The 70962-nt window shown below is 52.1% G+C and overlaps 1 protein-coding gene and 1 non-coding gene across 2 annotated transcripts; both read left to right on the top strand.

Annotated features, from left to right (window-relative positions):
* The first annotated feature begins 52520 nt into the window (after nucleotides 1–52520).
* On the top strand, nucleotides 52521–56272 carry ARL4C (ADP ribosylation factor like GTPase 4C). The gene has a single exon (XM_042950618.1). It carries the CDS (start codon nucleotides 52685–52687, stop codon nucleotides 53261–53263), a length of 579 nt encoding a protein of 192 aa, XP_042806552.1. The 5' UTR covers nucleotides 52521–52684; the 3' UTR covers nucleotides 53264–56272.
* A 330-nt stretch (nucleotides 56273–56602) lies between these two features.
* Nucleotides 56603–56675, top strand: TRNAK-UUU. The gene has a single exon. It is a non-coding gene; the product is annotated as a tRNA-Lys (tRNA).
* Nucleotides 56676–70962: the final 14287 nt, after the last annotated feature.

Raw genomic sequence — 70962 nt, 5'->3', positions numbered from 1 at the left:
TGGGTGGTTGGCTCTCATTGGCACAAGCCTGGGAATCAGACTTAGCAGGTCATGATGTTGGGTACATTTCTTGCCTGCTCTGGCCTCAGTTGTCCTCTTTGGAAAATGGGAATAATAATAGTTCCCACTTCACAGCATTGCCGTGAGGTTTAAATGGGATGTCATAATCAAGTACCTGCGTTGGAGAGGGTCATCTAGAGGACATGACCATCAGTTGACCGGTAAGCTGGACCCAAGCAGCTGGAGTCTCCCAGCCCCCCAGGCTGTGCATTCCACTTGCTTTCTTCGCCCCCAGAAGCTTCTCCAAGGATCCAGCCTTAAGACTGTGATGTGTTGTCGAGACCATCCGGACCGTACACGTGACTGAACCCAGTGAAGGTCTTTATGTGAGCTTTCAAGATACTGGTGGGCAGGTGCAGAGATCTATGCCTCCTACAGTCATGCAAGACAAGCCCCGTGTGCATATTTCCTTATTACCCCCGTCGCCCACCAATTCCGAGCGGCCTGCTTCTCTCCTCTCTCCCTGCCCTCCATGTTGGGGGGCCACTTCCAGAATTCGCCCCCGGGAGCTCCTGAGGATGCCAGCCAACAATGGATGAGCCGGCCAGGAGACTGATGAAATGGGTCTTGGGAAAGAGGCGTCTCCTGGGGAAATCTCGAGTTGGCCGTCGACCTCCGTGTAGGGCCCGTAAGCCCATGCTTGTGGACCGCCATGAGCACGGAGATGCCCGGTATCCACTGGCTGGTTCCATGCGCTTCTTCCAAGAAGCTCCGAGCGCTCTTGGAAGAGAAGAGCGTCGATGGCAGCATGGCGGGCCTCCGAAGCTTAACTAGAGGCTGAAGGTCTAGTTAGAAGGTTGGGAGAAGAGCTGAGGCTGGAGAAGGGCGTGCGGTGCCCGCTGCTCTGCTGGCTCTGGGGCTGGCAGACAAGGTGAGAGCAGGAGAATATAATGGAGACCTTCCCGTGTCGTGTGTGAAGCTAGGAGCACGCGAGCCGCTGTGGATTAAGGTCCAAGCGCTGGTGAGAATGCCTGCTTGGGACGCTGGCAGGTGGGATCCCGGGGGAAATGAGCAGAGCGAAGAGGAGGGCGTTGTGGTGACGGACAGTGAGACGGATGAAGCGTCCCCATGCTGTCCGACCCCTAATATAAAGGGAAATTATAAATAGCCATTACCCCTCAAAACTCCTAGGGGAAAGCTCACATTCTTTCTCTGTCCCTTGAGGTTTTCATTTTTATGTATTTATTTTAAACCGTATCATATTATGTTATATGATATTATTTAGTCTTTAAATGTTCACTTTATTTGTGAGAGAGAGAGAGAGAGAGAGAGAGCGCGCAAGCAGGGGAGGGGCAGAGAGAGAGAGAGAGAGAGAGGGAAACAGAGGATCTGAAGCAGGCTCTGAGTTAACAGCACAGAGTCCGACGCGGGGCTCAAACTCACAAACAGTGAGATCATGACCTGAGCCAAAGTCAGATGCTTAACCAACTGAGCCACCCGAGTGCCCCAAGGTTTTTATTTTTTAAGTTTGTAAAGTGTATTTATTTATTTTGAGAGGCAGCAAGCAGAGAAGGGGCAGAGAGAGAGAGAGAGGGAGAGAGGATCCCAAGCGGGCTGCATGCTGTCAGCACAGAACCCGATGTGGGGCTCGATCCCACAAATCATGACATCATGACCCGAGCCGAACTCAAGAGTCAGACGCTTAACCGACTGAACCACCCAGGAGCCTCCGTCCCTTGAGGTTTTGAATCTCTCCAGTACCAGAGAGCATGATGGCCACACATACCCTACAAGGTCCAAGTGCGAGTCTCTATTGGTGAATTCTGCCTCTGGGTGAGAGAAACCACCAAGTGCAAGTTCCCGGGAAGTGCTTCCTGGGAACCAATAAGCCTGACGCCCCCGTGGAGGGTGGTGACTGTGAAACAAGGTGAACTGCCCACATAAGGAGACGGGGGGTGGGGGGACCATCCAAGAACCGTACCGAGTGGGCACTTGACGCCCTGCCCGAAGTGCTTTCAACAGCCTGGTACGGCTGGTGAAAGAGCCAGACGGCTCATGGTGGATGACGGCAGACCACCGGGAACTGAACAAGGTGGTGCCCCCACCCATGTGGCCGAACCCAACGTGGCCGCCATCTTGGATGCCTCGGCCACGGTCCCCGGAGTGCGTCACGCCGGGCTGGACTCAGCAAGTGCATTTTTTAGTGTATGAGTTACTGGGCAGCGAATACTCATCGCTGAGCCAGAAGATCGATTTGCCCGCGTGTAGGAAGGGCAGGGGCGGACCTCTCCAGGGCTTCCCCAAGGTCACCTGCACTGCCCTACTATTACGTCACGGGGTGGTAGCCCAAGGCCTGTCTCTGTGCATCCCCCACCTCAGTGAAATGGGCCCATTATGCCGATGACATCACGTCAACACGTGAAGGCCTGCTTCTGCTACCGCACACCCTGCAGGCTTTGCCGGAACATCTGGGAGCTAGAGGATGGGTGTGAGCCCACAGAAAATTCAAGGCCCGGGGACGGCTGTGAAGTTTTCGGAAGTCATCTGTTGGGGCCAGGCTCGTGATGTCCCAGAAGCTGTGATGGATAAGGTACGAGTGGAACCAACCCCAAGCAGGTGAAGGAGGTGCAAGCCTTTGGAGGGACTTGGGGGTTGGAGGACTTGCATTCCCCACCTGGCACCTGCCTCTGTCCCTCCTACCGCCCGATAAAGGCTTTGCGTGGGACTGAGGATCAGAGCAGCAAGTTTCGCTTGGGGACGCAAACACTGCTAACGAAGCAGGTTAAGTCTCTGGGCGTCTCCCAAGTGGAGCTCCCACATGGCGGATGTGTTGGAGACGCTGTGACAGAGACAAAGAAGGAGACGGCGCCCTAGGATTTGGGCCCCAGCTCTGGAAGGGGTAGAAGCCCGATAAGCCCCACAGAGCCACATGCTCGGTGAAGCATCTCAGGCAAGAAGCAGCCGGTGGGCTGAACTCCGAGCTCTTCGGCGTGATTCCTCCGCCAGAACCCTCAACATCTGCACAAAGGCCTTAACTGGGTCCAGTCATGTATAACGTCCAGATGGTCTTGACAATGCACCACTATCTTAAGGCCGTATCCTTTGAGAAGCTTCTGGAAGTGGGGAAAGCCAGTGAAATGCACATTGCAGGGCCGGAGGATGGAGGGTGGGGCTGGGAGCCTCCGACCGCCCGGGTCCAGCTTGTGGGTCAAGTGGTTCTATAAAGATGCCTTGGGCATCCGGCTTCTCCCAAGCTTTCCAACCTGTCACCTCGCAAGCCAGACTGCCACCCTTGGGGATTCGAGAAACCGAGGACCCCGTATGGAAGTCCTCATCGACTAGACTTGTGATCAGGATCACATGTCAAAGGTCATGGTGGACAGACTGGGCAATAAAATGTGACACTGAAGGGAGATTCCAGCTCCCCTCTAACCCTCGAGCAGCAGGGTGGGTGGAAGGAAAGAAAGGAGGATTAAAGCAGCGGGTTCAATTAGTAACAGATACAACTACCTTGGCCGGCTGGACTGAAGCACCGTCTCAGGCTTTAATATATTTGGATGATCAGAGCCTACTGCCCCAGATGGCGGACTGGGGACTCTTGGAGATGCATCCGCCACCGCGAAGTTGCGGAAGTCAGCCAGCCACGGCCCCGACTCTCACCGCGGATCCGTGCCCCGTCCTGCTGAGAACACCCCGCCCGGGAGAGGTATTAGCTAAGAGGAACTTCCAAGCCAACAATACTGCACTTACTCAGGAAGCCATTACCTTCCTTGATATTTCTCCCCAAACGTCCCTCTTTCTAGCCTGCAGTCATCAATTCTGTTTCTGAGGCATGAGAGGCACAGAACCTGGGGCCCTCGCGTCTACATGTCAGGCATCAGAAGGCAGATCTTAACCTCTCCCCGGATTCCTCTTGTCCACCAAGACAAACGGGCAATAAAGCAACCAAAAGCATTTATCTGGGCTGCCGGTGATCGCGATCCGGGAGAAACAGGGCAGACGGAAATCCAAGGCGCGCGACGAATGGCAAGCCAGGAGTGCAGGCTTACAAAGGCAAAGACCGCAAGATTACATAACTCGTTTTGAAATCGTTAGGATCGGTGTCGGCAGAGTTTAAAAACTGACTGTCAGCCGCACCGTCGGCTATTCAGCTAACAGGTGCTACCTTATCTCTATTTCAGTCCAGAAGACTGTGTTCCGGGCGGTGGCCGAGGTGCAATGGACAAGCTGCAACTGACAAACGTCAACGTCCTCGGTGTGACAAAAAGCGAGACAGGACAGGGGACGGGCCCGGCTCCACCCTACCCTGCGGGACTCCCTGCGCAATGCCTCCTCTGCTTTGGAATCTGCTTACACGTCCGCCAGGTCCGACTCACCCCCTCCTGAACCTTTCTAGAGATCTTTTCAGCCTCCTTACGCTTCTGGTCCCCTCAGCCCTGCCCTCGATGTCCCCCTCCCCAGACCCTACCCCCCAGAGCCTACCGTCCTCCCACCCCCCATGACACCACCGTCCTCAGAGCCTGATTCAGATGGCACCTCCTCCAGCCGAGCCTGGGTCCCTCCTTGTGGCCACTTCGAGACCAAGAATCAACCAACACCCGTGTGCTGGTTTCTCCCCGCAGAGGGGGAACATCTCGAGGGCAGAAACTTCCTTCTCCAGCAGTTTCTCCCGCTGTCTAGCAGAGCCTCTGGCACACGGGACACGTCATCAGTGTTTACAGAATGAAGGAACCAGCGCTGATGCACTAGATGTGGCCCGAGAAACGCAGAGAAAGCGCCAGGTCCCCTGATCTGGGCAGCTGGGTCCTCCGGCCAGGAAGCCAGCACAGAGCTCAGGTTCACCGAGCACACACACGCACCTCCTGTTGTGCGCACGTAGAGAGAGGCTGAGAATCGTTGTGAAATGCTTATTGCTTCCTATGTTTCATTTGTTATCGCAACAAAGGAGGGGAAAAAATGTGCAACCACACAGGTAACTGCAGGGCTGCTCATTCTTTCTGATCCGCAAACTTTAGCTGTAAACACACCGGGTGGGTTGTGGGTTTCTCCGAGTGTTCCAGAAAGGTCTCATGGAAGGGCTTTGAAAATATCACATTTGATGTCAAGAAATCTATGTAGGCAAGAAGGATGACTAAGAACAAGGGCAGCGTCAGAGGTGACCCTCATGGCACAGACTCATTAGAGTTCTCCTTCTTCCCTACTTCTGGCTTCTCACCCATGCGAAGAAACTCTCCGCTCATCCTGGTGGATGAAAGCTAATAATTGGAAGGAAAAAAAAAAAGGGAAAATCCAAAAAAGGTTTTTTTTGGAGGCCTGTCCAAAAAAGGCCTGTGCAGGTGGATTTTACTAAGTAAGAGTCAGCTACTTGTGTTTTTGCCCTCAGGATTCCAAAAATTCTAAAGATCTGTGTGTCAAGAGGCAGGGATGGGAATGAGAAAGAGTCTTGGGAAACCAAATGAAAATAAGAAGGGTTGTCCCCTCTTCTGCCAAAATAAAGGGGGAGGAGGAGGGGGAGGAGGAGGAAGGAGAAGAAGAAAAAGAAATATTTTTAAGACTCATCATGTTTGGAAAATCACCAGAGTCCACACCCGTGCTTCCCTAGAGAAAAGGGGGTGAGAAACGCAGAAATACCACAGAAAGATCAGAAAATACAGATCAACAAAAAAATAGCCCCCAAGTGACTCCCATATTATGACTACAAATATAATTCATCATCACCCTTCAGAATGTCTTCCTGCCCGTGCAGATACTCAAGACGCTTTGGTTTATTAGACGCGTAGGTCGAGCTCAAGCCACGCCCACTTTTCTGGCCCAACGGTAAAGTGCGACAGTCTCACGTGTCGATAAATCCAGACCCAGTCACTTGGGTTTCCCCAGTGCAGTTTCCGAGTCTTGTCGTCATTACCCCGTGGCTCTGTCCTGTACAAGTTCATTTATGTTCTCAGATAGATTTCAGCCGGCCCGTAAGCGGAGAGGCGTCTGCAATCGGTGCGCCCACGCTCACGGGGTGGGAAAGTGGCTGGTCGCGGAGCCCCCTGCACGGCGGGGACAGAGCAGCCAGGGTGAACGCTGGCTCCCCTCTGCCACCAGAGTGACGGTCCTGCACGTCTGAGGCTGCGCGGACTTGCTGGGGACAGCTGCCTCCACGTGAGGACTCTCTGAGGAGGAGGGGGCCGTGATCACCATGGTCTCCCAGGGGGCGTGTCAGAGCCAAAGGCCGCATCCGGAGACCCCTGTTCTGCTGAATGGTTGGAGGTGGTGGAGACTGCCCTCCGCTCATCGGCCACACCTTCATTCACTTGGTCCCTCCAGCCACAAAAGTGAATGCCACTGATGGCCATGTGCTGTGGGACACCGTGCACGTGAGAGTGAACGGGGCAGAAGGCGTGCCCCAGGTAAGCGATCGCAGGAGAAGGGCCAGGTCTCCAGGGAGTCTTGAAGAGTGACTCAGCCCCTCCCAGGAGGGTGACGACCAGAACGCAGAGGAAAGGGATTTCCCTTACATTTCCAGCCGGTCCGCACTCCTCCTCCCAGCCTACAAGACCCTCCCACCCAGCTTCCTTCATCCTGTCCGCTTTCCCTCAGCCACGCGCCTTTCGGGACACCGTCTGATCTGCTGCCTTCCTGCCCAGTGGGACAGCCCAGTCTGCCCTTCCCATGACAGCCCCTTCCACCCCCTGGTGGGGAGGGAGGTACAGGGGGAGCAGAGAACCAGGGTAGCACTGAGTCTCGCGGGACACCCTGAGGGGGTCAGAACTCCCAGCCAACCACACAAGCAGAATCCTCCTCATGCAGGGGGTGGACCCCAGTTCCCAGAGCTCTCTGGCCCTGCTTGTCAAGCTCTGCCAACTGACTCTGATGGCTTCTTGCCGACCTAGCCCATCTACTATTTCCCCCTTGACTTGACTTGAGAGGACGCGTGGTCCCACATTCACCGCGTGAATGGTTACGCCGGCTCTGGTTTCTCCTGACCACCCCCACCCCACCTCCGGCTCCAGCCTCAGCCTTGGGATCTGAATCTCCTCTCTTTATCCTTACCCTCCTACGTCAGACGTGACGCACAGGCCACCATGGGAAGCACACGAAGTCAGGAAGAATAGAAAGACTGGGGAAGCATCTGCCTGTCCCTCTACCTCCACTTTACTCGTTAGGATGAAACTCTGGGGGACGGTGTTGAGATTCCGCAGGGATTCGGCACAAGGACCCAACTGTTCTTGCTTTATTTCAAAAGGTTGGCCCTCGAAGGCTCTCCTTGAACTGGGATTCTATGAGAAGTTCTTCTCCACTAGGAGGTAACAAAGAGACATCTTCCTTTCTTTCTAAGAAAAAAAAATCTGCAAAATATTATGCTATGACTGAGTCCTTAAATAGTCTCTGACATCTGTCTTCCTCCATCACATATTCCTTGCCTGGGAATTCTGAGGTTTTGAAGTGTGATGTCTTGGCTTCGTGAACATCATCACTTGAGAGCTCCGTCTTATGATCCGGGAAACCACTGACTGACTTGAAAATAATGGCGCATGGTGCTTGGTGAACCCTAGCTCCGATGTGGGGGTAAAACAGGAAACTGGATCGCGCCCCAGTAGGATTGCATCTGTCACTGATGGTCATGTGTGACTGGTTCAGTCCATTTGAGGAAAAGAGAACCCCATTAGGTGAATGTCACTGGTCTGCTTTGTGATAAAACCACTTTTTAAATCTCTATGATTACGTCTCTCTCTCTGGCCCCTGAAAGGTGAGTATATTCAATGCTAATGGTTGTGACAGAAAGGATCTGTCTTTAGGATGGTTGCCATTATTTAGAGCAGTCGTGTGACTTGGGCAAAATCCAACAGTGCCTGAGATGTTATTAAAAAGGAAACAAAAACCCAGTTCCTGTTACTCAGGAGCTGTAGGACACTTACAATCTATTTCACCTTGTGGAATACTGGAATAAATCGTCCAAAAGGCAGTAGGTGTAGGTTCAGATTTTAGACTTTAAATAATGATGAGAAGGAAATCACAGCTCTTCATAGTAGCTTAGTACTTGTCGTGTGCCATGTGATGTCTACAACAGGCCTGATTGTCACGGAAACTGAGGGCAGAGCGCTCTCTTTATTGACTTGGGAGAGAACATTGAAGCCGATGATGAATTTAAGTCTACACGGGCCTGGCCTGTGCCCTCTCCAGAGGCCTGCACAGCCCCTCCCGGGGATGACGCACAAAGAATCAATGGCAGGGTTGGTCGAGGAGCTCATGGCCGAGTCTCACGGGACTGAGTACGATTTTGAAGAGGAGTACTTCACTTTTATTAATCACCAACCATGTTCGACTTCTAGTCTTATTAACCGTATCTACTTAATCAGGAAATCCAGACTGCCTAGGTTCAGACCCGAGCCGCAGCGCTCACTGGCTGTGGGCAACATGAGGGCCACTTTACCTCCCTAAGGACTCAGGTTTTCCACCTGGAGAATGGGAATGCTCATAGATGTCCTGCGAACACCCTAATTCAAGTACGGTATGTTATGTAATGTCTGCACCTAGCCATCAGTTAACTAATATTAGCGACTGTCATTTAATTCTGTTTAATAATTATTGTGAGGGAGGCAGGAAGATACTAGGTATGAGTTGAATGATGTCACTTCTCTGATCAGAGCCCTCCAGTGGCTTTCCTTCTCACTCAGGCTAAAAGCCAAGGTCCTGAAAATCACTTGTAAGGCCGCTACCTGGTCTGGTTCCTGGTCAATCTCATCTCTTACTAATCGTACCTGCACTCACCACCCCTAGCCATTTGACCCTCCCTAGTGTCCTTGAACATGCCAGGTTCATGTTCACTCACCACCCCTAGCCATTTGACCCTCCCTAGTGTCCTTGAACGTGCCAGGTGTGTACTCACCTCAGGGCCTTTGCACTTGCCGCTCCTTCTTTCTGGAATGTTCTTTCCCATATCACTGGTGGGCTCACTTCCTCACCACCTCCAAGTCTTTCCTCAAAGGTCGTCTTCTCTGTGAATCTTTTCTTGATGATTCTTTTTAAAATTATAATATCTTAACATCTTGTCTCTCTCCTCCTAGCTTTTTTTTTCACAGAAAGTTTCGCTATCTGCCATATTCCCTAGTAGTGGGAGACCATGGCATGCTGCCCAGTGGTCTTCAGAGCTGGCTTTAGTGTGAGGGTTGTAGAGTGTGTCAGTTTTCTAGTGCTGTGTAAAAAAGCTGCCCCTAAAACTTCGTAGCTAAAAACAATATACATTTATCATCTCATAGCTCCCATGGCTCAAGACTTTGGAGGTTGCTTAGCTAGATGGTTCTGGGCTCAGAGTCTCTCCTGAGGCTTCAGTCAAGGGTTTGGCCAGGTCTGTGGTCATCTCAAGGATTTGATTGTAAGATGGTTCACTGACACAGCTTGGCCAACCTCAGTTCCTTGTTGGCCAGGGGCAGACGACCTCAGTTCCTCATCATGTGGGCCTCTGTGTAGAGTTGCTTGGGTTTCCTCCTAACATGGTGGTTGCCCATCTCCAGAGAGAGTGATCCCAGATACACATGAAGGCACAAGCTACAATGTCTTTTATGATCCAGCCTTGGAAGTCACATGCCATCACTTCTGCCATCGGCAGAAGTTTGCACAGACCAATCCTGACAGCGTTTGGGAGAGGACTACACAACATTAAGATATTAAAGGGGGTGCCTGGGTGGCTCAGTTGGTTGAGCATCCAACTTCGGCTCTGGTCATGATCTCATGGTTTGTGGGTTTGAGCCCCATGTCAGGCTCGGAGCTGACAGCTCGGAGCCTGGAGCCTGCTTCAGATTCTGTGTCTCCCTCTCTCTCTGCCCCTCCCCTGCTCACACTGTGCCTCTCTGCCCCTCAAAAATAAATAAATGCAAAAAAAATTTTTTTAAAGATATTAAAAATCAAGGATAGGATGATTGGAAGCCATCTTGGAAGTCGGCTTCCACAGGGTCATTCTTCTTAGATTCAAAACTTTACTTCAACAGGGGAAAGTTACTTGATATTTCTAGATCTCTGGATCTCATCCACTAAATACTAGTTCTAAAACAGTATTTAATAGTGTTTCTGGGAGGATTAAATAAAATAGCCTATTATTTCAGAAACATGTCTGGAACATAGCAAGTGAGCAAAAAACAGCTATGCTCTTCAGTACAAGTTGCAGGCACAAAAATATTTTACACAGAGAAAGCAAAATTAGATTGTTCTCTAGAAAGCTGACTCTGGCTGCAAAATTGAGAATGGATTGGAGTGCCCAACTTAAAGGAAGGGGACCTGGGAGAGGTTCTCGTGCTATGGACCAAGATGGGGACATTCAAATAAATGGAAGTGGATAGATTAAAGGGCATTTTAGAATTCATCTTAATTTGCAATATACAGAGCATAAGTCATCAATTCCTGGCAGATCTGGAATTGGTCACTGATCCATTGACCTGGTTAAGTGAAGTTATACAACCCAATTTGCCATTCTTTAAAGGAACTGCTCTCTCATTCTACTTTGCTGTGGGTTTGTCCCTATGAGGGAGTGGGGTAGGTTGGACTATTCCCAAGTGTTTACCTTCCTGTAGAAGACTACGAGTCCTGTTGGGCTTGGCCATGTGACTTGATCAATGGCATGCGGCACATGACCTGCATGCTTCTTGTCAGATCTCTTGATTTTTTTTTTCCTTCTGCCAAGAAATCAACATGAAGCTGTTTCCTCAGGCATTTTAGGATGAGGAAGATAGGTGGAGTGGAGCCATAGCTCTGCAGCCAACCAACGTGTAACTAAATGAGAAACACATCTTTGTAGTTACAAGCCCTACAATGTGAAGGAGTGTTTGTTACACAGCATAACTAGCACTAGCTAAGTAATACAAGGGAAACTCTTATTCCCCTAGCTTTCTATGAGAAAACTTTTTCTCTACTACTCAGAGGAAACACACACAGTCTCTCTCTCTCTCTCTCTCTCTCTCTCACACACACACACACACACACACACACACACACTTTATATCTGCAATGTCTAGTCTGAATGATGAGCCTGGGGAAATTTGGAGACCCCTTGGGAATGTTGACTGTGGGAAAGAGCCACCCCAAACAACCAAGAGCATCATAAGCTTTAGTTTCTACGCAGAAAACAAACCCAACAGGGCCTGCTTCTGTTAGGCTCAATCAGATCTCTGCTCATTTTTGTTCCAGCTCTTCTGCCTGTGCTTGAAGAATTGGTTTACGTAATGAGGTCTCGAGTTCTAGACTAAAAAAACAACGTGAGGGCTCTCCCATGCAGCTTTATCAATAATATCAATGCAATGTTCTGATTCCTTGTGTCTGCTCTCAGTCAATTGAGAACCTGGAAAGAAGGTGGTATGCTCATTCGTTAGCATCTCCAATAATTTCCCGAAGAACAAATTCCCAGATTTGATTCTTCCAAAAATTATCTTTTTGGTCTTCCCAAATTAGGGGTCAAGATGTAAATGAACCTCTTCTGAGTGGCCTTCACCTCTCCTTACATCTGAAGTCAGGCTGCAACTTGACTTGCCCAGAACATGCTGAGTAAGCCCTGCTGTCTGCTGAGTTTTACAACAAAGGACCTCATTTACTAACTCAAAACAGTGCGATGTAGTGCGAGAGCCTTTGGCAACTGAAGATAGGAGTTTGGATCCTCTTCTTATAGGTGACCAGCTGTGTGACCTGAACACATTGCTGATTATCTCAGAGCCTCAGTTTACCTATCTGCAAACCAGGGTAAGGGTAGTCTCTACATCCCTGGGGTGTTGCAAGTTTCGGACGAGATGCTGCTGTGAATCCAGTACACAATACTACATTGTATCGAGGATGGGCATGGTAGAATCACCTGGAACTGGAGTAAACTGAGTCTTCCCCACCAGCCATTTCGCTGGAGACATGGTACCCTGAGTCCAGGCTGCACGTCCATGAAGTAAGAATAATTATTGAATGTCATCAAGCATTGTATGTAAAACCCAGAACATAAGTCAGTGCTTCCTGTTAAATTTGTGACCCTTCCTCGTGACCAGTGAGGCAGTAAAGTGAAGGATGTTTGCTGAAGGGCTGGATGAGAGATTCACAGAATAAGACCAGATCGCTCTTAAAAAACGGACAACCATATAGACCAGGGTTGGCGCACTACAGCCCAAGGACCAAATCCAGCCCACCGTCTGCTCTTCTAAATAAAGTTTTATTGGAACTTAGCCGTGTTCATCTATTTACATATTGTTACTGGCTGCTTTCCTGCTACGAAGGCAGAGTTGACTATGTGCAAATAGCACCAAACGGTCCTCCAAGCCTAAAGTATTTACTGTCTGGCCTTTTTGGGAAAAGTCCGCTGACCCCTGCTCTGGACAAGTAGAGGAGGACCACGCCGTAGGAGCAGGGAAGGACGCAGTATCGAGGGAGGCAACGAGAAGAACAATCAAACCGAGGCACGGACAGGCTGAGGTGGTATGGGAGAAAAGACAGGACAGGCACAACGGGCTGAGGGTGCAGGAGTCTTTGAGGTCCAGCGGGATGAGGTAATTGGGGATTACCGAATGGGGAGCCATTGTGGATTGCGGAACAGGGGAGAGAGCACACTTTCTGTCAACTCGGTGCAATTATTAGAGGGGTTTAGCAGAGATCGTCTGTTTCTCAGTCTGATGGGGGGGTTCATTTAGACATAAACACACAGAACAGATGGGGAGCTGGCAAGACTGTTGCTTATTTGGAATGGGGTGTTGGCTTAAAGGGGGCAGCTGTGAGTTGTTTCCGTACTTAACTGGTGTGGGAGTTGTCTCCCCACAAAAGTGTAAGCGATTAAGTTGTTAGCCGCAAAATGCACAGTTGGCTAGAGCAGCTTCTGAATGTGTAACATATCAAGATATGAATAGGTGTTCCACCCAAACTGAGCCTCCTCTGATCTGCCTCCTGAAATGCTGCATGAAATCACCCAAAGTAAGGATGTTTTTGTCCCCAGGACTTCTCAGAGTCTGGAATGTACCAGAATATATTTTGATTTTTCTGGAGGGGCTCGAGGATGCTGTTTTTCTCAAATTTATTTCATTCTGTGTGTGTGTGCATGCGTGTGTGTGTCTGCAGTTTTCCAAATAATTTATGTACATGTTGATTTCTACATTTGTGAGCGGATTCAGCTTGATTAGCAATTTAAATGGAAATGTTCTAAATGCTACCAACTGGCACCTAATTTGCATTCCTTGTCGATGATCCATGGCCCTAACTCATGGCCCCGAAAATATTCCGGCTGTCACGTGGGAGGTCACATGCTAGGAGGCCTGACACTCTTTGGGGGATACAAATGATCGACGGACATCTCAGCGAGTCTAATCGGAAGGTCACGAGGCTTCTTGCGCGTGAAACAAAATTGGTAAGAGGGCTTGCCAGAGCTGGCTTCCATCCAACTGGAGATGGTCCTTCTAGGCCGCTCTTTCTGCATTAAGCGGTGTCCTGGTCATCTGCCATGCCGCGTCATGGGGCCGACTGGCTCTGTCACCCTCTATTTTCTTACCTGTCCTGTTGAATCGCTCAGAGCTCGTCTGAAATCCTTCCTGTCTTCGGATGCTGAACTTTCATTCCACCCCAGCTGTTAGCAGAACCCACGTAATTTGAGCACTGGTTTCTTCTGCTGATATTGGCCTCGGGAGGGCCCCAGAGAGCCGGTCAGAGCCAAGACATCTGGTCAACCGGGGCCCCGCGGCGCTGCTGTGCTCGGGGGCTCAAAATGTTGAGCGTGGGCAAGGCCCACGTGCCCGACTTCAGAGGGAGGCCGAGGCCACTCACTCTGCCCCGATGGCGGCTCTGTTGTCCGGGTGAGGGGAGGCGGGCTGGAAGCAGAGGAGGCTGTGGGTATTTCCGAGGGGCGGTGGGGGGGACCTTCCATAGACACCCTCGGAACGTCCGCCTTCGGAGCGAGATCACAGCCGCTGTCGACCTGCCAGGCACCATCGGTCAGTAAACCTGACTGTAGGCCACCGTGGAATCCTTCCGGTGAATTCTCCCAGGCCCACCAGGGGCCAGCCCTTCGTGTCATAGCCACAGTTTCTCTGCTCGGATCGGCAGAGCCAAGGAGAAGCGCTTGCTCTTGGATGAAGGTTTGTGACGGGGAAACAGAAGTTAGGCACAAGGGTCTGTAAGAATTTCCCTATTGGAGGAAGACGGCTCCAGGGAGGGGGAGGGGGGACGGGGAAGGGGCAGGACGGAACCTTCCGGGGTGTCGGCTGTGGGCACTGCTGGGGGAAAGCGGGGAGCTCTCCTCCCAGGCCCCGCACCTGGCCCTGGCCGAAGCCGGGTGCCAGACAGCAGACCCGGAACCCTGAGACTGAACGGTCCTCACTCTGGAGTCTCTGCTTGGAACTGGGCACCGAGTCCTGCTGACACGAGAGACTCTCCTTGAACCCCCACTACTCCTCCCAGCTCCTCAGCCGAGGGTCCACCTCTGTTCTCGCCCGGGTTTCTGCCTCCTGCTCCCTGAGCCGAGACCCTAACGCCTCGTCAAGCCTTTTTGTCTTTCTGCTGAGGCCACTCGGCCCTGTCCTGTCGGCCGACCTAGTGCCCCCGGCCCGTAAAAACCAGAGACCCCGTGGGCACAAACGTCTGCCTCTCCAGCACGAACGCCTCTGACTCTGTTTCTACTCTGTTCCAACCCAGAATAGGCCTCCTTGCCTCGCTTCCTGCCCTTCCTCCTCGGAGAAAGGCTTTGCTTGGCTCACCTCTTGGCCTCCGCCTCCAGCTGGTCTCCCGTGGAATTTCCACCTTCACTGTCCTAACACGTCCCATAAGGATGAGGTACGAACTGTGGTTTTCCAGTCCCCTGTTGGGGGCCTGTGACAAGGCGGTGTGACGCGGCTGGAGCTCCGTGGCTTGGGAAGCCGCATGAACAGATCTCACCCCCGCTTCTCCTTCTTACCGAGCGTGGCATCAGGCGACCTCTTTTGCCCGCTGTGCTCCCGTTTCTGGAAAACTGAAAAATAAAGCCCTGTTTGCATACTTCACAGACTTGTTATGGGGATAAAATGAAATTCTATAAGCGAACTGGAAAGCATGCTATAAATATTCGTCAGTTATATGGATAAAGAAATTGATGGGGCCTGGGTAGCTCAGTCGGTTGAGCATCTGGCTCTTGGTTTTGGCTCAGGTCACCATCTCACGGCTTCATGGGTTCGAGCCCCGCACCAGGCTCTGTGCTGGCGGCATGGACCCTCGCTTCGGATTCTCTCTCTCTCCTCTCTTTCTGCCCCTCCCGCACTCACACTGTCTCTGTCTCTGTCTCCAAAAAATAAATAAACTTAAAAAAAAAAATGAAAGAAAGAAATTGATGGCAGTCAGCTGCCCCAGTGGCAGAATGAAGTCATGCCAAACCTTGGGTCTTCGGGTTTGCAGAAGTTAGGGAAATTTAGAGACCTTTGGGGATGCACAGCCCAGGGGGGATACAGGTGTCAGCATGAGACGTGGCCATGGGCAGAGGGCCCAGGAGAGCCCCTGGGGTCAGAGGGCCCAGGAGAGCCCCCAGGAAGCACCCGCAATATCAGGCCTGAGCTGCCTGTCCGAACCAACCTTGTCGGTCTCTTCTGTTCCCATAATGAATGGAAAACGCGTAAGTGGCCTCAGTGGGGACCTCACCGGCTTTGGCCAACCAAAGTCAGTCTGGTTCTGACCGTGCCAGAGGATGACAACGGGAGACCAGGGGCTGCTGAGTGAAGGCTGGTAGGGGGGGAACAGGTACAGACAGGTGGCCGTGCCCCGGGCTAGAGAAGACTGCTACAGGTTTGCTCAGCTTGTACTGAGAAGCCAGCTCAGTCCTCCCGGGAGGGGGTGGGGGGCATGCACAAGGCTGTGTGAGAGTCAGACTGGCGCTCTAGGCGGGTGTCTTGGGGCAGCGTGAAGACTGCGTCAAGCGTCCTAGAGTGGGGGGCGGTGCCTGGGTGGCTCAGTCGGTTAAGCGTCCGACTTCAGCTCAGGTCACGATCTCAGAGTTGATGGGTTCGAGCCCCGCGTCGGGCTCTGTGCCGACAGCTCGGAGCCTGGAGCCTGCTTCGGATTCTGTGTCTCCCTCTCTCTCTGCCCCTCCCTTGTTCGTACTTGGTCTCTCTATCAAAAAAAAAAAAAAAAAAGAAAGAAAGAAAGAAAGAAACATTTAAAAAAACAATAAAAAAAAAAAGAAGGTCCTAGAGGGCAGGACAGAGACCTGTCCTGTTAGGACGCTGTAGCCCCAGGAAGAAGCCATGGCATGAACCAGAGAGTGCCAATGGAAGTGGAAGACAAATAGAGCAATTATAGGAATATTTAGAGGCAGGACGGAGCAGAGTTTAGGAGTTGAGGGACGTGGAAGATGAGGCAAAGGAGCGACCAGAGAATGCTTTTCTGACTTCTGCCTTAGGCTTCAAACAGGTGAGGGGCGGGGTGGGATCGGAGGTCGAGGAAGGACAGGAGCTTTAGGTGAAGGTGACGAATTCCATCTTGCGTGGGTTGAGTTAGATACTCGTGGACATCCCGGCTGAAGTGTGGAATAAGAAGTTACACAAACAGGGAAGAAGTCTGAACGCACGACCTGCATGGTGGTCATCAGCATACATGCGTGTCACCGTTAAAGCCAAGGACGTGGATGGGATCTCCCAAGGAAAGTACATAGAATGAATAAAGCACAAGTCAAAAGGGGAATCCTTTACCTACTTTTTTTTTTTTTTACTGAAACAGGTTTTCAACAATTTCAAAGTTTTCTGTCTTTTTAAAAACATTAAAAACTTTTTTTTTACATTTATTTATTTTTGAGAGACAGAGCGTGAGTGGGGGAGGGGCAGAGAGAGAGGGAGACACAGAATCCGAAGCAGGCTCCAGGCTCCGAGCTGTCAGCACAGAGCCCAACGCGGGGCTCGAACCCACGAACCGTGAGATCATGTCCTGAGCTGAAGTCGGACGCTTCACTGAGCCACCCAGATGCCCCAAAATATCTTTTAAGTTTATTTACTTATTTTGAGAGACAGAAAGAGAGACAGGGGGAGGGGCAGAGAGAGAGAGAGAGAGGGAGAGAGAGAATCCCAAGCAGGCTCCACACCGTCAGAACAGAGCCCGATGCGGGGCTTGAACTCACAAACTGCGAGATGGTGACCTGGACCGAAACCAAGAGTCAGATGATTAACCGACTGAGCCACCCAGACGCCCCCCAGATATTCTGTATTTATAAATGTCACCTGTATTTTCAAGGGCCCAGAATATAAACCAAGAGGTGTTTGGTTCCAGCCATCAGTCAAGTTTTTATTTTCCTGGCGCCCTAATCCTATCCCTTCTTGCGGATGTCTATTCTCCTTGGAAGGACTGTTAACTATCAATAGTCTAATGTCTTTTCCATCCTCATGGCATCTCCAAGCAGTTTGCTGGCTCACCAGGCTTTGTCAGCTTAGCCTCTAAGGGACTCCCATCCTTTTGTCCCTGTATTACTTTCCAAAGACAGCTGTAGCAAAGGATCACAAAGTAGGTGGCTTAAAACAATAGAAATCCAATCTGTCACAATTCTGGAGGCTAGGAGTGAAGACAAGGTGTTTTCTGGGCCGGGCTCTCTCTGGGAAGGATCCTCTCTTGCCTCTTCCAAGGTTCGAGTGGTTCGGGCAATCTCAGCACTCCTTGAATTGTAGACACAACCCTCCAATCTCTGCCTTCATTTCCACGTGGCCATCTTCTGGGTGTCTCTGTGTTCACATTTCCTTCTCCTTAGAAGGATTCCAGTCACTGGATGGAAGCCCACCCGCTCTAATCCAGTATGACTTCATCCCGAATAGATTACCTCCGCAAAAACCCGATTTGCAAGTAATGTAGCATCTACAGGTTTTGGGGACACACCGTCCAACCCAGTACAGACCCCAGGGTATCTTGACACGACCAGATCTTTGACTCCAGACTCTTCCTTGGAATGCCTCAGAGAGGAACAGGGAGATGACAAATGAGAAAGAGAGGAGTCCCAAACAGAGAGAAGCTGAAGGGGAGAGAGGCAGAGCGGCCTTAATTCTCGCTCCGTGATTACCTTCTGGAAGTCAAAGAAGAACCAAAGAACCTCGGGTTGACCGGTCCACAGGTTCGTCCGCCATATTCTGTCTGTGCCGCAGAGTCCTCCAGAATCTTTGGCCCTGGCTCCCATCAGCCCCTCTGGCCCCCATTCCAGGCATCCGCCGACACCAGCTGTGGTCAAGCATTGGTCTGGCCTCTGAACACACAGAGGTGATAAAAGAGCCACAACCCCTGTCCCCACTGGACGCACGCCCTAGAGGGGGAGCCATTCGTTAGGCACATAATGTTACATAATTCAGTGAACAATGGCGAGTACATCACGAGTGCCACGGACGGGGGTCAACATCCACACTAAGAGCTGAGGGGTTCGAGGGGTGAGGGAGAAGGGGGTGTGGTTGGGACACCACAGAATCAGCACACCCTGAAGCTCCAGGTTCGGCAAAGTGCGTTGTCACAGGGCTAACACAGTCCAGGGTGCCGGGGCAGACAGAGTCAGGGGGACACATGTCCCTCCGGGCTCAGACACTTAGAACAGTGACGTTCTGGCAGGTCATTGTGTGCAGGGCGGGACGGGACGGATGAAGCCGTCTCCTCCTTGCAGGCAGGCAGCTGACTCCCAGTGTGGCCTGTGATGGGTTCACAGACTTGGGGACTAGGGACCGCTGGTCCCACTCTCCACACTGCCACTCAGGGGCTGTGTGCTTTGGGCAAGTGACCTTACTATAAAGAAGACTTTCTTCATCTGGAAAGTGGCCAGAAATTGCGATCGGGACCAGAGAGTAAATACATCTACAGCTCTTGGCTTAATCCCTGGCGTAGAGTGAGTTCTCAATAAACAGGAGGTTTACTGGACCTACATTGTATTCCAAGTTATCCTGAAGTTTAAACATTCGGAATTCAACCTAGAATGGCCAAAAAAATTTTATAGATTCTATAAATATTCAAGGGACAAAATGTAGACAGAGAATGGCCTTTTTGTCTTGTACTGCACATACTGACCTATTTACTGCCTATCTGTGTTTTAAAGTCCTGAGGCAGGGGCACCTGGGTGGCTCAGTTGGTTAAGCGTCTGAGTCTTGATTTCGGCTCAGGTCGTGATGTCATGGTTCATGAGTTCGAGCCCCAAGTCGGGCTCTGCGCTGGCAGGGAGGAGCCTGCTTGGCATTCTTTCTCTGTCTCTCCTTCTCTCTCTGCCCCTCCCCAGCTTGCACTCTCTCCCTCTCTTTCTCCCTCTCTCAAGATAAATGAATAAACATTAAAAATTTTTAGAAAATAGTCCTGAGGTAAAGACAATGCAAGATTTTCTCGCATATGTTTATTTAATTGATAAGGTCAATAGAAATTAATCAGAATTTTCCTCTTGGGTTAAAAAAATAAACTCACAGCCCTTCTTTACCTGAGGCAAATATGAACGACACTGGCTAAGGAATCGAGAATGTGAGTTTATTCCCAAGTAGAAAACAGAAGACAAGCTGAAACTTTTTTTTAAATTTTTTTTTTAATGTTTATTTATTTTTGAGACAGAGAGAGACAGAGCATGAATGGGGGAGGGTCAGAGAGAGGGAGACACAGAATCCGAAACAGACTCCAGGCTCCGAGCTGTCAGCACAGAGCCCGACGCGGGGCTCGAACTCACGGACCACGAGATCATGACCTGAGCCCAAGTCGGCCACTTAACCGACTGAGCCACCCAGGCGCCCCTGAAACTTTAATAATTTACATACAGTGTGGCATTCATAGTACTAACATAGACTGCACGGATTTAATAAATTTGTAATTTTCATCCCCATAAGCAAGAACAGAGGCAAGAACATGTTAAAATAGCAAAAGGTTGTAGGACATCAAGTTCATTACCCTTTGTTGGTAATAAAAAATTTTGCATGCAGGACGATAGTTTTAAATAGTAGCCAGTTGGGGCACCTGAGTGGCTCAGTCGGTTAGGCGTCCGACTTCGGCTCAGGTCATGATCTCACGGTCCGTGAGTTCGAGCCCCGCATCGGGCCCTGTGCTGACAGCTCAGAGCCTGGAGCCTGTTTCAGATTCTGTGTCTCCCTCTCTCTCTGACCCTCCCCCGTTCATGCTCTGTCTCTCTCTGTCTCAAAAATAAATTAAATGTTAAAAAATTTTTAAATAAATAAATAAATAAATAAATAGTAGCCGGTTTAGATTCATTCGAGCGGCCCCGGAGACAGAAGACATGAACGTCACAGGTGACTCTGAGATCCCACGCTGCTGAAGTGGGCAGAAGGCGGAACCTCTGAGCAAGGGGAAGAGAATCCGAGAAAAGACCAGGAATGTCTAGAACCGCCTCCCGCAGAAAGTCATGTGAATGGAAATGACCGTCTCGTCCAAGGCTGCTTACGGCGGTGCTGTTTGTCGTGACAACCCGAGGCATCCCTAATGCCCGTCGGTGGAGGAAGGTTACGCCTCTGCCTCCTTATCTGGAAGAGCAGACAGACACCAAAATGCTCGAGGAAGAATTATAGGCATTAAGATAAATGGTCAGGGGGCACGTGCATCATGGAATAATACATACCATCGGGAAAACACAAGCTGCATAGTCACCGGCAGAAAGAATTTAATACAGGGGATTAGTGAAAGACGTATGGAGGGCTGAGAAGGAAAAAGGGGACACTGAGCCCGCAGGGAAGACAGCTACCGCCCCTCAGGCTGGGGGGGGCCCAAGGGAACAAGTTGGGGCTGTCAGAATTCAGAAGTGCAGAGGAGTCGCTCCCACCCCCACCCCCACCCCTGGTGCTGGGAGCCGGGTCTCAGGTGCCCGGAGGAGGCTTCCAGGGCTGGGACACGGCCCTAGTGGCCCTGGACCTGCTTGTGCTGGGGCTGCTCGGGTTGAGGGCCCATCTCAGGGGGAGGCGACGCTGTCAGCCACAGAAAGGAGACGGGGCGGTGGGACCCCTGTCCTTCCTCCCGCCTGCCAGTCTCCCCCCAGTGCCCGGATGCGCAGAGTCTGCGAGGGAGCAGCTGGCAGGGCAGAGACGGGAACAGAGTAGGGAACAGAAAGCGGGTGTGGAGGGACCGGCCTGGGGCACCAGCGCCGGTGTGATTTATAGGCGCTTGTGGGCACCGCACCAGAGTCCCCAGCTGCAGCGCAGGGGGGCAGCTGGCAAAGGGCGGGGAAGCTCGTCTGGTCGCGCTCTACATATTTATGTTGTTTTAAATTCCCCTCCATGGCTAGCGGGCCATCCTGCGTTATTTTGTATTTACCAAAATCCCCTTGAAAAACGTGTGTTGCCTCGTTGGACGTGAGAGGAGACTGTTGAGAAAGCAGACTCCCAGGACCCGGGTCCAGTGAGAATGTTTCCCTTCTGGAGACTTCCTCTGGAAGACGACCCTGAGATCACACACTCCAAGGACCGTGCTGGCCGGCCTCGTTCGCCGTGCAGAGGTGGGGTGTGCCCTGACACGCCCCGTGGCCCACTCACTCCTGCCCCCCGCAGGCCTGTGCCCTCCCTGCTGTAAACCCACAAGCACCCTGTGGAATCAGTGGCCATCTTTCCCCTTTCCCTCCGAACGTGCCTGCTTGTTGCCTTGGCAACGGGAATCAGGGTAAGCATCTCCATGAAAACGCCGGGGAGGTTAGGTGGACGGGCCTCTGGGATGCTTACACCCTCCTTTCTGGAATGCCCAAATGTCCCCCCGGGGGTGGATCCAATTTTATAATCTGGAAGGTCGCGCTTTGCTGCTCCATTGACGTGTTTCTGCACCTGCCTTTGTCTCCTGCTGTAGCGATTTTCTCTCTTCGACCCTCCCTCCCTCCCTTCCTCCTTCCCTCCTTTCCCTTCCTTCCTTCCTCCTCTCTCCTTCTCCTTTCCTCTCTCTCTTCTTTTTTTCTTTCGGAAGAAAAGGGCTGGTTTACCATCCCCCCAGCCCCACAAAACACAACTGCACCAGTGTTTAACATTCATAGGTTTGTCTACAGATCCCCGGCCCCCATAATAACACAGGCGTCTTCGGCACGGATGATTTTCTGGAATAGCTCCGAAACCATAGCCACTAGCACATCAGAGCTGCTGCGAGACGTGGGCTTCTCAGCAGCTCCCCTGACACCTTGACCCCCGCGTGTCTCGGGTCCCGAACAACACAGCCTGGGGAGTGGGAATCAAGACCAGGAGGGCGGAAAATGCGGCCAGCTTGACAGGTGCTGGGCTGGGACGCGTGAGGGGTCAGGCCCAGCCCCAGAATACGAAGGATGCGTTAGGAGGACAGGGGGGCCTGTGTTCTAAGTGGGGAGGCGCTGGGGGCTCCCCAACAAGGCTGCGAGTTTTTGGAACGTCTTTCCTTCCTCCACGCCAGCTCGTCTAGTCTGCGAACCTCGAAAATTGCAGTCAGTTAGAGAAATGCCTTGTTCACCTTACTCCTTAAAGACCCTGTCAAATGTACACAAAATCTAACAGGCTCCCACCCGGGATGACAGGAGACTTCTGGAACCCACCCACCTCGCACCCCAAATTCCAGGGAGGCTCTGGAAGCCTGTCGTGCTGTCGAGCGTCAGGGACGTGGTGACCTGGCACGCTGTGGGCAGGCTAAGGGTCACCCAGTGGCCCTCCCCCGGAACCGAGGTCCCTCAGAGACCAGATGGGCTCCCATGCCCAGCTTTGTAAGCGCCCGAATACCGAAGACTGCTGACAAATGGTTACCAACTTGTGGCCTATTTTTCAAGTTCACACAGAACAGGGGCACCTGGGTGGCTCAGTTGGTTGAGCGTCCGACTTTGGCTCAGGTTATGATCTCACGGTCTGTGAGTTCGAGCCCCACATCGGGCTCTGTGCTGACAGCTCGGAGCCTGGACCCTGCTTCGGATTCTGTGTCTCCCTCTCTCTCTGCCTCTCCCCTGCTCGTGCTCTGTCTCTCTCTGTCTCAAAAATAAATAAAACATTAAAAAAATGTTTTAAAGTTCACACCGAATAAATGAATGCTTTTACACACACACACACACACACACACACACACACACAAATGCAGTTAAATTGTTCACATAGTAAATACAGAATTGATTTTAAAATGAGGCATGCTGCTTGGTTGGCAGGGTGACCAGGTGACAGTGTGCAAGTTTGGGACCGCACGATGCCTGATGTCACCCTCACGCCCCGTTCTGCAGGTCCCCAAGGCTGGATGTGTGGTCTCTGACAGAGAGGACGAGCATCGAGGGTGAAGTTCTCTGTGCCCGTACGGTGGGGCCAGAGGCCCAGCCTGCAGGGCTCCTGATGGAAGGGGCCAGCCCTTCAGAGAAGTCCCTTGTTCTATCTCATTCTGGCTGCGGTTGGCTTAACCCGAGGGTGCCCAGTTGGAAATCACCACCCCCTGTGTTGCTCCAGGGGCCCTCACATTGCTCGTTAAGCGGAGGCCGTCATCTGGAGTCTGATCCAGCTGTCTCCACCCGCAGCCCCACCCCTGTCGCACTGCCCCCGGACATTTGTCACTTTTCGGGTGCCCACGGCAGAACTCTTTCCCTGCGTTTGGGGAGTCCTAAAGCTCGAGGTCAGGTGGGAGCTAGCAACCACCTCTCACCGCAGCACCCCACAAGTCTGGACCCTTCCTTGCTCCCCCCACTCCCCGGCAGTCTGGGTACAGATGTTTGACCTGGGCCTGGTCAACCAGATGTCCCGCCCCAGGGCCCCTCCCGTCCACACAGGGAGTAACTTTGCACCGTGCCCCTTCCTCCAGACAGAGCAGTCCTAGGCCCGGTTCGAGGCTCGGCAAATGGGATGCAGGCCCAGAATTCGATTCTGGAACAAGCGGCGTGAGAACCCAGGAGGCAGGAATGGGGTCCTGCGCAGCTGATAGCCTCCAGGGCCCGGTGGTGGCGTTCCCAGCCACAACAGCCACCATCTAAGCACACTGACAGTATTTCCCCGCCAAAGCTTCCCCTGCGGCGTGAATTTGGTGCGGGTTGGAGCCCCAGGCCCCTTGCCCTTCACCCAGACTTCACTCAGCCTGAGTGCCCAGCCATCTTCAATTCTCTGAGACCTTCTAGTGTCTTCCCGGTAAGTTCCTTTTTTGGGCTAAGGCAGCCAGAATCACTGTTGTTTGCACCCAGAAACTGGCAGGGGACCCACCGGGCAAAACCCCAGACCCTTAGTTACCTGTAGCCTGAGGACTCTGTGCACACTGTTCCCTCTACCGGCCACACTGTTCCTCCCTTGTCCCTGAGCATGGTTACTGCCTCCTCAGGTCTCAGCTTCATCTCACTTATGCCAGAGGCCTCGCCGGACCCCACGGTTGGGGAGGGGGCTCTCCCAGGCAATCCCCAGATACAGCACACATGCTTGTCCGGACACCTGGCCGGTTCCGGTGGGGCCATGAGCTCTCAGAGTGGGGCAGGGGGGGATTTTCATTCTCTCTCGTGGGTCCAGGGAGCCCAGCACTCCCAGTGCAGGACACATATTGGCCCCTGGTTGCTGTAACGCCCGAGTCACATCCGTCTCTGGCAGCTTGTCTTGCATGTTTGTCCGAAGGGATTTTACCACCCTCCTTCACATTTCGTATGGCGGGCAGGTTCTCACTGCTTGGGTGAGGACCTCACCTGATTGGGTGGTTTGCGGCCAGAGCCGTGTGGGCGCCTTTCCGAGGAGGGCTTTCTGGGCAGGGCAGAGAAGGCAGAGGCGGGCCGCACTCTGTCCCCAGCTGGGAGAAGGCAGAAGCGTGGTTTGCCTGCAGCATTTCCAACACTGGGACTTCGCTCTGTCGTCAGACTCGGCCTGGGTTCCTGCCAGGCTCCTTGAAGTGGGAACCTGACTCGGGGATCACCCCCCCCAACCCCAGCCTCAGGAAGCAAACCCTGAAAAGTGAAGGAGGAAAAGGAAGGAGAGAAGATATGTAGAAAAGAGAAAAGACCAGAACAAGAAATTAAGTACTGACGTTAGTGATGAGTTGGGTTAGCGTTTGAAACTGTTGTGGTAAATTGTCCAACCTATGGGGCGCCTGGGTGGCCTAGTCGGTTCACCGTCTGACTCTTGATTCTGGCTCGGGTCACCATCTCACGGTTCGTGGGTTTGAGCCCCGCATCGGGCTCTGCGCTGACAGTGTGGAGCCTGCTTGGAATTCTCTCTCTCCTTATCTCTCTCTGCGCTTTCCCTGTTCATACTCTCTCTCTCTCTCTCTCTCTCTCTCTGTCAAAATAAAGAAATAAACTTTAGGGGCGCCTGGGTGGTTCAGTCGGTTAACCATCTGACTTCGACTCAGGTCAGGATCTTAACTGTTTGTGAGTTCGAGCTCCACGTCAGGCTCTGTGCCGACAGCTCAGAGCCTGGAACCTGCTTCGGATTCTGTGTCTCCCTCTCTCTCTGCCCCTCCCCTACTCACGCTCTGTCTCTCTCTCTCTCTCAAAAATAAATAAACATTAAAAACATTAGAAATAAACTTAAAAAAAATAATAAGTTGTCCAACCTATTATTGGTGGAATCCCAGAGAGGACGCTGACCTTTAAACTAGTAGGGAATATTAAAGTCAGCTGACATTGTTTATAGTGCAAAAGAAAATAAAAACTAATACCAAACCAAAGTTCTTAAAAAGGGGGAAAAAATAAAGATGACATATGTGGGTCAGATTTATTTCCTATTACGTAAGGGCACACGGATTGAATTCTCCTCAAAAGGGCAAACTCGGATTATTTTTTTAATCCAAAGATTTTCTGCCTGTAGGACGCACCTAAAAATAAAATGACCCAAGAGAGCTAAAAATAAAAATAAGGCAAAGATATCTCTGGCCAACGAGAAGGAAGAGAAAGCAGGAATAAAAGTGTTCAAAAAAGGGAAAAAGAGGATTCGAGGAAAAAGCATGAAATAGGTCAAAAGATAGAATCTTACATTACTGAGAGATTCGGCATAAATGGGGCTTATAGTCGTGGATCCTTTCCCCGCTCTCTTGTGATCTTGCAGACAATGTGTTATTTGTCTCTCAGATGTATGTTGCAATTCTACCCTCAGTCATTTAATTTTTGACCTTGAAATATTTTGTCAGATTTTTGAAAAACAAAGTTAAATGCACTCATTGATTCCATTCTGTCTTCGGAGTTGTGTCGTGCCTAGAAAAGCCTTCCTCATGTCAAGTGTCCAAAGAAGGAATCCGTGCTTCCTTCTAGTACCTGTAGGGTTTAATAGTTTACACATAGGTCTTCAATGCATCTGGAATTTATTTTGGCGTAAAGGGTAAGGTGAAGACAGGGTTTTCTGCCCACAGCACAGATGAGCCACTGTCCTTGTCGGTCCTTCTCTGCCTTGTAGGGGCCAATTTTCCCACATGCCGGATTCCTACGCGAATGTCATCTTCCTTCTGGAATCTTTGCTCTGTTCGCGATTCGTGGATCTCTGCATCTCGATAAATCATAGCTCCCAGAGCGGAGATTTTTAAAAAGGGAAGGAAAACGTGACATAAGCCAGGTCGCAGTGGACGCTTCCCACACACAACTGTCCCTTTATGGCGGAGTAAGTGGAAAGAACGTGCATGAGAATATGGTGCATTTACAGTTTTACGGTGATAAGGAAAACTGTCTGTGCAACTACCTCTCAAGCTCTTTACCTACAAAGAATTAACAGAAGGGCAAGTGAAAGAAGTGACCGCATGTTGGGGTGCCCGCATGGCTCAGTCGGTTGAGCGTCTGACTCTTGGCTTCGGCTCAGGTCATGATCTCACGGTTCGAGGGTTCGAACCCCACATGGGCCTCTGTGCTGACAGCATGGAGACTGCTTGGGATTCTCTTTCTCTGCCCCTCCCCCCTGCACATTTTCTCTTTTTTTTTCTCTCTCTGTCTCAAAATAAATAAATAAACTTAAAAAAAAAAAAAGCCAGGCTCAAAAGACTACATACTGTATGATTCTTTAAAAAAACAGAAGTGACCAATGCTAGCTGTATAGAGGGTCATAGAATTCCCAGAAGCAGAAATCCCAGAGTCACATTCCCTGACCACAGCGGGAATGTCCTCGGACAAGGTGAGATCAGTAACAATGGTTAAACAAAAAAGACCATCTGCTAAGAAAGATGAAATCCATACATTATACTATTTAGAAAATACAGACAACGCTAACAGCAAAATTACTCTTTTCTGGTTTTGTTTGTTTTTTACTTCCAAAGGACACGTACATTTATTTTATCAAATTCTAAAAAAAAGAAAAAAGTTACAGAGAGGGAGGGAGGCAAACCATAAGAGACTCTTAAGGACTGAGGACAAAGAGAGGGTAGATGGGGGGTGGGGGAGAGGGGAAAGTGGGTGATGGGCAGGGAGGAGGGGCACCTGTCAGGACGAGCACTGGGTGTTGTATGGAAACCAATTTGACAATAAATTGTATTAAAATAAATAAATAAATAAATAAATAAATAAATAAATAAATAAAAGGTGCTGATCAAGGTCATATTAAAACTAAAAATTTATGGGAAGAAGCAAAAATTTTTAAGGTTCACTTCGCATCCGGTATGAGATATCTCTGCCTGGGGTTTTTTCCCCCCTCACCCATCTTGTGTATCTCTCAGCAAAGCCTTATAGTTTTCTTCATGTAGGTCAACACATTTTTATAAAGCGAGCAGAACTCCAGCACCAAATGCTTACTCAGACCATGCAAAAAAAGGAAACGCTACATTCATCACATTCACAAATATAGAAGCAAAATCCTAAATGAGATCCTAGCAAGAAGGATGAAGTGCATTAAAACAGTACCATATCCAAACCGAATTGAGGTTATCATGGGAATTTTATCAGAGGGGAGTTTTCTGAATAAAGTTCATAGTATCCCTGTCTTCTTACATCTTGTGAAAATAGTTGGGTATTTTTTTTTCCCACTAAATTTAGAGAATGTATTGGAATCTCTGGTCTCGAGGCATATGTATGTTTTACTCTAGTTTACCTGCGGGCGACTCAGGGAAATAGTTGTTCTCTCTGGAGAAAAGGAAACGGAGGTAAAAATAAGGCATCCAAGTGACTGTGGGTCAGAGGAAATCTGACATATTATCGAGACACCATGACAGTGAATAAGGTTTCAAATATAAGCCCCAAGTCAGAAGGCCCAAGAGAGGCTGTTCTGAATTCTAGGTACCCAATTGCTATCAGGCTGCTTCTTCCTGGGCAACTGAATGCTTCTGTCCTTCTAGGGCACCCTGATGGCCAACTCCGGACGGTTCCAGATCAGGCTCTGCCGATCGACGAATCGATGAATCTCCCGCCTATCTCTGCCAACCACCCCAGTGAGCAGAACTGAATAGACAGCCTACACCTTGTCAGACCAGATTTTGTCCTGGGAGAGCAGCCTCTGCTGCTCCCTGGTGGTCATGCCTCCCATCCGGCCACAATGAGGTTTGGGGTCACGGTGAGGCTGAGGCCGGTGTCGACATGGCGTAAGTCAAAGAAGCCACCTCCCTCACCGGATATACTCCCCTGCCTGCTTCCACCTTAGGGTCTCTACGTCCATCACAGGGTGTCTGGGCCCTTTCTGCTCCAAATGGCTCCTTCGCTGCCGACGCCTGCCTATTTTAGGGGAATCTTCACGCAAAGTCAAAGAAGACACTCCCTTCGCAGGCCCCACATCATCCACGGGTTTCCTTTTGAAGAGGAGGACAAAGGTTCAGAACTCCAAGAGAATCAGGCAGTGCGTTTGTCAACAGAGGCCCTTCGTTTCCTACTCTTCGCCACGAGGCAACTACCTAGAGTTTCGGGTTCTCCAGCAGCGCGTTTCCATCCGTGTTGGCCTTCTCGGGCTGCGGTAACAGAACGGCACAGGACAGGTGACTTACACTAGGGGACCCTGATCTGGGTCTCACAGCCCCGGAGGCCGGAAACTTGAGATCACGGCTCCAGCGGGGCCGGTGTATGGCAAGGCTTCCCTTCCCGGCTTACAAATGGCCACCTCCTCACCGTGTCCTCGCGTGGCCTTTCTTCTGTGCGCGCGCGTGGACAGAGAGAGAGCTCTCAGGTGTCTCTTCCTCGTCTTCTAAGGACACCTGCCCTATCCAATTAGAGTCTCGCCCTTCTGGCCTCATTTAACCTACCCCGTAAGGCCCTAGCTCCAAACGCTGTCCCACGGAGGGTTGGGGTTTCAGCACAGAAATTGGGGTGGGGTGGCGGGGACACAACTCAGTCCCTAACACCATCTTTCGACTTGTTTCACAAAACTTAGTAAGAGCGGGGAGCCTCCCCCTCACCAAGTCTTGCCTTAGAAGCTCCCGACAGAAAGAGGTTCATTCAGGGGCAAGTTCTGTGGCCACAAATCAGGTCACACGGCCTCTCATCTGCCACCCTGTTGATGCATCTGTGCTGGTTGTCGTCCATTGTCATACACGGCAACCTCTCCAATACACGGCTCGTCGCCACCCTCTCTCGCCCACCTCTGGGCCCAGAAAGCCTACCTCTGAGGGCTCCTGACCTGGGGCTCCCTTGTCCTCTGCCTTCTGACTGGATCCGGCCAAAGCCTTTACCTTCCTCGTAGGGCCCCTGGTACGCTCACCGCAGCTGGTCACCGTGTGGCAGCCTGACCCCAGAGGAGGCGAGCGTCTCGATCCTTGTGCCCCTGCTTTGTGTCCCCACCCCTGGAATCCGTGCACTGTCTCTACCAAGCACAAGCAGAGGCCCCCTCTAGGCTCAGGGGGCAGAGGAAGCCACACCAAGGGCAAGTTTAAAGCCCTCTTATCAGGTCGTCTCAAGTCAGTGAGGGTACAGGGCTAGGGGAGGGAGGGAGCCCAGTGGTCGCTGAGGGTGAGGAACCAAGGGAACAGAGATCCACCCGCCAAGCGAGGCAGCCTCGCTCTAGAATGTCAAGCCCACAGGAGAGAGTGCAGAGTAAACAAAGCGTCCGAGGGGGCCCTGGATGGCTCAGTCATTTGAGCATCCGACCCTTGAATTCGGCTCAGGTCAAGATCTCATGGTTCGTGAGATCAAGCCCCATGTTGGGCTCTGGCATGGCCAGTAAAAAAGGACCATTCAGTTCCCACATGAGACTGTGATGCTCCCAAGACTTGTTTCCGTTGACCGTTAAGTCTCGTTTTCATGAACGTCAAGTGCTATCACCTTGTAAACGGAGATGAAACCATCTCTTTTTACGAGAAATCCAGTTTTCAGGAGTGGAAGGAAGCACGTTCCCCTTCGCTCCCTCCACTTTCATTTCTTGATACTTCTCTTTCTCGTCCTGATTCAACGTTGTCACCTTCAACCCCTCCACCTTTCTCTGACACCGACGCGGATAGCACTTGAGAGAGCCAACGGATGCGAGAAAGACCCGAAACCCAGAAACCCAGAACTCTTTCCCATCGTTGTGATCGGTCCCACACTCCTGGCCTCTTGATCGGTCTTCCAGGGAGGTTAAAAGGAATTTGTAAGTCTGAGAACACATTTTACTTGCCCGTAATGGTTCCGGGTGCTCTGGACACGCTTCCCCCCACCCCTCCCCCAATTGCCATAACAACAGGGCACCCTTTGAGGAGAGAGATGGCGGGTCTTAAGATGGGTTGTCCACACTCTGAGACATCTCTAAAGTACCTCCTCTCCTTTCTTTTTGATCGACTATTTTAATTTATTTTAAGGTCCAAACTTATTTCTTTGTATCCGTGAGCTAAAGGGCCATGCCAGTTTACGTAGCTTTTCCTATCTCCTCTCTTTATCTTGCTAACTGCAGAGTTCAGCTGCAGGGCCCCCTTCCAAACCCAGAAACGCTCCTGCGCCAGGACCCCTTTGAACACCTAAAGAAAGATGTGGGTCCTCCCTCCAGGAATATGAACACACAAAGCTGAATCGCCATTCTATTTCAGGGGTACACGGTTCTACGATGAAGTCTGTCCATGGGGCACCTAAGGCCAGATTTTTCTCAAGCTGTAGGCGGATGATAACTTGTATCAGGACCCCCTGAGGTGCTGGTAAAAACAAGCATGTTCCCCAAACCGACTGAGGACCTCGTGAATCAGACCTTTTGGGGGTGGATGCCAGGAGTCTGCATGTTTAATAGGCAGCTGGACCATCCCTATTCACAAAGAACTTTGAGGAGCATTGCTAGGGACCCCACCTAACCCCAATCCCTGAATCGATCTGATTATTTCCGAAACTATTCAAATTCTTTTACTTTCAACCGACCTCTACAGGCCAAACCCTGTCTTACCAGTCGGTACACCCGTGACCTCTTCTGAGCTTGACCTTAGCTACAGGAGGAGAACTTGGACCGTCCAACATTTTGTCCTCATTATTCCCCAAATCAATTACTTCAGCGTATTTTGATGGCAGCTGTTATTTATGAGGCGTTTGCCCTTGAAAAACAACACACCATTTGGACAGCTTTCCTTGGAACAGCTTCCATTTTCAAGCTACAACAGTAAAAAAGGACCATTCAGTTCCCACATGAGACTGTGATGCTCCCAAGACTTGTTTCCGTTGACCGTTAAGTCTCGTTTTCATGAACGTCAAGTGCTATCACCTTGTAAACCATACTCCTCCTTGCAAGGAGTGGTTTTCGTAGACTGCTTCAAATGACAAACTCCACCAGAATATTTGGGAGTAGAGAAAACACTGAAATAGACTCTAGATTTTTTTCCCCTCGGACTATCCTAGTAGCAGAACAGAAAAAAAAACACACGCTGAAGACCTGCGATCTGAAGTTGCCACAAGAGGGGAATTACTCCCAAGCTCTGTGTTTCACCCTAAAAATATAGAAAGGTTCGCGCTTTTCAACATAACTTAGCTATATCCAAAAATCATGGGTTCCCCCTCAAATTTGCACGTAAAATAAATACGGTGTGCTTTCGTGACCCACGAAGGTTCTTTATATTTATTCCGACTCCATGCCTCTCAAAGCACATGGCTCACGGGCCAGTTTAAGAAATTTGACCTTAAATCCATTGTACTTATGTACATTTAAAATGCAACTTCTCAGGGAGCCTGAGTAGCTCAGCTGGTTGAGCATCTGACTTCGGCTCAGATCGTGACCTCACCGTTCTTGGGTTCGAGCCCCGAATCAAGCTCTGTGCTGACAGCTCAGAGCCTGGAGCCTGCTTCGGATCCTGTGTCCCCCCTCCTCTCTCCCTGCCCTTCCCCTGCTCACAGTCTGTCTGTCTCTCTCTCTCTCTCTCTCTCTCAGTAAATAAATGAATAAACGAATAAATAAATAAAATGTTCAAAAAAATTTGTAATAAAATGAAATGCAATTTCTCTATACTCCTCCTTACCTATTTACCATTATATTTACTTCTAGCCAAATTCTCGCCTGGGCAAAGAACCCCCAACTACGAGCCATCAGTCACATGGTCTTAGTGACGAGGCCCTAGGCAGGCAGGACTCCACCGGAGCCCCACCTCTGAGAACAGAGCCAGGCACATCGTCGGCGCTCAGCAAATACTTTTCCGTGGATAACAAAACAAATAAATGAATTGCCAATTCCCTTTCAGACCATCTGGGTGCTGGCTTATGTTCCTCCTCGAACGCAACGTGACTCAGAGGCTTTGTTTTAAGGGATTCTAGAATGTATCGTGAGCCGGGGCCTTGCTCCCTGGGGCTCTGGTTCTTTCCGGCTCAAAGTCTGCTTGATTTCTGCCACAGCACGGACAGCCCCCACCTCCCGTTCTCTCTCACATTATAATCGCTTCAGCGACGCGGTTATGAAATCTATTAACGCCGCTGTCACCGAGAAGCTCCGTTCTTCACGGATGTGATGAATTTCCACCAAAGCTGACCTCTTTCGTCCACGAGGGCGCTGTGGATGCTAAATGCAGAAGGGCTGCCGAGGATCCGTTCGTGAGTGATGTTTCTATGAAAACGGGAAATTGCTTGCTGGGTCCCTGCGAGCCCTTCTGTCGTGGGCGGCGCTTGGGGACTCGAGGGAAGACAGCGGATAGGGTTCGCCTGTAAATTCTTTGAATACGGAGGAAACAGGTCGCGGTCGCCCATTCTGGGTGCGTGCTGTACCTGGAAGGAGGGATTCTAGGTGAGGAGGACGTATGATTCTTACACTCTAGGCAACTGCCAACTCGTAGGGGAGCCCACTCGAACGGTGAACGTGAGATGCTTCTAGAACACCAGCGGTGTATGCACAATAACGGAAGATCTTCCCCTCCTTCTTCTTGCAGAGGGAGCTCTCCTTTTTCTCCCTGCCCCTAGACACTACTACACTCTCTTAATTCATTTCTATTTTTCAAAAGACCGGCAATCTGTGCGGTATGAAGGCGACAGCTTGGATGCAAGGAGCCGTGTAAAGCAAGATGTTAGGGAAGCGAGCTCGGAGATATTTTGGGTACCAGTAATGGCGTGCGGGGCGGGGGGGACTCTCCCAGCGTGCCACGTGGGTGACTTTGTGCGCTTCTCACAGAGGCCACATGGCGGGGACATCACGGTCACGCCGATGCTACAGATGGGGCACCATTCAGGGCAGAGGACGCCCCTTCTCTGACCGTGCGAAACAGCAGTCTGCTGGGAAGCGCCACCCGCCCCCTGCAAGGCCACCCGGCAGCCGCTCCCATCCCGTGTCTACACCGCCTCCTGGATACCTGACTCCCTAAATCCTCAAAACAGCGACGGGACGTCGGGATGGTTGTGCACGTTTTCCAGATGACAACAATGAGGCTCAGGCTAGTGGGAAAAATTCCTCAGGATCACAGAGCCAACAGGTAGAAAGAAAGTCCAGGATTCCAACTCCGGTGCATCTGTTTGCAGAACTGTGGTTCTGGAAGGCTCTGCCCCGGGGCTGGGTGTTTGCATGCACGTGTGTGTGCTTACAAGTGCTTATGCGCATTCGTCATTATAGGACCGTGCTACCAGCGAACGCAGCCTCCGGCCATCAGTGGCCCGTGACCTGCACAGTTTGCACCTGGACACGTCAGGGTGCACTTTACCCCGCTGCTTGCTGTTCATGGCGTTACTGTCCCCTGGGATTCAACCGTTGGTCTGGAATGCTGAGCTGCAAAGGTTTAATCCATTAAGACAGGGAAGAAAGCCAACCCACGTCTCTTCTCAAACGCTCAGGTTGATTTTGTGATGGGATCGTAGCGGTTGGGCAATGGAGGGAGGTTTTATGCTATTTCAAACTAGGACAAGGTCTAACAGTAAGGCTTAACATGTTTTTCTGCTCAAGTGACCTCCTACTTGGCACAGTTCTGTGTTTTCATTGCAAAGTAAGAAATTATCATTGTATGAACTTTTCAGTTGGGGGGAAAAAGTAAAAGGCTTATTTTTTTATTTTGCGAGAGGGAGACAGAGAGAGAAAGAGCACAGAGGAGGGGCAGAGAGAGAGGGAAAGAGAGAATCACAACCAGGCTCATCACTGCCGGCACGGAGCCTGATGCGGGCCTCGAACTCACGATGCGCGAGTTGTGACCTGAGCCGAGATTGAGAGTTGGACGCTTAACCGACTGAGCCACCCAGGTGCTCCAGCAGATTTTGAGAACTTTTAAAAAATGAGAAAACACTGGGATATATTAAGATGTTGGAAAGCTGAACCCCTGGGGTTTTAACGGCCCTGGACAGCCCTGAGTTTATCCCCAGTCTTCCAGAATCTCCCTCCCGCCCTCGCCATGTTCCTGCTTAGAGAAGAACACTTTCTGTATGCAAAACAACCCAATTTTCCTAAGAGAGCTACGACTGAAACTAGTTACAAGGCTAATTAGGACAGAGGGGGTCCTTTCACCTCACCTTATCTGCTCAAACCCCAAGATGGCCGGGTCCGGGCTCTTTGCCGTAAGAGATCTTCCACTGGAGGTGTTTCCAAGGGCTCTTGAGGTCTTCAAAATCTCCAAGGCTTTCATTTCATCCGACACATCCCCGAGGAAGAAGGTTGTGCTGAGGGGTCCTCAAGACCTCCCTTGGGGTCGTTGGGAGAAGGGGGGAAGCGATGGATGAACCAGGCACAGGCTTCCAGGGGTCCCGGGACACCCCTGATTCCTCCAACCATGGGCTGTGACGACACGTGTGACATCTGTCTCCTGGGGATGCTCTTTAGACGCCCTGTGCCGGGGACCTCATGGGGGGGGGGGCTGGTCCCGTAGGCACCCTTTGCCTGAATTCCAGCCTTCCAAGAGAAAAGCGGGCGCTCAGCCTCAATCGTGCCGTTTGCACGCAGTGTGGGCACAGCCGACCGCTCTCGTCAATCCTGGGGATGCTGGGAAGCCCCCGAAGCTCCCAGACGCCAGCCGAGGGCCACCTCCCACGTTGGCTTTCCTGCGGACAGCAGCCAAGATTGCGGCAGTAACTCTGGGCTGCACAGTGACTGCTCATGGCTCTCTTGGCCCCAGATCAAGAGTCTGGGCCTGTGAGGGCCCCAGGGAGTGTCTACACAGCCCGCAGTTAACCCTCCCAGTAGGGCAGCCTGGTTGCTGAGGGAGATGGAAACAGCCCTGTACTCCCTCAAACGGGGGCTTTCATGGAGCCCACACTCATTCTGGCCGTGACTCAGTCAACAGCACCCCCTCCCCCCGTACACAGGCCACACATCACATCCTGTCACATGCAAGAAACTTCCACAGAGGGGCGCCCAGGTGGCTCCGTCGGTCAAGCGTCCGACTTCGGCTCAGGTCATGATCTCGCGGTTCGTGGATCCGGTCCCGCGTCGGGCTCTGTGCTAACAGCTCGGAGCCCTGTGCCTGCTTCGGATTCTGTGTCTCCCTCTCTCTCTCTGCCCCTCCCCTGCTCATGCTCTGTGTCTCTCAAGAATAAAAAGAAACATCGAAAAAAAGAAACACATCCACGCAGCATGCACATCACACACACACACACACACACACACACACACACACACGCACCCCACATATACCATCAGCCACACACGCACAAAACACACTGCCATTGAAGATTGCTGACTTTCCTCTGTTCAGGAAGGTGAGGGCTGTAACAAAATAGTCATTTTTATAGTCACCGAACCATACCCAGGACTTCAGGTGTAGATGATACCTTGCAGAGTTCAGCAGACCAAATCAGGAGTCTGACGAAGAAGGACGGTGAGGGTGCAAATCCCCTGATGTGGTAAGTTCACACCTGCGTGGAGCATGAAGTAGATAGAGCACCTCGAAGACCCCCTACTCTCCCATCCCAAGTGGAGACTATCAGCTTTCATTCTCTTACAAAGTGAGGGAACGCATGCTTCTATGAAACCGGCCGTAAGCATTTAGTGAAACGATTATAGGCCAGGAAAGTGACCCGCCCACAGGTCAAGTGGTGTTTTAGTGACTTCCAGGCAAAGCACAGAGGGATCGTGAATAGTAGGAGTGTGACGAGTGATGTGATACGGTGTGATAGAAGGTAACACAAGAGCTGATACTACTGGGTGTTTCTATTCTCCAGGCACAGCGCTGGGTCCTTTAATGCCCAGGCTCCCGTCCCTGCGGCTTATGAGACAGGTGCTGTGATCATTTCCATTTCACAGACAGGAAAGTAGAGGGCGGCCCCCATCCTGCACCATCTCCCTGGGCAGAATTGGAGCCCCGAGCTCAGCAACTCCTGGAACAATAAGACAAAGTCTATTAAAAGACAAAGACTATTAAAGACAAAGTCAGGGGCGCCCGGGTGGCTCAGTCACTTAAACGTCCAACTCTTGTTTTCGGCTCAGATCAGGATCTCATGGTTCGTGGGATCGAGCCCCGCGTCAGGCTCCGCGCTGACCCGTGTGCCTTCTTGGGATTCCCTCTCTCTCTTGCTCTTTCTCTGCCCCTCCCTCCCTCTCTCTCTCTCTCTCTCTCTCTCTCTGTCTCTCCAAATAAATAAATTTTAAAGAAAATAAATAAAACAAATGAAATAAAAACAAAGTGAGGGGCACCTGGGTGGTGCAGTCGGTTAAGCGTCCGACTTCAGCCAGGTCACGATCTCGCGGTCCGTGAGTTCGAGCCCCGCGTCGGGCTCTGGGCTGATGGCTCGGAGCCTGGAGCCTGTTTCCGATTCTGTGTCTCCCTCTCTCTCTGCCCCTCCCCCGTTCATGCTCTGTCTCTCTCTGTCCCAAAAATAAATTAAAAAAAAAAAAGTTGAAAAAAAAATAAATAAAAACAAAGTGAAACATCCCTTTCAGAGAAGCATGAAACACACGATCCAATATACCTACGATGCTTCCCCGCTCTTGTGACTTCCCAGTAAGCGAATAGAGTGTTCAGTTGGAGCAAATATTTGGATTTTTCGGGAACGGGGTTTTGTTTTGTTGATGAAACGTCACCCAAACATACCACGGATGCTGTCGGTTTGAGGCACCCCGCTTGCACACCCGCGGGAGAAGCTGTCACCAAGCTCTCCCGCGCCAGGACTCAGCCCCACAGCAGCAGGTCCGCGTCGCTGAGAGGCCCTTCTCCCCTGGTTTGTGGGGCTTCTCCGCACAACGGAGGGGGTGGGCCCAACGGATCTAGTAGAGGGAGGGCTGTTTGGGGAGGGGGGTAGGGGGAGGGGAGAAGCAGAGGTGTCTCCGAGAGGGGAAGGAGCAGGACTTGCAGGGCAAGACCCGGAGGGCTCTACAGACGAGAGACAGAGAGACAGAGACAGAGAGAGAGGAGCGAGAGAGTTTTCTCGAGGCCCACAAGCCTTGAACAGGGGCTCTATTTTACCAGGATTGGCGAGTCTTTGTGTTCTTGTGGCCGAGAGTCTTCTCCACACGGTGGAAACCCAGGACCGCCCAACGGAAGCTGAACAGGTGTCGCCAAGGTCATGCACGCACAGATGGTGGGGGTGGTCCCGCGTCTGCCTGGGGGGGGGGGGTCCCCACGGCCTCCTCTGCCGCGCAGGCCCCGCGCGGCTAGACCAGAGCGGATTTCCTTTCTTCTGGTAATTCTCCTGACTCGCCTGTCATACAAATCTGCTTAACGCTAAAATCATATTATCAAAACAACTCTTTGAAATATCAGGTGCCAAATCCTCGCGGGCACAGCGCCCCGTTGACCGACAGGCGTCGTCAGTTAACCGGCACGGGCTACTGGCCGAAGTAACCAGCAACCCAGGAAGCTATCTGCCTTGTCGCTGTGACGCCTGTCACCCTCTGATGGAGTAAGTCCTCAGGGCAGGCCTTACACGCGGGTGCTAGGATCTCAAGGCTGTAAGTAAGATTCTGGACTGCTCTCCGGCAGTCTGGGCAGAGAGGCCGGGGGAAACTCCTGGAATGTCTGTGACAGATCACGCCTGTGCTGCTACCCGGCGGCCTGGCCCCGGGAGGCGGCGCGGAGCCCCTCTTACGTGGGCAGCTTCGTCTTCTTCTGGCGGCTCGTGACCGCACTGCCCCCAAATCACTGGGAACCCCAGTGCGATCAGAAGCTGCGGGGTCGACTCAGAGACAGCAGAGAGGTAACGACATACTGCAGTTACCCGAGCGTCGGTTAATTGTGTTCCCCGTTTAGATGTCACCTGCCCCGAGGCCGTCCCTGAGGGTATCTGCCTCGCTAGCCACCCACCCTTCTCTGCACCACCCACCACCCACCCAACCCGAACTCCGGGCTCACCTCCCTCGTGGCACCTGTTCCGCTGTTATTCCTGCAGGATGATTTGCCTCCGTCTGTCACCAGCCTGTAGACTCCCCGAGAAGCGGGACTAGGCGTTAAGATGCCGTCACCTGACATAAAATGTATGTCCACCGATATGTCTTTTTAAAAAATATTTATTTCGAGGGGGGGCAGGGGAGGGGCCGGGAGAGAGGGAGGGACGATCCCAAGCAGGGTCCACGCTGTCAGCGCAGAACCCGACACGGGGCCCGAACCCACAAACCGTGAGATGGTGACCTGAACCGAAGTCAAGAGTCAGATGTTTAGCCGACTGAGCTACCCAGACGCCCCACAAACTACGTCTTAAACAAATGAATGTAGAATGATTTCCCCGAAGAGGGCACTTGTGTTTGAAATGACAAGTTGTTCCTTTCCCGTATTTCACTTAAACTCTCTCCTGTATTGCAAACGTGGGCTATTACCTCACGACCCGAGCACACATGCCCACTGGGGACCTCACAGCCTCGCACGGCAGCAGGGACGAGCAAGGGCTGTGAGCCTGGGCTGTCGGTCCAGTAGCGTCCTCATTTACCTGTCTGAGCGCCTGCCTTTCCTTTGTCAAGTGGGACCCTGAATGAGATGACCAGGTTAGCTGTGTCCCGTGACCTGGGCCACCGCTCAGTGAGAGGGAGGGGAGGGAGCCCCAGAAGGCTGGGACGGTTGCGGACCTTCTGGGACACGTGAGAGGAGGCACAAGCGTCAGCAACAGTGGAAGGAGGACAAGGATTCTAGAAGAAGATGGGGCTGCCTAGCCTCCCACAGCGGGCGAGCCGTTCTTTGGCCCTAAATACCAGCAGAGGCACCAGACTGATTCCTCTGGGTAACTTAGGATCCTAGCAGAGGAGAGGAAAAGAGAGGAAAGAGGGAAGGAAACTGGAAATCCGAAAAACAGAAAAGGTGAGGGATAAGCGGTTGATGAGTAGAAAGGAGAACGACAAGGGGGCAAAGTAAGAAGACGTGTTTTCTAGAAATGCGTAGTCGCTGACCTCCCCGGCCAGAGGGTGAATGTTTTGGACACACTGTAAGTATCTTTTCCTCTATTATCTCCCCTGCTCAATGCTCACGTGGTCTGAGCACACTCACCCCTTTAAAGGTATTTGCGGGTTTGGGACACCCGGGTGGCTCATTCGGTTGAGCACCCGACTCTCGATTTCAGCTCGGGCCACGGTCTCACGGTTCATGAGATCGAGCCCCGCGTCGGGGCTCTGTGCTGACAGCGCGGAGCCTGCTTGGGATTCTCTCTCTCCCTCTCTCTCTCTGCCCCTCCCCCACTCACTCCCTCAAAATAAATAAATAAACTAAAAAAAAAAAGAGGTATTTGTGGATAAATGAGTCATGATTCACCCGCTTTAGTTCGGCATGTGCAACCACCTCCCTGCATATCCAGTGTAAAGAAAGTGTCTGAGGCTCAGTGCATGCTTACACGTGACAAGTAAGGGAGCGTTCTTCATGAGAAGTAATGTCAGAAGCAGAAAAGTAAAGGCGCGGTGCCTTTAAAGGGGGCTCACGATAGAAATAATACCCTTCGGCTCCTTGCAGTGATATTCCTGACAGGGGCTCTCTTCGATGACTTCTCAGAGATTATACGTACAGCCCAGATCTGTTGTAGGCTGTCCGAACACGGGATTTAAAAAGTTAATTTGGGGGGCGCCTGGGTGGCTCAGTCGGTTAAGTTTCCGACTCTTGATTTCGGCTCAGGTCATGATCTCACGGTTTGTGAGTTCGAGCCCTGCTCTATGCCGGGGCTCTGTGCTGACAATACATAGACTGCTTAGGTTTCTCTCTCTCCCTCTCTCTCTCTGCCTGCCCCCCACCCCCACCGCTCTCTCTCTCAAAATAAATAAATAAATTTAAAAAAAGGTTAATTCTTTATTGCAGAGGATATTTATTAGGAGAATGGCTTCAACAAAAAAGGGGAAAAACTCTAAAAATCAGAAGAAATGATGATGGCACCTATTTAATTATAAGGACACATGAGACCCTTGTGGCTTGGAAAATCCCCTGGTTTTGTTACATCATTTCCAGTTCTATGTATTGTTGACTATGACAGAAGTTTCTAGAATGGGGAAAGTAAACAACGGGCTCTATATTCAGACCCTGGGTACATCAAACCCGCTGACTACATTCCTTTTGGGTCTTTGCAGTGCCCTGAAAAAAAAAAAAAAAAGGTAATGAGTTTACTGAAATTATTGTGGAGAGGGCAAAGGTCAATTTGACAAGAGCAGACATGATCGATACCAGTTATAATGACATGGTTGATGGCCCTGGCCAGACTCCATTGCTCCCTGGATGACAGTGTTTGTTTCCTACACATTTCAGTGCCTCATACAATCTCATTAGGAAGTCGAAATTAAAAATGCTCTGAAGGAATGATTTCTCCAGGCAAATGCTACTTCCAGAAGGGGTCCCGGGGCTTGAAGGACAGAATGGCACACAGGTAGCAAATCCGAGAACCCCCGTGTCTTGGGCGATAAGGACTCAGAGATAAATCCCACGCAGCCTTTAAGACCGAGAGGTGGTCTTTTTCCCACAGGGGACTCTGTCTAGAGATTCATGAGCCGTACACAGAACGTCAAAGACCTAACCCCTCCTCCTGGCTTGCTCTTCATCTGACACCGCCGTGTTTCGTTCCACCCGGCCTCATCCAGAAGCGTGCGAAACCCTTGAGCAGAGTCAGTCCTCTGCGACGCACGGAAACTCTGCTGGGAAGCTGCTTCTCCGCCGTTTTCATGGGATAAGGTGTTAATGATATGTAGATTAGATGTCATTATGAAAGATAATTTGCATGCACGCACAGGGGAAAGGAGAAATTTGTGATTTTTAAAAATAATTTTTATGTTTATTTATTTATTTTTGAGAGAGAGAGAGAGAAAGCACAAGTAGGGGAGGGGCACACACACACACACACACACACACACACACACACAGAATGTGAAGCAGGCTCCAGGCTCCGAGCTGTCAGCACAGAGCCCGACGTGGGGCTCGGACCCATGAACCGTGAGATCAGGACCTGAGCCTAAGTTGGACGCTTCACCGACTGAGTCACCCAGGGGTCCCGAGAATTTTCGATTTTTAGGTAATAGCACATGTCTCCAGTCTCCTTCAGCCCTTTGTTTCACATTCAAAGTCGGCGTCCAAAAAGAATCAGTTGAAAACCTACAAAGAACCTGGGGCGTTGACACTATGGTTCCTTCCGGAAAGGTTAAAGGTGTGGGGGGAGCTAGACCCGTCCTGCCCTTGCACCTCTAAGGGAAAACACTGCTCCGTGTTAATGCTACATTTAACCTTGCTGGCCTGACCTTGAGGGAGCAGGCTAGCAACCCTAGAGGAAAATGCTACCCTCCATAAATTTTTCCCCGGAAGGGCGTCTTCCCAAGACCTGTAGCTCAGTCATCTTGGACGCTACTTTTATGGACCTTGTGCAGCTGAACGTGAATCGCTTATTTATGGATATTTGACATTTGCCGATGTAGTAATTCACTCTCTGGACATTTGTTCTATTTATTTTAATTCTTTCTAGAATGCAGTACAGAATTTAAGGCTTTTCAAATCTGCATGTGTATGCAGGCATTGTCGCTTTTGGTGCCTACATTAGCTAAATGGGTTTTTTGGACTTTCTTTGTTATGATGAAAATAGTCTTTTTATGCACGTGGAAAGAAAATTCAAGCAGTACAGTAGGTATGCAATAGAACAGAAGTTTCTTTTCCAACCCCCATACTCAGTCCCATTGTCCAGAGATAACCACGACCAGCAGTGTCTTATATACTTGTTTGTCTTTTTGGAAAATCCCCATGCGTATCACATGTCACGTATCCGCGTCGATCGATCTAACACACACACATTCACACATGTATTACATATATGTATAGATACAAACATTTGTATATATACAATGTGGGGGGACATTGGCGCACTATGCTGTTTTTTACTTAACAATATCTGGGTGATCTTGACCTTGTCAATGCACACAGATTCATCTCATTCTATTTAATAGCCCTGAAATTTATGACTGCTTGGGCGTATCTTAGATTATTTAATAATCTTGCTACAGATGGGCACTCCAGTTCCTGGCTAGAGCAAACAACTTTTCGGCAAAGACTCCTGCCTCCAAGCCAACGCCCGGTCCCCATGGCCACGTGCGACTTCAACCCTAGTTTCTCGAGTCATCACTCTGCCCTGAAGTCTAGACCGAATTTTTCTATTTGGATTTATGACTTCTTTGGCAAGGAAAAGCCTAAGATTGTTTTTATTTCGTTATTTTGCCCACTGGGCACAGCCACTGCTGTGAGCAGCAGGCTGGAAATTACGTTAAGAGATACTAGATAAATAAGCTAGCGTTCGGTCAGCGTCTTCCTTCACAGAAATCAAATTTATTCTCGTTTCTTTGCTTTTGTTTTTCTTTATCTTTTCCTGCCAAGCCAGCGCAGACTGGGAAATGGCTGGAGTTACTGTTTGGGGTCAGTCTTGCTTCTCCCGTCTCCACCAGCCGTCATAGATCAGTCAGTCGACCCAGGAGCGCGTCCTGGTCAGACAAGGCTCCACCGGCAGCCATGGGTCCAGTCGCAAGAATCAGGGACATGGGCTTCCGGCTGGCCAGCCGGTTGTCAGGACAGCTGCCGAGGAGGGTGGAGCAGGGGCCCGGTCCCCCCTGACGGCGGCTGTCTGGTGGCACCCGGGCAGGAGACGGCTCCAAGGGGTGTTGCCCAGGGAGTGCCTCCAAGTGATCCCAGCGCCCGGCTGCTCTTGGGAACAGAGGTCCCCGGGGCTCAGGAGCTTCTGCGGGAAAGATCTGCTAGCTTATCCCTTCCACAAAAACTTCGTAGTTTCTCTCCAGAGTATTTTGCCTTGATGTTTCATGGCCACATTTCAGCTCTTCTGGACTGCCCGCTATCAGGTTAATGCATGCTACTGCTCCTCCTTTAGCCTCCCTTGCCCAGGATTTTTGAGAAGCACAGCACATTTTCCCTAAGGAACGGCTCTGAGAAGGGATGATTCAGTTATCTAGAAGGAGGTCCAAGCTGTTGATAACTGCAGCCATGCCCCAGGATGGAGGCTGCAGGGGTGGGAGGGAACGAGGGAGAGTAGGACAGGCACGTCCTTCTCACTGACTGCCCCTTTGTACCCTCTGAGCATCACACTGTGTGTTCGCCTCATTCAAAACCACTGAAAAATGGGACTCCCCGGGCGGCGCTGTTGGTTAAGCGTCTAACTTCGGCTCAGGTCACGATCTCATGGTTCGCGAGTTCGAGCCCCTCGTGGGGACCTGCACCGACAGTGCGGAGCCTGCCTGGGAGTCTCTCTCTCTCCCTCTCTCTGCCCCTCTCCCGGTCGCTCACAGGCCCCATCTTTCTCTCTCTAAATAAATTTTTAAAAATACTGAAAGCTTATGTCTTCAGTCAGCTTCTCAAGAAAGCACAACGTGTCCTACCACGAACAAAGGAGGGGCTGGAACTTCCGCAAAAATTGTGATGTCTTTGAACAGAATGAAAACACCGGCATTTTTTTTAAAAGGAGAAAGACGAGGAGGAGGAGGAACCCAGCTCACCTCCTTGTGCCTTTATTCTTCGGTTCCACCGTTCTTTCGTCTCGTCTTGGAGCCCCTCATTGGACCCCTTCGCTCCTTAGATCTTTCTCCATTGCTGCCTCCGCGTTGTGTCTCCCCACCTGCAGTTTGGATGCCAGAGTTCCCTGGAATGTCCCTCTGGGTCATGTTAGGGGTTGAGAGTTGGGTTTTGAGGTCTACATCCCTTCGCTTATTGTGCCCCTTCCTTTATGGACCAAGCAGTTTTGCTTTAGTACACTGGGCAAACACAGATGACCAACCTCCCACCTCCTTCTGGAACTCTGTGCTGCCCGCCAGAAGGAAGAAAGCGGCTTAGGTGAAAGATCTAAGCAGGACTTGCCCTTCAGTACCCCTGAGTGTCAGGTGACCGGTCCCACAGATCTTACCTTCCCTGTGACAGGTGGAGAAGGAGACAGACAGCAAATCTACTGCTGGATGCACGTCCCTTTGTGATCTCCAGGGTGCAAACAGATTGGACGTGCCTGGGGGAAGCGTGGTCCTCCCACATGCCAAAGCCAAAGTAAATGCTGCACTCATCAAAGATATGAACGGGGGCGCCCGGGTGGCTCAGTCAGTTAAGTGTCCCAGTTCAGCTCAGGTCATGATCTCACGGTTCATGAGTATGAACCCCACGTGGGGCTCTGGGCTAATAGTGTGGAGTCTGCTTGAGATTCTCTCTCTCTCTCTCTCTCTCTCTCTCTCTCCCCCACTCCGTCTTTGCCCCTCCCCCACTTGTACTTTCTCTCTCCCTCAAAATAAACGAATATACTTTTGAAAAAGACGTGAATAAAGGCAACTCTCTTTAAAACTTTTTTCAACGTTATTTATTTATTTATTTATTTATTTATTTATTTATTGAGAGAGACAGAGAGAGACAGAGGGTGAGTGGAGAAGGAGCAGAGAGAGGGAGACACAGAATCCGGAGCAGGCTCCAGGCTCTGAGCCGTCAGCACGAGAACCTGACGCGGGGCTCAAGCCCACAAACTGTGAAATCGTGACCTGAGCCGAAGTTGGACACTCAACCAACTGAGCCACCGAGGCGCCACAAGGCAAATGTCTTGAATGGAGGAAAAAACAACAAATGTGATTTGAAGGTGCTCGTAGCTTTAATTCCAAGGACCGTTCCTGAAATAGAATGATCTGGACTCTGGCTGATGGGGTGTAAGCATGAGCGGATAGAAGGGATGGACGGGTTTACCTATTGTCTACGGCTGGTCTCCTGTCCTTGTTCCGTAGTCACGGTGGAGATACATAGAGAGAGAGAGACAGCTCTGCGTTTGATGGTTCGTATGTTGAGCTCCTCTGGCTGTGGGCAGTGACAGAGATTGAGAAACCTGGAAAGGTAGTTGGGATGAACTACTGAGACAAGAGAGGGCAAGAAGGTTCAAGACCGAACACGGGGAGTCACCAACATTCTGTGGATTAATGACCGAAGGACAGCATCTGGCAGCCATGATCAGAGAGGAGGAGGGAGTGTGGTTTTGCAACCGTGGACGTGGTTGTACCTCTGACCCCGCGAGCATTTCCATCCCAGACGGTCACCAGCACAAACCATTCCTGCATCTTGGGGGCAGCGATGCGGGGCTGCAGAGGGTGGGGGACATATGGCAGTTGGCCAGACCAGTTGGTTCCCATGGGGAAAAAATTTTAAGAAGGATGGAGGGATCAGAAGGTCAGTTAAAAGACCAGGGAACCAAAAGGCTGGTGGATTTTTCCTTGGGGCCCAAATGCCCTTGGGAAAACAGACTTAGGAGATTGGAGGGGGCAGAATCAAGAAAGTAGAAAGACTACTCTATGACTAACGGGCAGAGTATTAGGTTACATAAAGCACAGGCTAACTTATAAGGAGGAAATGAAAATCGTACGTGGCTATGCCTCTAACAAAAGCAGCAAGGAGCCAAAGGACTCTATTCAGATGCTCCTGCCATATTCACCCAGATGATAGTTCCAGAAGAAGCCAACTGTTGTATTCAAGAGAAGAGTCATCCCGAGTGACCGCACAGCAGACAAAGGAAGAGCTTGGTAACACGCCCCGTCCTCCTTCACCGCAGTTGGGAGAGCCGACAGGGCTGGATCGAGGCACAAAAGCACGATTGTTTCCATCTCTCTTGGGTCCAGCCAACTAGCTTTTAATTAAATGAAAATAATAAGCATCCCAGTTCACCTGGGGAGAACGGAGAAGGGGGCACGAAAGGAATCCAAGTTTCCATCAAATACGTCTCGGTTCATGGTGCAGTGCTCTAATCACCTGGAATTTATTGTTACCCGGTTTTTCTCCTTCTCCACTGTAGCTATTAGAGTAGAAATTTAATTACGGTGATTGAATAATTAAACGAATCACAAATAACTTTTGCATAGCAAGCTTTTTCTTCCCCTTCACCTAAAAGGATGTTGGCACTGACATCAGGATTCTCTGTCCTTCTCAGGAGCCTTGAGGCCTGACTTCCAAAATTAGGGTCTTAATGTCCTTGATAGAAGTTCACATACAATAGGAAATGTAGGGAGCACCTGGCTGGCTCAGTTTATGGAGTGTGTGACTTTTGATCTCGGAGGTATGCGTTTGAGTCCCGTGTTGGGTCTACAGATTACTTAAAAATAAAAATCTTTAAAAATTTTTCTAATGCTTATTTATTTTTGAAAGAAAGGGAGAGAGACAGAGTGCAAGCGGGGGAGGGACAGAAGGAGAGGGAGACACAGAACCCGAAGAAGGCTCCAGGCTCTGAGCTGTCAGCCCTGAGCCCGACACGAGGCTCAGACCCACGAACCGTGAGATCATGACCTGAGCTGTTGGGCACTTATCCCACTGGGCCACCCAGGTGCCCCAATAAAAATCTTTATCAAAAAAAAGAAGGTAAAGTTTAGGGGTGCCTTGGGTCAGTTGGTAGAGCATGCAACTTTTGATCCCAAAGTCATGAGTTCAAGCTCCCCGAAGAGGCCCCCATTTGATCCCAGAGTCATGAGTTCAAGGCCCCTGATTGTGAATAAAATAAAAGATGAAATTTAAGTATTGAGGAAAGATTTAAAACAATCTTCTATAAGAATCTTATCTGAAAAGAATATTGATAGGAAAGACTAGGGCTTCTAAACGTTCATACCTATCTTGGGCATACAACAGAGATCGACAATTGATAATGAAGATTTAAATATGAAAAAGAAATCTTCTGGCTGTTTTTTGTTTTTGTTTTTGTTTTGCCAAAACAGCAAGAACAACAAAATACCCGTAGTAGTAGTTCTTAGCAAAATGAGGACCTGAAACATTTCAGCCTTGTTGCTTCACAGAAATCAAACAAAAATCTTAAAAAGGCATTCTGAACCATTTGCTTATTTGTTTTCATAAAATCATGAACTTGAATGGACCGGAGAGTGGTGGTCCTCCTTATTTCTAGGCTTGGGACCACTTGAATGAGGCAAAAGGCTATGGCATCACAGATTCACACTTGTCTCCACCACAATCCACTGCCGTGTCCCCAAAACTCGCCCTGGAGTCAATGCTGTAGTCCTCCCATGTGCAGCCTGGGGCCAGCATCTTACAGATTCTGCAGGGCTGAGACATTCCGGGTGTGTCCCTCCCCAGGACTTCTGGGATTGTGGGTGGGGGTCTTCGTGAAGGAGACACTCCCACCTGACAAAGAACTTCAATCCTGGACCACCTGGCTTCGGCTGATCGAGGCCCTGGCTGCTTTCTCTGCCCCAGCTCCATTTCCGGCCGCCCGTACCTTGCCCTGAATCAGGTACAAAAACGGGTTTCTTTCACCGTGTCCTCTCAGCCCGGTTTCCTGGATGCCGATTTCCTCTCTCCTCCATCAATTTACGATTCTTTGAACCGCTCTTCTGGCCATAGCCCTTCCTGCTCTGCCAGGTTCCCGGCCAGTCTCCTGGCAAACCACCTGTTCTGCCTCGGTCTCACCGACAAGACCCAAGCCTGCTGGCAAGAAAGGCTGTCCTCAAGCTCTGAGCCCCAGGCAGAAGCGCTGTCTCAGTTTAACAAGTGGGGGCCTAAGAGATCTAGTCCCACAGCTCCAGACAAAGAGAGGCAGGTTAGAGAGTCACACGCTCACCGGTTCAATAAATACCAAAGGCACCAAGCAACTCTGCCTCTGGACAGGCTTTCGGCTATTACACGGGAAGCTCAGTAGAGGGCGCTCCTGCATTACAACAGCCTAGCATGGGGGGGGGGGGGCAGCGCGCCGGAATCCAGGGATCCAGTCGGAAAATGCAAATAACGCCACATATTCTCGGCGAGCGTGGGGGCATACGTGCCCGTGTTCTGATATTTCCACCCAAACATATTCAGCTCTGGATAGGACGCTCGCTTGACATGTCTTGTCGTTTCCCTTACTGAAGCAAACATACGAGTGATGCAACGTATGTAATTGCTCTATTCACTAGATTCAGTCAAAAGTTATTTTAATCCGTGGCACACTTCGTTCCCCAACCCTTCAGAAAACGTCAGGATACAATTTCAAAAAGACTGCGGAGCTACCGTATTCTGTTCCCCGGAACTACCTGAGTCTTTTTCTGGGTGTCGAGCCATCTTGATGCAGGAGGGAGAGGAGTTGAAAAGTCACGGCCGCTGGACGTGAAATGCATCTCAGGCAAGACAGAAGGGCGCGCCGTTTTTTGAGAAACGGTCCTATCCTGATAAATGGGGGTGCAGAAGGTGGCACCCCGCAGCCAGTATTTTGCGCTCAGTGGAACCCTTGCCCCCGGGGGCCAGGTGTCACTATCCAAGGACTGTGTGGACGCTACAAAACCCCTTTCTTTGCTGTTGGCAAGGCTAACATTTACTGAGCACTTACTCTGTTCCCCGGGCACGGTGCCAAACCCTTTTACGCGTATCATTTATTTGTTTCTGATTTATTTATTGCCTGTGTTATTTAATCTTTGCAACCACCGGTGTTAGACACAGTGTAGACATGAGGAGGTCGAGAACAGTGAAGTAGGCAGTGGCTAGAACGTGCTGGGAAATACAGAGCGTCCAGCCAGTTTCTGCACGCTTCCCCGGGGCAGGTAGCCGCAATGCTGTGTCCCTGTAGAAGGAGACTCGGCTCGAGTCTTGGCGTTTCTGACACGGTAGTGAAAACTACTTTCCTTTACATAATTCCAGTGTTTTTCGACTTACATCCATATGGGAAGGCAAGTCACCAGCTGACCCAGCTGAGTGACATTTTATGTGTTAGAAGTTAAATTATCAACTGTAAAATCAACTTATCGCCTGGTGAGTGAAATTAGAACGTAGAGTGGTTGCTATTCAGTTACAGTGAGTTGCTGTTTAACGGCTCTGTTCTGGAAGGCTATTTCATGTTTATTAATCTGTTTTCTCTACTGGACGACAGACGGCCCTTTATTGCTAAACCCCACCATGGGGTGCAAACGGTGGGGGCTATAGTCAACCCTCCCTAGGCAGTAATTAGCACAGCATCCAGAGGACACATCAAATGTTTTACTAAAATATTTCCTTTCTGCTACCCTTAAAATAAAAGCAAGACCTGATGGCGGGTTGGGGGGGGGGAGGTAGATGCAGGTGAGAAAAAGGAGCCCTGTGTTATGATCATTAGTGGGAGCAGGGGCGCCTGGGTGGCTCAGTCAATTAAACATCCCACTCTTGGTTTCAGCTTGGGTCATGATCTCACCGTTTGTGAGTTCGAGCCCTACCTCGGGCTCTGTGCTGACAGTGCAGAGCCTGCTTGGGATTCTCTCTCTCTCTCTCTCTCTCTCTCTCTCTCTCTCTCTCCGTCTCTCCCTCCCTCCCTCCCTCCCTCTCTGCCACTCCCAGCTCATGATCGCATGCTCTCTCTCTTTCTCTCTCATAATAAATAAATAAACTTAAAAAAAAAAATCATTTGTGGGAGCCAGATCCAGAGGGTTCCTCCCTGCTCTATCACTTTCCAAATAAATGCCCAAGTCCCAGGCTTGTCTGGGGCTGGCACCCAGCCTAGGCCCTGCCTGTAACACAGAGCAAAGAAGGAGAAGAAACAATCTCATGAGAAGGTGACTATCTCTGGGGCGGACCTTCAGAAGAGCCGAGAAAATCATTCCCCAGACACAAAATCCTGCCTTCCCAGGGTTCCCAATAACCAGATGACATCATTGTAAATTACGTGGACCTCTGTTATTTTTGCTTACTACCACTTGCCCTTTTGAGAACAGACGCCTGAATATTCTTTGGGAACCACCCCTCCCCACTTCTAGCCCCTGGGCCATGTCTATGGGTGTGCCCCACCCTCCTGGACAGCGGTCTTGACCCCAGGGTGCGCTGAACAGGCCGAAAGGGTGTGTCCCCCGGGCTTTTGTTGCACTTACTGGGAAAGAGCTACACCTTTCTTCTTCTAGGATCTAAACCAAGACTGTGAGTCCAGGGGTGCCAGTAGGAAAAAGAATCGATACAAAGAAAAACAGAGAGAGGCTTGGTCTAAGACTTCCTTGGATCTCCTGGATCTAGCCATGCCTGAAGACAACCCTAAGCATAAAACTTTTCAGTTACGTCAGTGAATGTATTTCCATTTTGCCCAACCCGGTGTGAATTCGGTTTCTGTCTTTTGCAACTGAATTCACGTTGCTTACAACTTCCTTCCCTGTTACATTCAAACAGTGTGTGGGGGGTGTGTGAACTGAGGGAGAACGGCAGGCCCTGGGCCCTGGGCATGAATACCACTGGGCTTGGAGCAGGCAGTCCTGGCTCCACCCTGGCAAAGTCCCAGGTGCCTAGGCCTCGGTCTCCTCATCTGGACCCACAAGGCCATTTCCAGCCCTGACATTCCAGTTCCAGTCCCTGGACCCCGTCCGGACCACCGGGACGGCAGTGACGGCTGCCACCACGGGAGTCCCAAAGATGGGATCTTCAGGTGTGGTCTTCTCATTTACTTTACCACAGCTTGTGCAGGGGAGGTGGTCAAGGAAAGCATTTCCGTAAAACTTCGGTATTTGTTCATAAACGTTGTCGTTTTCATTTTGTCCCTGGTGGCCCCGTTCCTGTCTTTTCTGCCTAATAAACTGGAGTGTTGCAAAGATGCTAGGGGCCATTTCGGCCACCGGCTGCCTCTCCGGAGCAGCTCGGGCCCCAGGTCTGTGTTACCCATAATGCACTCTGGGCTTCCTCTGCACCCAGAGGACGCGCATTTGTTACGTGTTTCCAAACCAGAATGAAAGGCGCTGCATTGGTGAAGGGACATGGAAACCAGGGAAGGGGAGCTGCTGTTGATTGTAACCCACGGTGCCATCTACTCCAAGCTCTGGACTCATTTTCAAAGTTTCAGGCCCCAAGAGCGTCTGGGGCCCCAAGGGAGGCGTGGTTCCCCTGGGAGCAGGTGGGTCTCAGGTCTGAGTGGAGAGGCAGACCGCGCTCCCCCATGATAAGGCTCCCGAGGATGCCCGCGCTGTTTGTGGCAGCCTAGAGTGCTGTCTGGGAAAGGTGAGTCGTCTAAGCCATCTGGGAAGCAAGGCTTGTGGCCTAGGCTGCAAATGCCTCTCCTTCACGGTGGCCCCCACAAGGCAAGCAACGCTGGACCTTGGGGGCTCCGTGGACGCAGGCCTGGGCTCGAGGCGCAGCAGCGGCCCTGGAGCCCCAGGAAGAAAGCAATACAGGCCATCATGGAGGGCCGGGCCCCCCGGGCACCGCAGAGGGAGCGAGAGTGGGGTGCGCCCGGGCCGGGACAGGCGCGCGGTGCAGGCTGGCGGCTGCCTGAGGCCCGCGCCTTCCTTGCTCCTCTCCCGGGGCCTGACCACACGGCCCCATCCCCCCCGCGGGGCCCTCTACGCCCACCCGGGAGCTCCCCAGCCCCAGGGGCGGAAGCTGTCCTCGCCTGCCCCCTCTCGGGCCTCCGGGCCGCTCCAGGGCCGGCTGAACGGGGACCCCCGAACCCGCTCCCCGAGGCAGGCTGTGCGGCCCGGGCTCGGAGGCTGGGGGTTCCGGGAGCCTGGAGCTATTTTCATCCGATGCGTCAGCCGGCCCGGGAGGAAGAGTCGGCCCCGGGCCCATTGTCTGCGCGCGGCGAGGGAGGGGGACGCGGAGGGCGATTTCGAACGCTCGGAAGGCGCGAAAGCGGCGCGCTGGGCGGGGAGGTGCTCGGCGGTCCGGGGGCGGCGGGGGGCGGGGCCCGAGGGGCGGGGCCGGGGGCGGGGCCGGGCGCCCTCCCGCCGCTGCAGGCTGGCGGCGGCGGCGGCGGCGGCGGCGGCGGCGGCGGCGGCGCGGGGACTGCGGGGGACAGCCAGGCAGCCGCGCGGGTAGCGACGCCCGGGGAAGCCCGCGCCCCGCCTGCGCCTCCGAGGCGCGCCCGGGAGCGGGAGCGGCCCCGCGGCCCTCCCAAGGCAGAGGCGAGCGCCGGGAGCCCGGAGCCCGGAGCCCGGAGCGGGCGGGCGGAGAGCCGGGCAGCGGCCGGAGCGCGGGGGCGCGGCCGGAGGCAGCCGCAGAGCGAGCCGGGGCCGGGGGGAGGGCGCCGGGCGCGAGCCCCCCCCCCCCCCTGCGCGGCCGCCGCGGAGGCGGCTTCGCGGAAGACAAAAGCCCGCCGGAGAGACGCGATGCCCGGCCGGCGGGGGCCCGGGGACCGCGGCGTCTGAGCGCGCCGAGCCGAGCGCCCCCCCGGGGGGGGCCGCCGAGGCCGGGCCGGTGCCCGCGGCGGAGGGCGACAGGGGCTGGCCCAGGTGCTCCCGGCCGCTTCGGGCCCCGTAGCTGCTCGGGGGGCGGCGCCCTCCCGCCGCAGCCGCAGTGGCCGGCGCCGCAGCCAGGAGCCATGGGCAACATCTCCTCCAACATCTCGGCCTTCCAGTCCCTGCACATCGTCATGCTGGGCTTGGACTCGGCCGGCAAGACCACGGTGCTGTACCGGCTCAAGTTCAACGAGTTCGTGAACACGGTGCCCACCATCGGCTTCAACACCGAGAAGATCAAGCTGAGCAACGGCACGGCCAAGGGTATCAGCTGCCACTTCTGGGACGTCGGCGGCCAGGAGAAGCTGCGGCCGCTCTGGAAGTCCTACAGCCGCTGCACGGACGGCATCATCTACGTGGTGGACTCGGTGGACGTTGACCGGCTGGAGGAGGCCAAGACGGAGCTGCACAAGGTCACCAAGTTCGCCGAGAACCAGGGCACGCCGCTGCTGGTCATCGCCAACAAGCAGGACCTGCCCAAGTCGCTGCCGGTGGCCGAGATCGAGAAGCAGCTGGCGCTGCACGAGCTCATCCCGGCCACCACCTACCACGTCCAGCCGGCGTGCGCCATCATCGGCGAGGGCCTCACCGAGGGCATGGACAAGCTCTATGAGATGATTCTGAAACGCAGGAAGTCCCTCAAGCAGAAGAAGAAGCGATAATGCGCCCGGCTGTGTTCGGGAGCGAGCGGGGCGCGAGCCGGGGGGCGAGCGAGGGAGCGAGCAAGTCAGGGATGGATGGGTGGATGGATGGATGGATGGATGGATGAACGAAGGAGCATCCGCGCCCGCGAACAAAGACCGAGAACCAAAGCTATGCTTCGAATTTTTAAAACGGAGTCTGTGCACCCAGACGCAGGACTAGTGACTTAACCTGGGTGTGTATACCGAGTTGCCAGCCCGCCCTCGATCGGCCCCCACCCCCAGCTCAGGGGACCTTTTGTCTGAACGCCAGAGCTACTAATGGGTGGGGGGCGCTGGGGAGTGGACGCGCCTGGCCTGCTGTCCGCCCCTCCCGGCCCAGGTGGAAAACTCGGATGTCAGAGACAAAAGCGATCTCTTCCGCCGCCCGCCACAAGTTGGGCTGCCCCGCCCTCACTGGGGCTCCCACCTGTGAGTCACCTGAGGTATGCGGCTCCCAGAACCCTGGGAGCACCTATCTGGGGGGCAGGTTGGCAGTGGGAGGTGCTGGGGGGGAACGGCCTCCCCCTGCATTCGTGTCACAGGGCAGGCCCCTGTTGAAATTTCATTTGTCCTGCTCTGGGCCCAAACGAGGTGGTGGTGATTTGGCCCATCAGAGGACTGCCTGGAACAATACAGCAGCCCGAGAGCGTGGGGCGCCGCGCTGGCCTTGGCCGGGGGGATGGCCACAAAGCTGCCCCTTTCCTGGTGCTTTTTTGGTGGCTACGGAAGACCAGTTCGGTTGAGAACTGCTTTTCAGCCTGGAATCAGACATCTTCCAGATGGTTTGGACCCTGTCCATGTGTAGGTCATTATCACACAAAGAGACCAATAAAAATTAAAAAAAAACAAAAAAAACAAAAAAAAACTGTTGGAGGTGGTGGCAAATGATATATTTACTGTTTGCAGGATAGTTAAAGGTTTTTAAAGGGTAAGGCTCTTCTTGGCGTAAATGCTGGATGGGGTGTGTGTGTAGATACAGGGACCTCCCTCTGTCCTGTGTAATCGGCATAAATACCTAGACCCATATGTGTGGAATCTTAAAAAATCTCTTAGCCTCCTGATTGGTTTGTATGAGCACACGAGCTGCAGATGTGTGCCGAATTGCAAGATGGTTTTTTGCAATGCCGTCTCTTGTAATACGAACAGCTTGATGATGGGTTTCGGTTTTCAGACATGTTTTTAAGAAATTCTACAAATGAATACTCACCTTAGAAATATTCACCTTAGGAAAAAAAAAAAAAAAAAGACTCCGCTCTGCCCTTTTAGATCCTTTTACGCTGCAAGTGGGGACGTGTTCAAATTTCTAATTTGGTTCATCGTGGCCTATCTGGTTTGAAGCATTTCATTAAAAATGTCTCGTTAGAGTATTTGATGTCATGCGCCAAAAAAATAAAACCCCACCTTGTTGCAAAAGCCGACCTCGTTGCATGGATTTTAAAAGCAAAGGAAAAAGCACAAGGAGTGAGGTCCTTCCCCATCCATTCTTGTGGGAACTGGCCTGCTAGGCAAATGCAAACAATGAGTGCTTGGGATCAAAGAAAGCGTGTGATGTAATGATCACCTGTACTCAGGCACTTCGCGGTTTACTTGAAAGAGGCTTTGGAAAAATAGATAAAGCGAGAGAAGAAGAAATACATATTTTTAATAATGTGATTTAAAAATCCTTTATAATCAGGACTGAGTCTTGGTTTGCAGAAGCTGTCATTTACCCTGAGACACAGTATCAAAAAGGGAAATTTCTACTTACCGTTTGGTTTTAATTTCCTCTTCAAATTCATGTTCACAGGTAGAATTTTGCATATGCACACACGCGCGCGCGCACACACACACACACACACACCCCACTGTGAGGAATTTCTTTACGAAGGAGGCCTATATAGCAACTGGGCATGATCATGCTCGAGCATGTGAGGTCGTCAGATTATATATCCATGCCTATTGTCCATTACGCTCAGAAAGTTAATTTAAGAACCAGAGGTGGTCCTGCCCTCCTGCTTGAAACCCAATTCTTACAGGAAACCTTTTAAAAGAGGAAACCTAGCAGGCCCATCATCTTCCTTTTATCTTTGGTCGGTGTATTTGGTACCTCCCCAAGGCTGGTATTTTTGTAGCAACTCAGTAGAGAAAATAGAGCTAATAAGCACTGTCAAAGCCTGGAGAATTCGGTTTACGTATCGACAGCGTAGTCACTGATTTCTAAATGGGCTGGTCCCATCATCTGAAGATTCTGTATAGAGTTATTAAAAAAAAAAAAAAAATCCCATCCTCCTTTATTTTCTTCACATGTAACAATTTCTTATGCACTTTGACATTTTGGTAGGGCCACGCTATTGAGAGAATAATATATTTATTTTGTGACATTGAAGATGCCAAATGCTGTAACCACCTCGTGCTAAACATCCTTAGGTTCAAGATCCCTGTTCAAGTCCCGTCATGCTTTACAAGCGAAGCGAAATGACTTTGGTTTTTGCATTATCGATACTTAGGGGTGCAGTCAACTGTTAGTAAATTGTGCGGTCAAGTAAGGCCCCTGTGGTGTATCAACCAATAGTTAAGAGTCTCCATTGATCTCTGTGGTGTTTGACCTAATAACAGCCCACTTTTGTCTCTGACCAAACAGAGGAAGCACGCGTCAAGTTACCTTGGCGTGGCCTTGGGGGGGGGCGGGGGGGAGTCCCCTCCAATATGGCATCAGTGATCTGTTATGCCTCCTGCCCCTTTGAAGAATGAATGGGTTTCACACGGAGGAAGGTGGCCTCCCCACGTGACCTTTCGAAAGGTTCTCCCCTAGACACAAGGAGGCCGGTTTGATTTCAAGCCGATTCTCTTCACAGATTCTCTGTCATGGTGTTGGGACTATCGTCTCCTGGTTTCGGTTTTCCTTTCTGCTGCTGTAATTCTCTGTCCTGAACGTCCTCTTCTGGTCCTGTTCCCTTTTATATGCATATATGATGCTGTGAACAGAAATAAATTATTTATACAATCAAACGTTTGGGGAAGTTGTCTGGATGGTTTTTCAAGTTGCCCTTCTTTATTCCTAGGCCTTCTCTGAGGAGTGACTGGATGGCTCACCAGACGGCCTCTGGGGCCCGCCTGGGGCTGGATCAAGTCTCAGGTTTTCTGGCTTCCGTGTCCAGCTCTGTCCTGAGCAGAGGAGTGTGAGGGCTGGACCGCACCATACACCTGTGCCTGTCCCCCTACGCCTGTCGCCCTACGGGGTGCCTGTCCCTGGTCCTCCCAGATCCTTCAGGAAAAAGGCCTTCAGTGCCTCGCCTGTCCTCAGCCTGTCAGTTTATTACAAAGGTCACGATTTGGGGCGCCTGGCTGGCTCGGTCGGTAGAGCACGTGACTTTTGATCTCAGGGTCGTGAGTTCAAGCCCCACGCTGGGCATAGAGCCTACCTGAACAAACACACAAAACAAGGTCATGATTGTTAATCATTTCAAGAATACCATGGGATTGTGTACAATTGGAAGTCGCTATGTGCTGATATAACGTGAATCGTCACAAAGCTGCTCAGCGCCTAGACCTCCTCTGCTCCGATCTGGGCTGAACCCAGAAGAAATCCAGGACTTTGAGTCCTCTGCCGTAGAAGGTGCAGTGAAACCATCGTGTTTTGTACCTGTTGTTGGGGAAAGGCCTGCTTGCTTGCTTTCTTTCTTTTTTTCTTTTTTAACATGTATTTATTCTTGAGAGACAGAGCACAGGCGGGGGAGGGGCAGAGAGAGAGGGAGACACAGAATCTGACCCAGAGCCCGACGCGGGGCTCGAACTCACACACTGCGAGATCGTGACCTGAGCCGAGTCGGACGCTCAACCCACTGGGCCACCCAAGCGCGCCCCCCCCCCCCCAAAAAAAAGGCCCACTTTCTGAAGAAAAAGCGATTGGGGCTGACTCCGCGGCATTCTGACAGGGTCAATGCAGCCACACTCGTGAGGGCCCTCAGCAGATACCAGGCCACAAAAGCAAGGCCCCCTTGGGTCTTAGCTCAGGGGGCAAAAGGATCCAGTTTCAAATTTCAACTCCAGCGCTTAGGGCCTCCATCATTTTACTCTCCATTTCTTAGCCTCTTGAGCCTCGATCTCCCCGTCTGTAAAATGGGGTCACAGTGCGTGCGGGAGGATAAAACACAATCATAACTCGGCTCTGGTGCTCAGTCAGCAGCCCCAGCTTTGATCACGGGTCGCTAGCAACACGTGGAAAGCACCGTAGTTCCACCCGACCACAAGCATTTAAGTCAGCTTGCCGCGATCTGCCTTTCACCCACACTTCTTGGTGTCCTTATGCTCTGGAACCTTGCCCGCACCCCAGGCCCAGGCCAGAGTGGAGTCCAGGAAGTGTCTGTGGACCGTCCCGGGCGTGTGGTCTCCCCTTCCAGAGCTCTGCGAGGCTGGGTGAGGGGCCAGACGGAGCTGTGTGGACCACTGGGTCCGCTGCTCCCATGGCCCATCTCACCAGGCTGTGAGCCCCCCCCCGACAGGGTAAGGCCTGGATCCGTGGCAGCCAGTGCGGAAAACCACCTTGAGCAGGGAGTGAGTACTCCCTAACTATCGGCTGCATGACTGCATTCCCGTTGGTTAGTTTTCGTGGTAAATTTGAAACCTACGTACATTAGATGCAGATAAACTTACATACGTTATACAAAATAATTATTTCCCGTGAAATGTTTGAATTAAGGTGAAAACAGACAAACTGTGAATATCGTTCTTCAAGATCCCGGTCACGAGATGAATCACTGCTGTGACTTTGCAGAAGGAGGTTGAAACTTGTACACAGGGTGGAAACAGGTATGAGCCTAGGGGTTTTTCTGAAAAGATGAGCGAGGCTTGATTTTATCGTCCCGGTTGCTATAGAAGCTAATGTTTAGGAGCCAGATAACATCAGAAAGGCCACAGATGCGGGGCGCCTGGGTGGCTCAGTCGGTTAAGCCTCCAACTTCGGCTCAGGTCATGACCTCGAAGTGTGTGAGTTCGAGCCCCGCGTTGGGCTCTGTGCTGACAACTCAGAGCCTGGAGCCTGCTTGGGATTCTGTGTCCCCCTCTCTGTCTCTCCCTCCCCCACTTGTGCTGCCTCTCTCTCTCAAAAATAAACAGACGTTAAATTTTTAAAAAAGAAAGGGCACAGATGCCATTTTTAAGTCCTGACACCTGAAAAATTCTTCAAAACCTATTTAGGGATCAGTGCTCTCCAGATGAGTAAAAATACTAGAAACCGAAAGAAGACAAAACCCCAGCCCTTATTTTGTGGGGCCAGCCTTCATCCAACGGTACCAGGTGAGACTGGGTACCTGGGCAGTGTTGTTCATTTGATGTTTTCCAGGAAAGTCACCACAAACCGCCCCTTTCTGTACCCTCCTGCACCCTCCTGAGCCCTTGCACCTTCCAGCACCCCTGTACCCTCCAGCACCCCTGCACCCTCCTGAGCCCCTGCACGCTCCTGCATGCCTGCACCCTCCTGCACCCCTGCACACTCCAGCACCCCTGCACCCTCTTGCACCCCTGCACCCTCAAGTACCCTCCTTGCACCCTCCAGCATCCCGGCACCCTCTTGCACCCCTGCACCCTCGAGTACCCTCCCTGCACCCTTCTTCACCCCTGCACCCTTCTTCACCCCTGCACGCTCCTGCACCCCTGCACCTTCCTGTACTCCTGCACCCTCCAGTACCCTCCTTGCACCCTCCAGCACCCCTGCACCCTCCTGCCAGGGGGGATCCTATCTGCACTGTGTCCAGAACTCACGCCCGCCACCATCGACACGCCAGAACAGAAGCCCAGAGCCTCGCCTTCCCTCCTCAGCAGGATCCAAGGTCCAGGAAAATCCAAACCCTCTGGTACCACGTTCCCATCCCTGAAGAATTTTCTTTCCGGTATTTCCTTCAGGAGACTGTTTGTGTCCGGGGCAATGCCTCCCCACTGCACACAGCGGCATTGACACCCCCGGAAGGGTGGACGTGGGGTATCAGTGCTCCTGCTTTGGGGTGCAGTCTTGACAGCCAGCTCTCTACCGGGGTCCCTCAGCAACGGTAAGAGGCTGAAGACCCCGGCCCCACCCATGCCTCGCGGTGTTTACAGAGATAAAGTGACGAAAGAGAGGAGAGCACGGGGCACAGGGCAGGTCCAGAAGCCTGCAGGTCAGCACAGCACGCCTGGACTGTGGCCCCTTCTCTGCCGGGCCGGCTCTGGATTGCAGGGACATCCTGTTCCCCTTGCTGTTAGGGACGAGCTCAACCCCCCGCCCCCCACCCCGCATCCCCTCTGTGTCTTCACTGATGAGAACATCCAAAGCCGACTTCCAGGAGGAAAGCGTCTGTCCTTGCGAGATTCTGGGATGTAGAACCTTTAGTGCAAGAGTCCATTAAGTAACTCTTGGGGAAAATGAGCCTCCGTACCTCTGTCACTTTCAGGCTTCTGCTTCTAATGGCCACGCACGACTGTTCCCTCCTTAAACGCTAACTCCTCGTGCAATTAATTTCAGCTGCCCGTGTCTCACGAAAGCTAAAACGATTTCAATGCATTATTTAAAAGTCATCAGGGTAAGTAATGACAACCGCACCGGCTCCTTTCGTAAATATACTTCGGAGGCCGCTATTCTGCAGATGAACTTTCGCATTGCTATGTCATTTGCAGTGCGCTCGGATGCCGCATCCATCACGTAAAAAAAAAAAAATGCTGTTAAAAATAATATCTGCAGGGGCGCCTGGGTGGCTCAGTCGGTTAAGGGTCCGACCTGAGTTCAGGTCAGGTCACGATGGTGAGTTCGAGCCCCGTGTGAGGCTGTCTGCTGTCAGCACAGGGCCTGCTTCGGATCCTCTGTCCCCGCCCCCATCTCTCGCCGCCCCTCCCCCGCTCAAAGATAAATAAACAGCAAAAAAAAAAAAAATAATAATAATGTCTGCAAATAATCGTGACACCTGTTATGCTGGGGACGCTCCCCCAGGTGGGGGTTCCAAGCCGGGAAGACTTGGAACGTGATTCTTGTCCTCAGATGGCTGACATTCTAGGGGGTGAAGCAAGGGGAAGGTATCACGTTGGCGCTGAACCCCGGTGTGAAACGTCCCTCAGTTTGACCAAACGGAAAGTCATTAATTCAACCAAGCTCACGTTTTCCATGCCACTCCAGCCTGGGAGTAAAAGCATGGCACGCTGTCTCAGTGCGTGCCATCAGAAGATGCCCAGTCCCCCCCTCGATCTCCCTCTCTTGCTCTTCCTGAGATTTCCTTGGGAGGCGAGCTGATACGACTGTGCTAACTGCTCTGCCTTCTCCTTCCCTTCCACCCCCTCCCCCCCCCCCCCACCCCCGACTGCTTGCGGAAGTGTCCTTCTGGAAGCTGGGCTCAGCATGGCGGCCGCAGGGGCTGGCCCCCATCCTGCTGACCCCCGTTGTGGCATCCCATTCCCAATGGCCATCAGATGCTTCGTGACATGGCTCCCCAGTGTCTACTGCCACTCAGACACCCGGGGGCGGGGGCTGATCTGAGGGGCTGATCCTGCGCGGCCTCAGAATCCCCTTCTCACCTCACGCTGGTTCTCTCTCCCAGTGTGGACCCCCCCCCCCACCCCCGAACCTCAAAGTGCTGGGAAATCTGCCTTGGAATCCGTTTGCTACCACAGAGTGAGGGGTTTCTTGTAGAAGTTTTGAATAGTGGCCACCTCCCCCAGAAATTCACTCCGGGCCTCAATTCTGCTCCGCTTGCTTCTGTCTGAGCAAGTCACCGGGATGACGGAATGAGGGGCTGAAGAGTCGGAATGAGGCGAAATCCTCTGAGGCAGACACCGTGGGTTACCCACACACGAATCCGTGCCTCTTTCCACCTTTCTCGCAGGCAGAACCCCACTTTTACTTGGGGGGTGCCCTCTGCCTGACGACTATGTGCCCAGGGAAAGTGACTCTACACTCAGCTTAAGGGGAGGTGGGTCTGAGCCACAAGATTAATCAATTCTTCTTGCTTGGGATTTGTTTAGGGAAGGGTCCTGAGACCCAAGGGAAGGGTTTCCCGGAGAGGAATAAATGGATGGGCTTTGGAAGATCTTCCTTATGTTTTAACGTTGGATCATACGGCTCTCCTTTGCTGCTTCTGAATTTCAGTGAATGAAGATGTGATGGCTGGAGTGGCTGCAGCCACCTTGACACCATGTTGAGAGCCCACTCACCCACTGAGGACAGCAGGAGGGAAGTATGAAGGGTCTCAGATGACACTGGAGCTGCTGACATACCCATCCCGGCACCACCTGACCTCAGGACTTGCAGAAAGTGACATGCCCTTTACTTGGGGTTTCGGCTACTTGTGGCTAAAACCTCTCAGCTGATAAGGTGCCTCAGACACCACCCCCACCCCTTCATTGTACGAAACACGTAGGGCTCCCCACCAGAGCTGCCGTGTGAGGGAAACCATCAACCACCCCGTGCCCACAGATCACAGGCAGATCGAGACCCGCCTCGGTTGGCCCCGGCTGGGGGGACAGAAGGACTAAGGTCTCGGCTCCTGGTTTAACAATTACCACCGGGGAGGTCAGGACATTCTGGCCAGGAGGGTGAGGCGCACCTCGAGGGTAATTCCAAGTAAGCAGCTGAGAAAGCCATTAACGGTGAAGCCCTTTACCAGCGCTCATTTTCTGAAAAGAAATGATTAAGATAATATTACTCGCGACCATTCACGGAGCGTTTGTTTTATGCTGAGCTATGAATTACGCACTTGACAGACTCACGTCATGTAATCCTCTCTGGAAGGCCATGAGGTAGATGTGTTCATCCTGCCGGTGCTGATGTGGACCTTCACGACACAGGCAGACAAACAGATGGGTAGACAGACAGACAGTCACAAGAACAATCACTGAGCACTTACGGGGCGCCGAGCGCTGGGCTGAATGCACGGGGTAGACATCCGGTCTGTGCCTCATAACAAACGTCGAGGGACAGGGACTATGTTTGTCACAGGCTTGGAAACCGTCGGGCAGTCTGACTTCAGGACCAGCCCCCCTACCCTGGGGCAGCCCTTCACAGCCTGGAACCGGGACCTGGCACAGGGAGAATGTTCCAGAAGAGCTGTGAAGTCAATGAGCTTGAAATGAAGGCAGGGTCCGCACCGTCGCAGCTCAGAGACATGGCATGAGAGCACCCCAAACCGGTGCCTCCCCCACCCCACCCCCACCCATCTGGGGTCCGCTTTTCTAGTAAGTTCTCCATGATGCCATTGCTGCTGTTCCCTGAATGTCGAAGCATCAAAGCCACGCACTCCAAAGTAACTGCCCAACCTTGGCCTGGTGTCACCCCCGCACCCCAGCAGGCTCGTGCCTGAGCTACGCTACTGACCTACCTCTGGAGCCGTGGCTCTCCACGGCTTCCAGAAAACAATGGTTGTGTCCTGAGACACCTTTGCTTGTCACAAGTAAGAAGGTGGGGCACAGGACAGCCCACAACAGAGGACAGTCTGGCCCAGAACACCCGTATGTGCCTAAGCAGAGGATCCCTCCTCTATGGCCTTCATACTGGCGGCTCCCTTTCCCTAGAACACCTTCCCCCGGGGCAGTATCCTGGCTGGATCTCTCCCCAACTTCCCGTCTTTCCGCCCACACCTTCCCGTTTTCATTAAAACCCCCTTCCTACTCTCTCTGCCCTTCCCTGCATCACTCTTACCCGTGACATACTTTGTATTTTATTCCCACGGACATAAAATGAACTTATGCTCAATTATGTACTGATTGTCTGTCTCCCCCCTGTGTATGAGTTTCCTGTTGCCACTGTAACAAGTTACCCCAGACTCAGTGGCTTAAAACAACGCAAATGTATTATCTTACAGTTCTCAAATCACAAGTCCTAAAATCAAGGTGTCAGGAAAGGCTGTGTTCTTTCTGGAGGGTCTAGGGGAGAATCTCGTCCAGCTTCTGGTGCCTACCTGTACGCCTTCACTCGGGGCCACTTTCATTGCCAAAGTCGGCAGCACAGCATCTTCAAAATTTTTTTAAATGCTTATTTATTTTTGCAAGAGAGAGACCGAAAGAGAGAGAGAGAGAGAGAGCACACAGGGGAGCAGCAGAGAGAGGGAGATAGAGAATCTCAGGCAGGCTCCTGTGCTGTCAGTGCAGAAGTAGACTCGGGGCTCGACCTCACGAACAGCGAGATCACGACTTGAGCCGAAATCAAGTTGGAAGCCCCACCAACTGAGTCACCCAGGTGCCCCAGAGTCTTAAAAAAAAATTTGTAATTTTTTAAATGTTTATTTATATTTGAGAGAGAGATAGAGTGCGAGCAGGGGAGGGGCAGAGACTATTTATATTTGAGAGGGAGAGAGATGTGAGCAGGGGAGGGGCAGAGAGAGGGAGACACAGAATCGGAAGCAGGCTCCAGGCTCTGAGCTGTCAGCACAGAGCCCGGCGCGGGGCTCGAACTCACGAACCGTGAGATCACGACCTGAGCCAAAGTCAGACGCTTCACCGACTGAGCCACCCAGGCGCCCATTAAAAATTTTTAATGGATCGCTTCTTGGCCTTTTGGCTAAGATCAAGTGTAAAAATTTTTAATGGGGAAAAAAAAAACCTGTAAAGCTTATTATCGAACAAGTAATTGGTATCATCCTCAAGGATCCTTATTAACACAGTTCCATGCGGCTTGATGAAAATGATAGATTATATCAGTTTATAGAAAAGTGCTGTTCTTTGACCGCTGCGTTTGAACAGTCACGGAAAATGATGTCCCGAGTATATTTCATTAAGTTGTTAATGAGCTTCTGTTATCCGCCTTAATTGCCACAGCTCGGCTCCCAAGTGCTAAAACCACATTTGAGGTGTCCTTTGGTAAAACGCGAGGGTAGAGCAGGTCTGGGAGAGAAGAACCAGCCCGATCTGTTGCCCAAGAATTTCTAACATTTCTTCCTTCGTTTCTCAGGCCTCAGGTTTTCACACCATCAGGAACAGGACGGATGCCATTTGTTGTTCTTTACTGCAACCTGTTAGCGTCACAGTAAACTCAGGGCTCTTGTCCTAACTTCAGGCTATTGGCCGAATGAAAGTGTTGGAGGGGTGCCTGGGTGGCTCAGGCTCCAGGTTTCGGCTCCGCTCATGAGCTCACAGTTCGTGAGCTCGAGCCCTGAGCCTGGCGTGGAGCCTGCTTGGGATTCCACCTCTCTGTCCCTCCCCCTGTTTGCTCTTGCTCTGTCTCTCTCAGAACAAATAAATAAAGTTTAAAAAAGTGTTTAAGTACCCCCCCTCCCCCACCACCATACATGAGCCCACTATACTCTCCTAACTCACATTATCATTCAGCCGGGGACTCAAGAGCCGTAAAAAGGACGCTGACCCTTGGGTTTCTGAGTGGTTCTTCTGCACCGTGCACGTAGGCTTTTGTAGCTCGATCTTTCTAATGATCTTAGCCTAAAGATTTTAACTTCACTCTTGTCTGCTTGGGACCCCTGTAACATTTGATCCGCGCCATTCAAGTTAGATATTTATCTACCGTTCTTGTTGCTCTGGAATTAACACATTCTATAGCTCACTGCTTCCCACCCTGCGGCGTGCCCAGAACTCCCCCCGGGGAACTTGTTAAAACACAATCTCACGTGGGGCGCCTGGGTGGCGCGGTCGGTTAAGCGTCCGACTCTTGATCTCGGCTCAGGTCATGATCTCGCAGTTCATGAGCTCGAGCCCCGGTGTTGGGCTCTGCGCTGAGGGTGGGGAGGCTGCTTGGTTGGGATTTTCCTCTCTCCTTCTCTCTCTGCCCCTCCGCCACTTGTGCGCGTGCTCCCTCTCTCTCTCTCAAAAAATAAATACACTTCAAATTTTTAAGGAGAAAAATACGATCTCACGTGTTCGATCTGGGCGGGACCCAAACTTTGGCGCTTCCGGTGCCACTGAGGCCACGGCTCCGTGCCCCTGCACACTCAGTGCACTCGGATTGGGGTGGGGCCACGGCACTGATGCTGTCCGCGAACCGGAGTGAAAAAGGGGCGGTCCCGGGAGGATGGCCCTTCTCGAAACCTTCACTCCCCTCTCCGAGACTGAAAACAGGGATTCCAGGGTCACGGAGGGGCTGATGGGAACAGCCTGGAAAACCGAGTCACCTCGTCCACAAGAGTCCAGCCGCCCAACCAGCAGCACCTGCGACGTGAGCCAGACAGGAACCTGTCTTACGCCGCTGAGATCTCAGAGTCTATTTACTGAACCCAAAGCTCCGCGTGGCAGCCCCCCAACCCCGCCCTCAACTGCTGCAACATGCGACAAGCAGCTGGTTATTAGGAGAGCTGGTGACGGTGAACCTGCCCGTGTAAAATGCCCTCTGGCTTTCCGGAGTCGGTTCTCAGGGATCTCGTTCGACCACCTTCTCAGTTTTCAGTCTCTGTAACAGCCTCTGCCTGTTGGCACCCCAGGTCCTCCCAGGCACCCTTAATCTTTTGCTATCAAGGGCAATGCCTCTCAAAGGTCGGCATTAGGTGAGCCCCAGATTTATTTAAATCTCAGGTTTCCCTGGAGGGCCCGTATAATTACACCCCAGCCTCAAAATGACTGCAAGATTAAAGAGAGTGCTGGGTGTCTGTGGGCGGTAAACGCCGGTCTCCGGAGGTGTATTAGCTTTCCTTTGGCCGCCGTAACAAATTACCACAAACGGGGGGTGCTTGCAACCACAGGTGTTCATTCTCCTACAGCAATAGAGGTCGGAGCTCTGAAATCAAGGTGTCGTCAAGGTTGGTTCCTTCTGGAAGGTCTGCAGGAGAATCTGCCCCACTCCTCTCTCTGAGCTTCTGGCAGCTTCCAGGAACCCATGCGGTCCCGCACTTGTAAATGGATCCCTTCAGTCTCTGCCCCTGATGTCACCTGGCCTTCTCGTCTGTGTGTCTCCTCCCTGTCTCTTCCCATATAAGGACACTTGTCGCTGCAATTAGGGTCCACCCCAATCGGGATGGGATCTCCTGTTAGTCTGAACTTGGTTCTTGAATAGAGCGGTTTTTCCTGAGTTCTGTCTAGAGAATCGCCTTGACCAGGGGCCCCCGTTACTACAAAACTGGCGTCCCCGCCTCTCACCGTCTCGGTCACCTGTGGTCACCGAGGTGAAGCTGCACGGCCCTTCAGAGAGGTCAAGGGTCCTTAAGAGAAAGCTTCCTTACGGCTCCTGGTGCTGCTAATGTAAAGAGAGCAAAAACGGGGTAAGAACCCGGTTGAGGCACGGGCTCCAGATTACCGAGGAGGCCACAGATAGATGCTCCCGGGCCACACTCAGGTCCGTGTCGTTCCCCGTGTGCGTCGCGGCCATCGGCACCAAGAGATTCCTCCCAACCCGTGGGTCTGGCAGGTTGGTAAAGCCCGGACAGTCATGGCGCTATGTTGACCCCGCACGAGGTTTCCTGCTCAAAACTCCATTCTCGTGAAACCCACACCAATATTGTCATCCCGACCCACCACGTAACCGTTTGCCACGGATGCTGCTAGACCGCCATCAGGACGATTTTCACTGTGGAACTCCCAGCAACGACTTCCCCTGTGGGACGGCCATCGGAAGGGAGAGGGAGATGTATCAAGCCGCCTAGACTGAATGGCGGGATCCTGACACGTGTGTGTGCTCAGAGCTGCTCCGGACAGAACCGAACACGCCAAGAGCGGAAGTGTTCGCAAACTGCATGATCGTAAGTTGGGTGTCAGAGAATGACGCACACCACACCGTAGGGTGAAACTGGAGTGGATTAGCCCAGGGAACCCTCCCACGCTATGATTCCCCGCCTCTGCACCCACACGAAGACCCATCGAGTCAGCTCTGCAGCTCGGCTGGCCAGCCTAGCGCCTGTGTTTTTAGCTTAGGCCGTAACCCTGCTTACGCTTACGTTTTGAGACGCAATGAGAAAGTACCCCCTAATGGTGTTACCGGGGTAATTTCTGTCTTCACGTGTAGCGCGGGATTCCTCAAATCTTTAAACCATCAATTATGTGTCCTGATTCCAGACTAGAGTGTAATCAATACTTACTTATGAGGGCAAGTGTCTACCCGCAGCTTGCTGAGCCTGGCAAGTAAAATATTTATGACCTAACAAGCCAGTTTTAACTATTCTCTATCATTACTTTACTACAGCCAACCATCCACAGCTCCAATCTAAAGTTGACTTGTGTTGAGCCCCGCCTGCAGAATCTGCATTCCAATAAGTCTGACGGGACTTCGAACCTAGGAATCAAAATTCACACACAACGATACGTGTTCTCTACCACTTGTTCATTTTTAACTGTCCTGGGTGAGTGTCGGGGCACCTGGGAGGCTCAGGTGGTTAAGCGTCTGACTTTGGCTCATGATCTCACCGTCCCTGAGCTCGAGCCCCGCATTGGGCTCCGTGCTGGCAGCTCAGAGCCTGGAGCCTGCTTCGGATTCTGTGTCTCCCTCGCTCTCTGCCCCTCCTCCCACTCGCAATCCGTCTCCCTTTCAAAAATAAATAAATATTTAAAAAAATTTTTTTTCAAGTGCAATATGTAATATGAATTTCTTCAACATCTACCTGGGCCCAGGAATCAGCTCCGGTGCTGAGGGGGCCAGGCTGACGCGTGGACAGTGTTCGTCCCTGAAGGAACCCTTTATGTAGACAGACCCTCAGCACAGCCCCTCAGGGTGACCCGAGCACTGTTCATGCCCCGTTGGGGCCCTGGCCACATCTCGCAGAGGGTCTCGTCTGTGCCTCCCTCCTCCTCCAGCCTGGAATCTCTCTTGTCTTTGCAACCTTCATACTCAGCTCACGGCGGGGCCAAGAGTAGGCACTCGACTCCATTTTGGTGCGCTCAGGTGAAGTTCAGAATCACGGGAGGGCCATCAGTGGCTCAGGGCCAGCCCCCACGTCTTCCCCGTCCCTGGCTTTCCCAGCAGCATCAATAGCTCTGGGGTGCACTTGGGCCCCCCCACATTCCACCCACAACACCGACCATCACAGAGAGATCGTGGCTTCTGTGCCCATCTCTCCCGGAGCTGCTAGGGGGCCGCTGCCAGAGGTGTGCCCGGGGCCCAGAAGGAGCATTATCTCCTACTGCCACCAGTGTGGGTGGTGGGGCGAATCCACCAAGAGGAGGCGTGCCTCGGGGGCGGGGAGGGGAAGTGAACTTCCCATCAGGAGGGCCGGATGCAGGGACCACTGGGGCTGCAGGGTGGGGTTCCCTAAGCTCCTGGGGTGCAGACAGCAGAGCGATGGTTTCCTCCAGGAGGGCGCCCCACGGGCCTTCCAACAGGCGCGTTCCCTCCCTGGCGAGGCTGGGGACATGCGCGCACGCACACTGCTGCCCAGAGAGCTCTCCTTCCTTCCTGCCTCAGTGCCCATCCCTCCCTCCCCCCCTCCCTCCAGCAGCCTTGCCCTCCTGACCCGGCTGACCGCTCAGGCCTCGTCGCGTGCCCTCGTGACGTGGGGCGCTCAGCACTCGGCTGCAGCGTCCTGTCACCCGTGGGATCGCACTCTCTCTGGGCAGGCTCCGAAAGGCTCGGAAAGCGTCTGCTTTATCCCCTTAGCCTCGCGAATGTGCCTAACGCCCACCGACACCTGTGCCGTGATGAACAAACTCCCTCGGGTCACAGGTGAGGAAACCGAGGCAGAGCAAAAGATAAAGTGCCAGCTCTTGGGCCTCACGGCCAGGGAAGCAGTGAGTAGCCAGCCTCACATCTGCGGGCTCTAGACACCGCACGAATTTTCACCCCTTGTCCTGTTTACCCGTCACACCGACCTGGATGGAGGCCGGGTCATGGTCGTCCTCCATGGACAGCTGAGGAAACCGAGGCTCAGAGGAGGTGACAGTTGCTGCTGGCGTCCCACCAGCTCCCCCTGGCCCATCAGGAGCCACCTGCCGATAGGGGACGGCTCCCTGTGCCTCCCGTCTCAGGGGTCCCCCTGGCCATGAGAGCAGGCTCAGCCGGGCCTCCAAGCTTTGAGGGTCAGCCTCGAGGAATCACGGGCATCCTTGCCCGTCATCGGGACCGTCGTCTTCCCAGTCTTCTCACAGTCACGACCCCGCTCATCGCGCATGCCCTCCAGCTCGCCTCCCTGACAAATGTCCCCGCTCCCTCACGGTGCCTCCTGGGATCACTTCCAAATCAAGCTCCTTGCACCCACAAGCCTGGGAACCCAAATGAGCACAGAGGGAGAGGCACCGTCATTTGCCCAAGACCATACAAGGGAGCAAGTGGTGACCCCGGAATGTGGATCCGGCACCTTCTTCACCCATGGTGCCCTACCAGCACCCGCCACCTGGCTGCAGGCCACTTTTGGCCGCCAGAATAGTGGCCCCCAAAGATGTCCCCGCCCTAGTCCCCGGAGCCTGTGACTATGCTAGGGTAGGTGGGAAAGGGTGGAACTAAAGTTACTAATCCACAGTTCTGACATGGGAGGCTGTCTTGCTTAGACCATCCAAGCGACCCGACATACCCACCAGGGGCCTTATAAGTGGAAGAGGGAGGCGGAACAGGGGCACCGGGACAGGAAGACCCCGGACGACTGACACAGAGAGGGGCAGCGGGTTGGCGCTGAAGATGGGGGAAGGGGTCACGATCAAAGAACGCGGGTGACCCCCGGTGCTGGAAAAGGTAAAGAAAGAGGCTCCCCCGGCCCCCCGGAGCCTCCAAGAAGGACCCCAGCGCCGCCAGCACCTTGATTCCAGCCCGCCGAGGACTTCTGACCCACAAACCGTAAAATAATAGGCTTGCATTACGTTAAGCCACTATAGCCTTGATGATTTGTGAACAGCGGCAACAGGAAACGAATACAACCCCTTAAAGAAGTTCGCACCCCATGCCCGGCGGTGCTTTGTGGACAAGGCTTGGGTTTATTTTCATTATCGTGACTTACGCATCAACTACACTGCGGAAGATCTTGACAGGGTCGGCGGCACGGGGTGGGTGGCCTACTTTTGTCCTGAAAGCATACACCTTGCACTTGAAAACATTTTTGAGCCGGGCTCGTGCAACCCTTTGCCGAGCGCGGCAGAGGAGAGCTGCACGCGATTCCCCGAGGGCCGAATCCGCCGGAATCTGGGCCGATGAATTTCGGTGTATCGCTTCCGCCTGCTCTGCGCATGCTCAGAGAAACCGCGGAGCCGTCGCTGTGGCCAAGCGCGTGGCCAAGACGCACATAAGTAGTAAGGTTGCAGGATGGCGCCTGCCTGTGCCTCCCGCCAACATTTGGGGTGCGGTAAACAATGATGACAAGGGGCGAGACAAAGCAAGAGACGACTCATCAAGGAACAGATTTTTAATAACGCTTTACAAGGATTTTTCCTAGAGGACAGTGGTTAACGTGAGCATGTGGTTATCTAATCATCCGGGGACGCCGAAAGTGACACTTTTGAGCAGTCAGCTTCAGAAATTCAATCCGAATGGCGAACACCTCCCTTACCCAGGGAAACTTAAGGAAGCTAAGAATCGGAGCCCCGAGGTGACCTTGGGAGCATCTTCCCTGGGGAAGACAACTGGGTGTCGTATCCAGGCCCATTGGTTTTATGAAGCTGGGAGAAATGATAATGAATTAAATGCCCCTCTCTGAGCTCCTCTCGGGAGGAGGGGACATCACAACTGGTTAGAAGAAAGTGTCGTTGGGGGAACGGGAGGGAAGAGAACCTAAAGGAAGGAAAGGAAGATTCTCACGGGGCTGGGATGCCCCATTCCGTTCAGTTAAATGGAAAGAGCACCCACTATATTTCAGACTCCGCTCTTGGTATTTGAGATAAAAGGATGAACATGG

Source organism: Panthera leo, chromosome C1 (assembly GCF_018350215.1).
Source record: "Panthera leo isolate Ple1 chromosome C1, P.leo_Ple1_pat1.1, whole genome shotgun sequence".
Classification (NCBI taxonomy): domain Eukaryota; kingdom Metazoa; phylum Chordata; class Mammalia; order Carnivora; family Felidae; genus Panthera; species Panthera leo.
This window is presented reverse-complemented; position numbering and strand designations above follow the sequence as displayed.

Coding starts and splice junctions, on each gene's coding strand:
- ARL4C (XM_042950618.1), top strand. CDS start 52,685: ATGGGCAACATCTCCTCCAACATCTCGGCCTTCCAGTCCCTGCACATC.